Genomic DNA, 69946 nt, shown 5'->3' with positions numbered 1-69946 from the left:
GCGTGCTTTCCGCTGTGATTAGGTGGCTTATGCAACCAGGATGTGAACAGCCATTTGAAATGCTCATGGTTTATGGAGCTTTTGTTTTTTTTCATAGTTTTCAGTTGACCAAAGAAATGGTGATGGAGAAGCCAAGTCCCCTGCTGGTCGGGCGGGAATTCGTGAGGCAGTACTACACCCTGCTGAACCAAGCACCTGACTATTTGCACAGGTAAAGCTCTGCTTTGAGCTGCTTGTCTGTGTGAATTCCTTAACTTGTGTGCTAAAATTTGAGAATGATCTTACTACTGTGTCTTAGCTTGTTGAATTTGGTCACTTAAAAAACTGATTTATTCAAGATGCATGCTGAGTGTCACTTACTTTTGCTTTTGATCAGCTGTGTTAAAAGATGTATAATAAAAATTACAGGAATTCTTTAAATATCTGAGTTCTGCTTCTAACTGAAATGCTGCTTGCCCCACTTCTGCTTGTAATCAATATAAATAGAAGTTGGAAAAACACCACTTAGTTAAGCATTTCTGTAGTTTTTGGATTGATAAAATGCCCCCTGACTAGGAGGAAATATTGAATAAGTTGTGTGCATGTGTACTTGTCTCTCGGGAGTCACACCAGCTCTTTCTTAAAGGAAAGTCAGGAAATTATGGATATGCAGCAAACTATAATGCATTATCTAAACAAATGGGTCCTGTTTAGTTTGTCAGGTACCCTTCCTAAAACTAGTCTTGTTTATGAAGATGCACTTTGTTTTGCTCTGTTTTGAGTAGCTAGATGAAGTTTCTGAAACCTTTCCCCTTCCAGTCTCAGGAACACTTACACAGAGTGCACACTTAAGTGTGCAGCTGACCTCATCCCGTTGGGTCAGAGGACAGTTGACTCTCTGCCATGGAATCCATTCCAGTCTTTTATCTGCTGGCAGAGTGCAGTACCATGGTGCTTAGGGCATTTCAGCTGGTAACCACTCAGCTACAGAAAGGAAGATTTACCTGCAATACTTTTTTTACTGTAGAAGAGCAAAACAGTCCTGTTGCTCCTTGCTCAAACTTGAAACCAGAACTTAAGGGGGAGCCTTCAGCGTCCGGGATATTCAGGGTGTTGCTTTGGGGACCTCATGCAGAAAGGGGATAATGGGATTGGATCATGAGCTCCTATGAGACTTTGGTTTTGGCTGTTGGTGCCTGGGTGTCTGCACACCTGAATGCTCCAGCTTACTTGAGAAAACTTTGTTTTCCCTCCACTTCCAGATTGGTAACAGGATTATGAGATTTTGTGGCTTTATTCTAGTGATTTGGACAGGAAACTTGCTTGGAAGTGTATTATTCTTACTGCACTCTTAATGTAGAGGCTCCATGTTTTTGCACAGCAAAGATTGGCATTAAAATATTTTTTTCCAACAGGTTTTATGGAAAGAACTCCTCCTATGTCCATGGTGGCTTGGATTCCAATGGAAAACCAGCTGATGCAGTCTATGGGCAATCTGTAAGAACTTTAAAAAAGCTGTTCTTTCCTTCTATTTGTCACTTTTATGGTTGAGAAGAGAAATGTATCCAGCTGTGGTTCACCCCCACCCTGTTCAAGTGCTTTCTCTGAAAGAAAAAAAAATGGGGAGGAAAAAAACTGTCTCGACTGTAGACAGCAATAGTTAGGCAAAATGTGCTTCCTTTATGGAAAGCTCATCATGTAAAATTGATTGCAAAGCAAACTTAACAAGCATCCTCTCAAACTTTCTCTCCAGAGTTAGGGAATGTATCTTAAACTAATTTTTATAATTTTTCTTTCTCTGAAAGCTGCTAACTTGGCAGAAGTGGCTTCTGCAGCATAACCCACACGTACTGTTCTTTCCTAGGATATCCACAAGAAGGTGCTGTCACTAAACTTCAAGGACTGCCACACGAAGATCCGTCATGTGGATGCCCACGCCACCCTCAACGACGGTGTGGTGGTGCAGGTGATGGGGGAGCTCTCCAATAACATGCAGCCCGTGCGCAGGTTCATGCAGACCTTCGTGCTCGCGCCCGAGGTGGGTGTGCTGGGCTGCCAGGGGCTTCTGGCAGCAGTGGTGAACTCTGTGCCTCAGGGCTGCAATCTGAACTGTTACACTGGGAGAGGAGCTTGCCACAAAATCCAGCAGTTATGTTCTGAAAATTCCTTTGGGAATTACACTACTTCTGTATGATTGTACATTAACTTTGGATATTGAAATTGGTTATAAATACTCTGACTTTGGTCTCCTAGGTTAGTGCAACACATTTTTTTCTTAAGCATATTAAAATTATGTTCTCTTTGATTTGCTATCCTGGCAACTGGTCTTTTTACTAAAGAGGTAGTAGAAAGAGGGAAATTCTTCCTGTCACTTGAAAATATGGGTTCCAGATTTTCTTGTTCATATAGTGCTGGTGTAGCATTTGAAGTGGCATTTTTAAATAGACTTTTATTAACAAAACAGTTCAGAGTTGAAAATGATAGTGAAAAAGGAGTGTTGTGAGATCACTTCATTTTCCCATATGACTTGGAGATAAGAATTAATACTTTAGACCAGGAAGTTGTCACTCACACTTCTTCAGTGTTGTGAGCTATTGGAATTAAAAGCACTTCAACATTTTTTTTCCCTTTGTTTCACCCATACTTGACTTGTTAGGAGTGATTTCTTTTTTTCTTTCTTGTTTTCCTGCCCCAAGTAACATTATTTTCTTTAAAGAGGCAAATTTGGATTAATCTTGTTGGAAGGATGATTTGCTCAAACCTTTCTTGTTTTCACATTATTTCAGTTTTTACATTACTGGGTTGTTGTAATTGATTCAGTTCTTCCCTTTGATTTGCTTTTAGGGCTCTGTTGCAAACAAGTTCTATGTCCACAACGATATCTTCCGCTACCAGGATGAGGTTTTTGGGGACTCTGATACTGAGCCTCCAGAGGGTAAGTAGCAGAAAGTTCTGGATGCTTCTGTCGATATAGATCCAGACCCAAACACCAACATTCTATTCCCAGATCAAAGGAAATATTCTTGCTGGAGAAGACAGATCAGTGTTAAATTTCATGTGCTTGTAGGTTTTTTCCTTGCCTGTAGTTCTTTACAGTCCAGCAAGGAGTTGACATGCAGATGATTATTGTTCTGGCATAATCTGTTTCTACTACAAGGACTGTAAGACTTACTTGGGCAGTTGCAGTCAGATTTGTAGGTTATGAATCTGGTTCTCTGAAGTATTTGGAATGTGTTTTTTAACCTTGGTCAAAACTGAATAATCAAAGTGATAGTGGAAATATAAAAAAATGTCTGTTTGGTGTCACATCTTGAACGTGCTTCCTGTGTGCTCTTTGATAGAAACTTCACCTGTACTTTGTGGTAGGTGCCTTGTGTTTGAGCCTCATACTAAAGATGTATGTTTTTTTTTTTTTCTTTTGTAACCTTATTTAGAATCAGAGGAGGAAGGGGAGGAACCTGAGGAAAGACAGCAGACACCTGAGGCTGTTCCTGATGATAGTGGTGCTTATTATGAGCAGACTGTCAGGTAAAAATATATTTATAGATGAAGTCAGGTGTTGTGTGAAGCTGCTTGTAGAACAGGTCACATGAATTTATTGCTATTAATAGTTTTCTTCTGACAGGCAAAAAAATTCTGTTTGTTGATCAGCTGAATCAAAATGCTGTTAGGCTGAACATGGAGACTCTGGAATTAATTTTTCATTTTTGCTGCTTTATAATGTACCAATGCAAAATTTGCATTCCTGTGCAATGTGGCCTTACTTGGCCTAGTTCTTCCTCTCAGATGTAATGTGCCTGACTTCTGTATTGGATAAGTAGCACTGCTTATCACCAGTAATAGAATAAATACAATACCACCTCTTTTTCCTGCTTTTTGTGCTGCTGTGTAATAGCAATGACATTGAGGAACACCTGGAAGAGACAGCTGCAGAGGCAGAGCCTGAGCCAGAGGCAGAACCTGAACAGGAACCTGAACCAGAAGTGCAGGAAGAAAAGTCTGAGCCAGTATTAGAGGAATCTGCTCCAGAAGAGACTGTGGAAAAGAGTCCTTCTCCAGCTCCTGCTGATCCAGCTCCTGCAGTGCAAGAGGACTCCAGGGTAATGATGGGGGAATCTCTCTTTTCTCAGATGTGGTTTCATCAGTATGGCTCTCCTGTCTATTTACAGAGCTTTATTTTTACCTGGGTGTTTTTGTTACTTCTCAGTGTTAAAGAAGGTAAAAGTGGACAGATTGGGACTCAGGAATCCAACACTTCTATTAACCTCCATGTGATACTTGGTGTTGGGCCACTGCTGTGTCTGTTTCAAGAGTAGAAGTATGACTCCGTTACCATTACACTGAATTTTTTGAATTTAAATAATTTGAAGGAAATTGTGGGGAAACTGCTATTGGCTGGCTCCTGATTTTCAAGTATAAGTTAAAATTTGTTCCTGTTATCTTGTGTCTGTTAGCTGTCCTATCAATGATATATTTCAGCAGGAGATGTAGTTATGTTACTATTCTCATTTTTTTTTTAAGACATTTTCCTGGGCATCAGTAACCAGCAAGAACCTTCCTCCCAGCGGGGCTGTCCCAGTATCAGGAATACCACCTCATGTTGTGAAAGTACCAGTCTCGCAGGTAGGAATCCAGCACCTGGAGAAGTTTAAGCGCTAAACTGGCTGGCAGGGGAAAAAGAGAGTGAAATCTACTTGCTTCTGATTTGAATTCCCATGCCCCAAAGACTTTGGCATTCTGTGATTCCTGATAGGCTTTATGAAGATGTTATTCCTTGGTTTTTGAGTTCAGGATTAATTGTTTCTCATAGAGGAAAACTGAATGTTCATGTGAATGCTGCTTGCTTTTAGCATGAGCTAACCTAAATTTTAGTCACAGGTGGAAAAAACTATTACCTTTCCCTGTATTTATTTTATTACCGACTTGACAGTGAGCTCTTAAAAGCTGAACCTGCTGGTATGTCTGATTCAACTGTTGACTCCTTTTTGAATTGATACAGCCCCGCCCTGAGGCAAAGCCCGAATCTCAGACCCCCCCTCAGAGGCCTCAGAGGGATCAGCGAGTGAGGGAGCAGCGAACGAGCATCCCACCACAGCGGGGTCCTAGGCCAAGTAAGAGAAGCTTCAGAGATGCTGTTTGTTGTTGCTTAAAGGTTTTGGGGAAGCAGTGTGATAATTAACGCTTTTAAAATCTCATTTTTGTCAGTAAGCAAATGATTTTTATTCAAGTAAAAATTCAAGCTTGGCCTCAGCCAGGTGATAAAAAGCAAATAGTTACACACTTGCTAGTGTAGAATGCTTTCCTTTTTTTGTATATGAATGGATAGACAGTGTGAATTGATTCTTTCTACTGGTGATAATTCTGACCATGGCTTGTATTTCTGTTTGTTGTGGGGACTGACTTTTCTAAAATCAGTTTTTTTCTGTTCAAGTTCGCGAGGGTGAACAAGGCGACGTGGAAACCAGGCGGATTGTGAGATACCCAGACAGTCATCAGCTGTTTGTTGGCAACCTTCCTCATGATGTGGATAAATCTGAACTTAAAGATTTTTTCCAAAGTAAGTTGATTGCTTTGCTGTCCTCTGAGGGGTTGGGGGTTGCAGCCATGGGCGTGGTCAACAGAGCATTCTAATGTATGACCCAAGAACTTGGCTTTTCTCTTGCAGGCTATGGCAATGTTGTTGAACTCCGCATCAACAGTGGTGGAAAGCTCCCTAATTTTGGGTTTGTGGTGTTTGATGATCCTGAGCCAGTTCAGAAGATCCTTAGCAACAGGGTAAATAAATTTCTAGTCAGTGGTTTTTGGTCTGTTGACAGCAGACAGTGTTCTTCAGTTTAACAGGAAGAGATTGTATTTGGTCCCTTTAGGTTTTTTTGAGCATATTAAAGTAGGTGTGATGTTTTTCCCTCCTATTACCAAGATTTGTGCAGTCTTTTGTCATTGAAGTAGCTTGTAGAAACTCATTATAGAGCCTTTCTCTAGTGGGAGGTTGCTGAACACAGGAAGTGTATAAATAGCTTTCAGGAAGACAAGGTAAAAGAGAGTGATTCTATGGACAAGTAGAATCTTGTTTGTCAGAGGCTGAAAGGCAGAAGCTGTATTGGTGTGCACGCTGAAAAGAATTTCGCTAACAAAGGCAGGAGGTACCTGCTCAGCCTGTCAGCAGTGATTGCTAATGTAGAATGTGTACCCATGCCTGCCTGCTGTGGCAGGCAGGGACTCTGGCTGCACCCTCACAGCCATGCAGTGAGCTTGCTCACAGCCCAGCTCTTTCCTAAAGCACATCAGAATGTTCAGTTCTAAGCCTGAGGTGACTTCTCAAGGGTCACTCCTTCACATCTGTATTTTCTTCGGTAAAGCCCCAAGACTGGATGCATGGTTTGGCTATTGCTATTGTTTAGTAAGCAATCCTAAAACCCTTCAGAGTCTTTCATGGAGAGGAGCATATGAGAGAAAAGTTGGAGGAATCTGTGTGACCTTGAAGAGCTCCTGGTGACCCATTAATGACAGTACCTTCTCTGCTTTGTTACAGCCCATCATGTTCAGGGGAGAGGTGCGCCTGAATGTGGAGGAGAAGAAAACACGAGCTGCCAGGGAGGGTGATCGCAGAGATAACAGACCCCGTGGACCTGGAGGCACTCGTGGGGGGCTGGGAGGTGGGATTCGAGGGCCTCCACGTGGAGGAATGTCCCAGAAGCCAGGATTTGGAGCTGGAAGGGGGATCGGGCAACGCCAGTGAATTCGTCGCGGATGTTGACACGGTGGCGCAAACCCTTTTTCCTGCAGATTTGTGAATTTCAGCCTTGGGTATCTTGGAATGTGGCCCTAGCCTGTTATAGACTGCTACGTTTGATACTATTTTGGCCCCTTTTTGTTGTGTTATGGTTCTGTGATTTTTTTTTTTTTTTTCCTAGTCCTTGTCCCAGATTCCAGCTTTGTGGAACAACGTTTTAGGAAAAGTGGATTTTAAAAAGAAAAGAACTGAATTTTCTTGTTCACCTCAAACTTACGGACTGATTTTTGTTTTTTTGGTACCAGTGGTTTTTCCTAAAGGAATGTCTCTTTCTTTTTTTCTTTTATTTTTTTTTTTCCTCCCCTCTTTCTACTGAATTTGGGTGCAGTCAGCGGAATAATATTTCACGTGCATGCGTTCAAGAGCCTGTAGGAAAACATAGTTCTTGGCAAGTATTCCAAGGGCAGAAAAGCAAAACTCTTGGTGTTTCTTTGAGGGTCATACGAACATCCTCCGGTCTTGGAGACATTGCCACATGAAAAATTGACTTTCACCTTTCTCTCTGTGGCACTGTAAAAGTGGAATAATGGGTCCGTAGAATCTCTTTTCCTTTTGATACATGATCACAGCAAGGAATTCGAACTACTGTTTTACCACTTTGAAATTTTGGATTGTGGGATAGGTTTTAAATGTCTAGAACTTGACTCTTCAAACACTTTTCCTGAACTTGTGAAATTTTTTATTGAAATAGGGAGTTTTTTTCATGTTTAGTTTGTATTTGTATAAAAAAAAAGCAAAATTGTTGTGCCTTCTATTTATCTCTCATTCCAGTTATGGCAAATTGTTTAAAAAAAAAAATAAAAAAGGTCTAGATTTGCTTTATCAAGTCAAGAGTATGTTGGAGTTTTTCCAAGGGGAAGAGGCTCTTCAGTCACTAGGTTTACAAGGTAGAGGTGGTTGTAGCTAAAGTTTTTAATACCTTCTGTGCATCACTTTGGCTGCATTTAAATTATTGAAAACAAATAACTTTATGGATGCAGAAGTTAATAACTTGAAGCTGGGCAGGTCTTGTAACCATTGTAAAAGTACAAGCAAAGCAGAAATACTTGTCACATCGTTTACAGTTCCAGTTGCTGTAAGTAATAGTTATTTTTGCAGTACTTCATTCCTTGCTTCAGACCTGAAGTGGATAAGAAGGAATTCTTGCCAGAAGTATGGAAGGTGCTTGTCTGTCCTGGTGTTAAGATGCTGAACACTCTCCACCGCCTCTGAAAGAAGAAGAAACTGAAAATGAAATACAAAACTGGGTAATTTCAATCCAAGAGATCCTGTGAGATGGTGCTGCACCAAAGCAGTATTTCTGTAATGCCAGGTGTTAAACAACTGGAAAAAAGTGGTGGATTTGTGTCTACACCAGACCTCCAGGTCTCTTGGCAGCACAAAAGAGCTGTGTAAGAAGTTTGCTGATCTGTGTCAGGTGTCACTGTTTCCATGTTTCTTGGTTTGTGACTATAATGACTGTGCAGTGTATCATCACCTGTGCTTGCTGTAAGCTCTGGAGCAGAGCTGCCCTGGGTATTACCTGTCCCCAACAGTCATGTTTTGCCTTTTCCTTGCCAGACTTACTGGTTGAAACTGGTTGTACTAAATGTTGCTAGAGTGTTGGTTTGTTTTATTTTTCTTTGCGTTTGTTACACTGTTTGTCCCTTCCCTCCTTACAAGTGTGTCTCAGATTGGCCTGCTTACCATCTGTACCTGGAGATTTGATACCTTGGTGAACTGGGGAGAGTGTGAGCTGTGCTGTGCTCTCACAGACAGCATTTGGGGAAATTCTGCTGTTTCCTCTTCTGGTGGTAACTGTTATTTTTTTAAAAAAACAAAAGCTGTTTGCATTTTTTCCTATCAGGAATGCCTGTGAGGTGAAAGTATGCAATGGAGATCTTTCACTGAACCCTGTCCTTATTGTTTGTGATGCGTTTTTTGCCCCTGTGTTGGGTTTCTACTGTTCTTGACATTAAATCCGAAGACTGCAGTAACAGGTTGCACTTCAGACTTATCAAAGTGCTTTTAATAGAAGCTTTTATAGCTCTTAACCAAATCTGCAAAAGCATCCGTAAGCTTGAAACCCCCATTTCTGTAGTGGGAGCTGGACAGTTCTGTCTGATTTGAAAGAAGAGTGTCAGTAAAGAATTTTAAAAGGGTGATGTGTGTGTTTGTTCTCATATGAATCATACTCAGTATGTTGACCCAGAAAGTCATGTTCTTGTCCCAAGATGACAGGCAAAATAAAATATTTACATAAAATCCTGTTGGAATGTCTTGTAAAGAAATACTTCTCCAAAACAAGTTATGTTGTAGAGTGACTCCTGGTATTTGCATTTGGTGGCTCTGTGGCTTTCACTAATAGCAAAGTCCTCTGAAGAGACCTGCTGTAAAATGTTGAACATTGGTTTTGATGTTTAGGCTTTCTGCAGCCTCCAGCCCTTCTGATTTCTGCCTTGCTGTACTGTTACAACCTCAGTTTCCCTTGTCTAAGGTCTCTAGTGCTTTGCATACACTCTTGAAGATGACAGTGAAGAAACCATGATTTGATTTGCCTCAGCTGGCTACACTGGGCTACATGAGCTCCAAGGCTGACCTCCAACAACCAAGGTAGCCCAGGTCTTTCCAGGAACCAAATGCTACAGTCTGAAATGAATCAGACTGTGTATGTGTCTCCTCTCTAGTGCCTCCAGTCAAGACAAGGAGGTGGTGGTACTGAAATGCTCTTGCTGTCCCAGTGCTCTGCAGGGAGTTGGGAAGTGAAGAGAAACTGTCTAGAGCTGTCCAACTTTTGCACCCATAGCAGCCACATGGACAGATTTGGAATAACCTTCATGATTGTGATACCTTGATCTGCCCTTCTGAGAGTACAGAGTGTTTCATGTCTGACTGCTGTGATACAGCCTCTTCTGGCTGATCTTAACAGTATAAGACAGGTAAAAAGAAGGGCATTTCACTTGCTTTTGTAGCACCCAAACCAGAACTAGAAGCCATATTCTGCCTCTGCTGCCTGCCTTCGAGAGCATTGCAGAATTAAAAAGGTTTAGTTACCCCTTGAGCACAGAGAAACATGTTCTGAAGTACTGGGATGTACCAGCAGATGTGTGGGGTTTTGTAAAGCTGAACTGAGATTTTTGTGTGTTTGGGAATGCAGATGTTGGTTCTGCATTTAAGGATTCAGAGTGGGAGCCCTTTCTTGCTCTGCAGAGCCCTTTTCTCTTATTTCTCTTTAAATTTGCTCACACTGGAGCTCTGGTGTTCCTGGGTATCCGCTGTCCACATACAGGTGAGTGTGGAAGTGGTGAGCTTGCTGCTGGAAGCAGAGCTTGGCAGAACAGATTTACTCTCTGTTTTAGGTAGAAAACAGCCTGTGTGGTGACAGTGAGCTCTGACTTGAATCTGAGGAACTTCCTCTGGTGCCACAGGACAGAGATGTCCTTGAGGCCTGGGAGTTGACTGTCCCTAGTGAAAAGGATGGTTCTGGGTGCAGGTGGGGAGATCTGCAGTTGATCTCTGCAGCTGCTTATTCTGCACATTGTGGAAGGGCCTATTCTTAAACACAATTTGTTCAACTGTTTTTGCTCCATTCCAAGGTTTTTCTTAGGGATAAGAGCACACACTGTGCAAAGTTTTAAGCTGTGTGTGCTGTGGGAGGAAGGATTTTGCCTCACTGATGATTTAATTTCCCAACAGTAAGATCTTTATCCTTATTTGCATATGGAATAACGGGGCAAGGTGGTCCATTAATAACTTTTTTTGGTTATGAGACATGAAATGGAGTAAAATTCTTTGAAACTTCATCTTAATTAAAGATAGTTGTTAGAGTAATGCATGTTAGATTTGAAGGGCAGGATGCTGGCCTTCTGTTTTCTGTCACAAAATGCCATTTGCCAAGCCAAGAGGGATCTACTGTTCCACTGGTGATATTTCAAACTTGACAAAACACCTGGCAGTGGAAGGAAAAATACTTTATAGTGACTATCTTTGTGATTCAGTCTGAGAGGCGATCCTGCATTCTGAAATGTCATTTTGGGTGTTTGCACCAAGGTCACTCCACCTACCAAAGAATTTTAAAGCTATGTATAAATAATGTCCTAGCTTGCAAAACAGTACAAGAAATACATTTTTTCTCTGTGTTTCCACACAGGAAACTGGAACCTCCAGCAGTAAAAATCCATGGAGAGAAATTTCAGAAAAAATCTTTATTTTTTTTTTTATTGGAATCAGCATGAATGTATGATTCAATAAATATATTTTTATATACATTTAACAGCAGAAACTTTACATTCCATCTTCAAACTGCTGAAATAGAACTTCTGTTTTAAAATTTTTTACAAGCCAGAAAAATAATTTGTCACTGTGACTGTGTGGTCATGCAAATTGTCTAAGTTACAGGTTTATGTCTTCATGATGTAAAAATACTGATTTGAAAGAAGCAATTGCTTTGCACTCTTACCAACGTAGCAAAATATCCTTAAATGGAGTGTAAGGCCATACCACTTTTGTGTATGTATAGATTTATACATATATATAGTAAATTCATACAGAAAATATGGGGACATCCCTTTGTAAGGTGGGTAGGGAGAAGACTTGTAAGTACTTCATGATTAAGCTGATTTTATTCCTTTTGAAGAATTTTACATCTTCCATTTTAAACATGACTGCACTTTGTATTTTTTTATTTCTCACGTGCCTCCTTTGTTCCTGAAGGGAGAGTAGCATGGAAATTAAACAGCACTGACTTATCCATTTATCAATTTGTGTAAATGAACCAGTAGAGGTACTCAGAGAGCACTTGCATTGCCCACTTCTTTCCTCCTTCTTACATTAACTCCAGGGATTCTTACTCTGAATATTTTTGATTATTTCCTGTGAGATGTGGATAGTTCAGCACCCACCTTGAAAAGAAAATGAAAATAGTTGCATATGCAGCTCTTTCATTTTAAAGATGTTTTAAAGATGCTCATGTGAAGTTAAAGGGAGATGAGTTGTGTCCTATTAAGAGTAGCTGCTCCTTTTTCCTATGCTGAAAAGTTTATCAAACTGGGCCACTTTAATGTCACTGCTTCTGAGATCTTGATAAGATTGAAGAAGGAAAACACTCTGCCCTTGTTGCCATCCTTTCCTCTTGATGAACAAGCGCAAGCACATGAAAACCCACACGAATAACAGCTCAAATCTGGATTTAGTGCTTACAAAAGAACGCTGATGAAGGGGCTGTGGTGGATGTGTGTCTGTCCTAGCGCCAAGGTTTGGGTCTGTGTTAAAGCCCTCATTGCTACCCTGAGTGGAGATGACTGGCATCGCCCTCCCAGGGGCCAGGGCGTGCTGGCAGAGGGATGGGACACCCTGTAACATCTCCCACTGAGGCTGCTGAGCCAGCCCAGCCTCGGCTGCCCTGCTGTAAACAGCATCAAGGCGCTCTTGTGTTTGGGAACAAATGAGCTTTAGTAAGCCAAGCTTTGGAAACAAAGATTTTCTTCATAGAAATGGCTTGCAGATGGGAGAGATACAGAAATTGAGGCAGCACAATGCCACTGCTTAATAGGTTTTTTTCAGAAGTTTTTGTGAGGTAATCTTCCTAGATACCAGATTTTGAGGGTTTGGCTAGTGAAGTAAAAGCTGAGGGAAGCTGAGATAATGTTTATCAACAACACATGGAAAATGCTATCTAGGTGCTGAACTGTTCCCACTTCTATTTGTTTTGCGTGTTTTCAATTGGAAAGTATTCCTGCTCTGTGTGTTTGCGTCTCCCCTCCAAAACAAAACCAAATGTGCAATGGTTGTCCTGAAGAGAAATATCTTAATATTTTTATTTTTCTTCTAAATTCATTTACAAAACAATGTAAATGGGTGTGCGTTTATAGTTGGATGAGAGAAATTCCTGGGTCCTCCCCCCTTTTTTTATGTCACTTAAGTGTAAGTTTTTCATTACTCCTCAGTTGTAATACAATAAGCATGATATGCTGTACACTGTGGTAGAAGGTGACAGACAACACAGTCCATAAAATGTCACTGTCCACGATGTTTAGCCTGCTCATGGCTGTGGTTTGATCTCGGGTGGGTGGTGACAAACAACTGCTTGGGACAGGCTTGTGCATCTTCAGGGTTCCAAGGCTGCTTCCAGAGCGGTGTCAGCAATGCTGCAGGATGGCAAACTGCAACGAAATGCAGTGACCTTTGCATGTCAGGCCATTTTTGGGTGAAGTCCTCTGTGTGTTGCCTTGTCTTTACATCTCTTAATCCACTGAAGTTTTGCTATATCTCTTACACACACAAGTGTGAATGGCTTTTAGCAGTTCCTATTTCAGTTCTTTTGAAACAGTCAAACCTTTGCTGCAGCTTGATAAGTCCATGAAAGAAGAGATGAGCTCTGGCCATTAGTGCTGTCAGTACGTCATGACCAGTTTGGAAGCCACACAAACTTGTATATTTGTGTAGGAATTCCATTCCACAGTAGGCTTGAGATGCTCCAGGTGGTGCATTTTTCAGGATCATTCAGTACATGTGCATGTGGAGAGGTGCCTTGGCCTTTGTGCCTCGTGCACCTCTGGAGCTGCCGGTGTCCCCTGGCCCCTGCCCCGCTCACAGGGAGCAGCAGGCTGCTTGCACAGTGAGAAGGAGCTCAGAGGCAGAGTTCACAGGTCACTCTTCCCAGCAAGGGGAAGGTTAACTGCTTCCCTGCCTCTCAAATTCTCACATAATATCCCTGTTTGGATCTTAATGTTTGTTTCCCAAAAGTTACAATTTGAACGCTCCCAAAGCTGACAGACCCCCAGATTAACCTGCTGTTGTGACCTGATTTAAGGATGGATGTATCAATTATGGTTCTGAAATGTGTCTTTTAAAAGCCCTGTCAAGTTAAGGACACACTGATCAGGGCTGGAGGGCTGTGTGTGGGGTGGGGTGGGACATCAGTCTGGGTGTGGAGGTGCTTTTTGTACAATTCTCCACTCTGAGCAGGTTGACTTGGGGATTTGTCAGCTTGGCCAATGCTATTTCTAAGATTATTTTCTCTTCTGATCTAACCCCGGAATTGGAAGAACAACAGTGTTTTGGAAAAAAACATAGCAGATGTGAGAAGATTGGGATAGAAAGGAAAGGACAAATTCAGTGTAGGATGAGCAGAGTGTTTCAAAGCCCTGCTTCAGTTGTCCCTGGCCTAGATAAGCTCAAGGCAAAGGAACTTCTGCTCCCTTGTGCTAAGATTTTGTTGGGTCAGCCTCTAGCTGAGCATCTCTTGTACAGCTGAGCTCGACTGCTGTGACCAAGGGGACTGGCTATGGTCACTTAAAATGGTAAGGAGAGGATGTAACAATAGCCTAACTCATTAGTGGTTTTTTTTAAATTTTTTTTTTATTTTTTAATTATTCTAGTTATCGTGATCAAAAGTGGGATTGATGGCAAGTGGAGGCATGCATCTGACTTGCCAGGATAGTCACACTCCTGCCTGTGGAGGATGTACCTGTGTCCTGCACACAGCAAGATGCGTTCCCAGCACCTTTCAACAGAGGCTGCCCCCCTCCACTTCCTTTCCTTGCTGGTTTCTCGAGCCCTGTTTTTAGAGGTGGCACTGCCCATGCTGTGCCATGTCCCTTCCTCCATGGGACAAGTCCAGCCTCCTGAATTCTTCTACCCAATGAGGAAGCAGCAGTGTTTAAAGCCTCTACTCCCAAGAAGACCATACTGCTTGCAGTGACTGCACTTAACTGCAGCAAGGAGTGAGTACTACAGGTTCCTCTGCCTTATGTGATCCTTGATCTGCTCTTCCTTTCTCTTTCCAGATCCCTACCCTCACTCTACTCTTGCCTGGGGAGCTGAACTCTTGGGACTCTTCTGCTTTCTACCAGTGCAGCCCCAGCAGAGCAGAGCTGGCTGAGCAGCTGTGCTCACAACACGGCTGTGGCACACTGCAAGCTCCAGAGCTGGCCCTGCTCCTCAGGAACTCATTGTTTCTTCACCCCAGCACAAGTAACTGTGGTGAGGATGCTTCTGAAAACGTGTGAGTGCCTGCCCAGGAGAGGTGGCCAAGGCACCACCCGTGGCACAATCTTCAATATTGCATAGTTCTCGTTCTGTAAAGGTCAGTGTTTGGGATTAGGTGTCAAGAGAGAAACACTGGAGCCCAGGCCCCAATTCTGTTATCATTGTGGGTCATGCCCTGCTGATGTCTGCAGGGCTCTGCCAGGGCAATGCTGCTTTAAGCAGTTGCCAGGCCTCCACTGTAATTGTGACTGTGATGGTGTCATCACTGCAAGGGTGGTTCAGGCTTGACCCTGGAGCTGTAATTTAGTACCCAAATTTTGTGGTGTGTTTAACCCAGGCCATCTGGCTCAACTGGTTTGTAGCCTAAAGCCTGATTTGTGTTTTTGTCAGACAGGTAACCCAGCAGTGCTGCAGTGTCACCAAGTGCCTGGATAAGGCAGATGTCCTCCCACAGACCCTCTGGGGAAGGGGATTTTGACTTGTTACAGTGCTAACAGTCCTGGGCCCAGCTCCCCAAAAGTTTTAGCAGCAAAAACCACCTGTGAGCGCTGTGTCCCTCAGACCTGGCAGCTCTACCTGCCCCTGCTTGTGCCACACTTGACTCCTCTGCCACATCCTGCTCACAGCCTGGGCACGTGGTTACTGATGATACCTCATGCCCCAGTTTCCTGGATAGGTGAGGAGGGTGCCCTTGTTTGACTTAAGCTACTTACGCAATTCAAATGGCAAATCTGTAAATAAAAGCTAAATTCAAGCTGTGCTGATGGCTTATTTATGCTGGTATCATCCTCTACCCAGGAAAACATGGATGATTTCATGCTGGAAGCGCTGCCATACTCGACCCTCAGTGTGGGGACAGGGTTTGTGTCCCCTCTCCTGCCTGGGAACTGCTGATGTCAGGGAGCTGCTGCTCCCTCTCCCTTGTGCTTTTTGAGGCAGCGATGCTCTGAGTGCTGCAGGGATTGTTAAATCAACACACAGCAATCCCCCTGCCTTTCCCCAGAGTGGCAACATCAGCTTGTGCTGAATCTGTTCCATCTGTTCCCTCTCCCTGTGCATGGTCAGGGTCAAACCACGGCTCACCCAGCTCCAGCACTGCTGGGACCCAGTCCTGTCCCAGGATGGGCTTCAGCACTGTCTGTAATAGATCCAGGAGCAAGAATATCACAAACATAAGACTCCCTTATCATTTCTGCTCAGAAACCTGCAGTGAGGTGCACAAGGACTGCACCTTAGCTTTGCCAGACTTGATGGTCTTATTTTAATACAATCATATGATTCCTGCTGCCTTGTACCATGCTTGTTGGCACTGTTGGCCTTGGATGGCAGGAGTGATGTGGCATGCAAACTAAACCTCTCCTAGTGCTTTTCCTTCCTCTTCTCTGCCACTCTTTGCCAGGATCCTCATTTGACAATTTAACTACTAATTTCCTCTGCTGAGGGCTGAAGTCATCCCTCTTCTTGTTTCCTGCCCTGTGGTTTGTGTCCTTTCCAGTGTTACAGCAGCAGGCAGAGTGATGCTGGGACGATGTGATCGGGTGAGGGAGGAGTGAACCAGGAAAGCTGCAAAGACAGAGGTCATTGTTCCTGGGCTGGGGGCTGGGATTCCTCCCCTGGCTCAGGCACCTCTAACCTGGGCTGTGCCCCTCAGTGCTCCTGCACTGGAACCCCCTGAGGGCATCACCCCAGGGCTGCTCATCCCAGCAGCTCTCAGAGGAGAACATCTCACCCACTGCCAACACCTGCAGGCAGAGCTGGAGCAGCTCTGAGGGGATTCTCTGCTCCAAGTGCAACAGCTCCTTCCATCCTCCCTGCTTCATGACAGCTGATTTCTTGTGGGGCCCTCTGCTCCACACCACGGGAGGAGACTGAGAGTGCAAGGAGCTGATTTCCTATAAGCAGCTGCTGGATCAATGTACAACAGGGAGCTCTACAGGAATAACAGCCAGAGACTGAATTCCCTCTAACTGATGCTGTGTTCTTTCACAAAGCATAGTCAAAAAAGCCCTTAGTGGCCACCTTGGCATTCCCCTGGAGTCCTCTCCATGCCTGGCTGGCTCTGAGAGCGCTTCCCTGGGAGCTGCCACCGTGCCTGCCTTGGGGAATGGTTTTAGTGCCACATTTTGCCCTGTATTTCCCAAGACACCGATCCCAGCCCTTCAAAGTTTGCAGTGCTGAGGAACTGAGCCCCACAGGAATGAAAAAAAAGGAGATGAACACAGACAAGTGCATTAGACTTGAATGAAGAGAGAGACTCATGTAGGTTCATTTGAGCAAGAGAAGTGCAACTGCCCTTAAGAAGTAATTGTTAAGGAGGAACAGAGAAGGGAATGGGAAGACTTAAAGAACCTGAAGTAATTTAAGATGCTAAAATTAATGACTATTAGCTTCTGCTTTGGTGCTCATCCTAGCACCCTGAAGAACAATAAAGTATCTCAATTTTCTACATAACTAGTACAGTCTCCAGGCAAATAATGGAAAATTGTTGATGCAGGAGCACCACAAGACGCCCCTTCCATCCAGCTCCTTTTGAGAGGAAGACAGGAATGCGTGGGTGATTCCAAGCTGGGAAGGGATTAGACAATTCCTTTGCTGAGCTGAAGTCTGTGGGATGCTGCAGCAGGATTAGGGTTTGAGGTACCCAGCTCCACATTGTGCCATCCACTGCTGCCAGTACCAAGGTTTTGGAGGAAGGAATGGGATGTTGAAAGAGATTGTCTGTCTTTGGCACAGGGATAAGAACTATGTTTTATTAAGTAATGCTAGTACAGTACAAAAATATGATTGCATACAATCTGAAAAATATGGCACCACGGAAAAGTCTTTTCTCCTTTTGTATGCTTTCCTTAAATATACATTGTAAATGCTTCTAAACTTTTTTTTCTACCAGCATTGGGAAAGGAAACAAAGTCTTTAAATGACAGTCAAGATAAAGGGCAGCCAACAGTGTAATCTGAATTGTCTTGGCTCTGCTTTAAAATGAAAGATCTTCAGAAGAATAAGAAAAAGCTGCCAGAAGAGGCTGAGGAAAACAAAGCCAAAAAAGTTCCTGTTTGGAGGATGTAAGAATATTCAATGTTTGAAATTGTTTGTTTTAGGAGCAAAGTCTCCCAGAACTGGCAAACAAAGGCTTCTAGGAGAGGAGAATTAGGGCACCACCAGAGCCATGGAGGGGATGACCTGAGTGTTCCCAGGCAGCTGGTGCTTGGCCAAGGCTGAGCTCTGAAGTTTGCAGTAACCCACATGTTCACTGCTCTGTCCTGGACCTTCTTCAGCATCTCTCTGATTTCCATGGCTCTGGGATCCCAGGTGGATCAGGTATTAAAGTGGGAGAAACGCTTCTACCTGATCCAAATATAGTTAGCTGATTTTATTTTATTCTGGACAATTATATTTATGTGTAAGGAAAAAGAATTCCTGCCTGAAAAGTATTACATCTCCAACAACATCTGGAAATAATATTTAGGGTAAAGCTCTCTTTTTTCTAAAGAAGCCAAGTGAATTAGGATCCAGTTTTCTCTCTTTACTGCCAGACAACTGCTGTTTTATTCAGAAGTTTTGCTTCTGAGCCTCATTCTTAAGAAGAGATAACAATTTTGGAGTTAAATTTCATCAATATGCATGGAAGCTAGCCTGCAATATCAAACCCTGTGCATTCTTACTAATAAATATAATTGCTGGCACCATTAGAGCAGCCTACTTTAAAGATGAGATAAGTTATCAAAACGAGTTCTTTTGCAACACAGAGACTAAACTTGACCTGGTACAGATGGAGAGAAACCTTTGATTTTGAAAACTACCCAGACCTGCCAGGGGCTCATAGGACAGTCTAAAGTCTTGTCTAGGTGATGAAACTCTCTGGCAGGACATCCCTGGGGCAGTTGTCACAGCACAGTCCCACCTTCACCAAGATTCCAGCGTGTTTCCTGTCGGGATGTGAGTGCTGCTCACTCTCACCCTGTAGGCAACCCAAATGGAAACTGCATAAGGAAGAGAAAACAACACTGCTTGTGGTGGGCATCAAACCTGCCCAGAGCTTGGCAAAGCTGAACGAGTGATTCTTATTCAAGTCCCTGAACTTCCATGAGCTCCACTGGCAGCTGAAGTGCTTCTCTATGGGTGAGAAACAGCATCTTTCTGATGATTTTTCATCCCTACCATGCCTTCCTCCAGCCTTATTCTGTGCCAAGAAGTGGCACTGGAGCTCTAGTGAAGCAGTAGCTGTGACATAACTGCATCTGCACCCAGAAGGTTTAGGATGAACACGGGGTTCTTCCATGTACAGCTGGAGCAGGGTGAAGTGAGGCAGAAATGTCTCCGTCCCCCTTGCTCTGCTCCTGCCCGTGGTGTTTGGGTTTGATGTGGGACCAAAGCTCAGCTAGGTGGGAACATGGTGCATGGGATTTGTTGAGCTACAGGCAGCTCTTTTAGGAAGGAAACAACAGCCCTGCTGTGCCCTGGACAGCCATCCCAGGTAGCCTGGGGGGATGGAAGGTGTCTGAACCACGGCCAGGTTGCCCCACTGCACAGTACAAGGTCCAGGCATCGAGACAGGACATTTTTACCCAAATGCCAGCAATTTGAGGTCATTCACCTGCATGAGGAAGGAGCTGTGGTATGTGGGTTGCCAAGCCTCTGCTGTGCTGCTGGGCAGGGAGGGAAATTCCCTGGATTTGCCTTTCATCTCAGACAAGGACACACCGTTTGAAGCAATCGCAAACCGCAGCTGGCACAGCCGGCCTGGCGCACGCGGGGAGAGTTCAATAATTCAGCAAAAAACCCCAGAGCCAGCAGCAGACTTGGGCTCCAGCCAAGGCTTGGGACGTTGTCCCAGCATCAAATAACGCCTCTGCTTGAGATCTCCCTGCTTGGGAAAGCACCATCTGCCAGGGGAAGGAGAAATCCTCAGCCCACAGGTTTTCTGCTGCTCCAGTGGAGGGAAAGGGCTGATGTGCTGGTTCATGCTCCCACTGCGTGACCCTGTGACCTTTCCCTGTCTCAGCAGTACAGAGGGACTCAGAAAACTGGGTGGCCTTTGCCAAAATATTTTCCCTAGTCCATTCAGTGACCACTGTGGTTTTAATCTCTTTTTCTCACTTTTTCCCTCTTGCTATTCTTGTCCTTTGTTTCTTTGTTTCTTTCTTTTTTTTTTTTTTTTTTTTTTTCTTCCTCTTAAACTAAAGTGTGTTTAGTGCTGGTGAAAGGTGCTGAATTGGCAGCCTTGGAGATGGATGTCCCTCCACCCAGTCCCAGCAAGCCCTGGTGTTTTCTCTGGTGTTTCTCCCCCTGGCATCATCCCTGTGCAGGACAGCAGGCAGGTCTCAGATCCTCTCACCTGCTTCTTTCTGTGCTGCCTGGGACCCCCATGGCTAAGCATGACTTCAGCCTCCCACCCCAAGCTTGGGTGGCAGAGTGGAGCTGGCAGTGCCCCAGGGCGCTTTGCTGTGAGCTGTTCCAGCCTGTGCAGGAGGGAGCCTGTCTGTCCCCACAGCAGGCAGCAGATCCACAGCCCAGCTCCGCTGCCATCCTGAGCAGGACAGGGAGCAGAGTGGATGCACCCTGTGGGTGCCACTTTTCTCTCTGCCTCCCTTTGGTGCCTAACCCAGCCCTGACCCCAAGTGCTTCAGTGCAGACTGATTGTCTCTTCCTTCGTGCTCCCTTTCTCCCCTCTCCTAAAGTGCAAACAAACACAACGCAGTCCCCGTGGCTGCTGCAGCCAGCTCACACCCAGGGGGACACGTGGGACATGGAGCCCTTGGCTTGCCCACAGGCCCCAAGCCAGGCTTTCAAGTAACACCCTAGAGGAGTTTGGCACATTTGTCCCCTCTCCAAACACCAATGCCAACCTGTGCTACCGCTTGGGCAAAGAGAAACCCCCTTTGCTCCCCCTTTCCCACCTCCCTCCCCCTTTTCCCCATCCCCACCGAGCTGTGCCAGCCTCCCCCGTGCTGCCAGGCAGCAGAGAGGGACAAAGCAGCCTGCTCCATCTTCCCATCCGTGTTCAAGGTAAATGCAGCACCAAAATAGATACAAAAATAGAATTTTGGGTCCACCGGCCCAGCTTCACTATTAATATAACTGCTATGAAATGTCAGAAAATAAAAGCTGCTCTCTCTATACACACCTGCCCCCCACCCCCCCACTGACAGTATTGCCACACGCCCGGTCCTGTCAAAACAAGGCATCAAGATGCCTGTTTTCTCTATATTTTAAATACAATTGCTTCCATCCCCCCATTGTAAACAAACATGGCAGAAAGGGGTTTGGAAAAAAAAAAATAGAACAAACAAACAAAACTACTTTAAAAATCCTTCGTCTTTTCTAGTGTTCTGAATAATATTTCTGCCTCCTGGGACTAGAATCATGCCAGGTTGTTTAAAAGGACAGAAGGTACCTGTGACTTCTGATGAAGGCCCTGATGTCCTTCTTGGGTTTCCTTTGGATGCTCTCTGGTGGGGATGAGAGAGATAATATATTTGCTTTCCTCTATGCAAAAGTCACAAAGTGTTTGATCGGCAAACTCGTGACTAAAAAAAGTAAATATATAAAATAAACACCAATCCACAGCCTCTTCCTTAAGTTTCCCCCTCTATCCAGTTTTCAAAGTGCAAAACCTAGAGAAGCACAGAATGATTTTCTTGAGGTGTTTTTCCCCTTTTGTTAGGGCTTTCCCCCCACGTGCTTGACTAGAATGGCCTTTCTATAGCAAAAGTCAGATAAAGCATAATTGCAGTAGTTTCTGCACATGGAATCATGAATCATTCCAGTGACTTGAGAATCTAAGCTGTTAATAGCATAAAAAAGGATTTTTTTTTGTTGGTCTTTTTTTTTTCTTTTGTTTTCTTTTTGCATTATAATTAAGCATGAATATATATTACTATATTACACTGCTTGGATTGCTGGAGCAATCCACATCTTCCTATGCTGTAAAACTAACTCCCACCCTGCTCTCCCCACATCAAGAGCTTCTTTTCTCCTCCCTGGGCCAGTTACCCTCAGTTCACATGATTAAAAGTCCCTCCCAGCCCCCCCTCCCCATTTTTTTGTGTTTTTTTTGTTAGTTTTTTTTCCAGTAGATATTGCCGCATTCTTAAATTCATGCATTGCTGCATTGCTATTGCACATATATAAAGGATTGCTCGCTCCCTCCCGGCTGCTGCCCTCCCCTCACTGGTTGTGCACATCCTCTCTGCGGACAATCTTGTAGATGATCCAGTAGAAAATGTTGAAGATGAGGAAGGCCATGGGGAAGCCGATGCGGGAGATCTTGTCGATCTTCTTGGCTCTCTGGATGAAGAGCTTCCTCATCTCCTCGGGGGAGCGCGACGGCGGCGGCACCGGGTTGGCCGTGTTGTTGTTGTTGGCTCCCTTGACAGAGATGCCATCCTTGGCTTGTAGGCAGGCTGGCCCCATCCCATAGGCAGTGAAGTTGAACCTGCCTTCCCCAGCCTCGTCCTCCTGGAACAGATTGAGCATGGGACTCTACTTAAAATGAGATATAGACAGTGCACCCTCGCTATAAGGCTCTCCACTCAGTGGCCTGCTCTGCATGGGAAATGCTCCCACCATGCCTCAGCCCCCCTTGGGGAAACCCCCTGCTCTTGGGAGATCAGCCTTATAGAGGGGTGCCAGCTGTGTGGTGCACAGATGCAAATCAGGGGATCCAGGCACCCCGTGGACAACAGGACTGACTTCCACCCTGTTGAGGTCTTTGACACATTTAAGGGTTTGTGGCACTGCTCTCATTTTTCAAGCTGCATCCCCTGTTTTGCTTCTGCCTCTCCCTCCCCCCACCCCTCCTATCAGCACCTTCTTTGCTTTGCCTGTGCAGTTTCAGCTTGCCCAGAAGGAGTGGGCTCCATGTAACTCACGTAGCCAAAGCCGCAGCTGCTTCCTACGGAGTTACATGGACAGCAGGAGCCAGGAGCTGTCCAGGAAAAGAGCTCTGCAGGCAGCGAGCAGCCAGCCCTCACTCGCCTGCCCACGGCACCCCACGGCCATCCCCACCAGCCAGCTTCTAACTTCTAAGTGCCCTGTGGGTCAATGGCAAGGCATGGCTGCTTGTGGTAATGCCAATTATTGAGAAGAAATACAATTCCTGCTCCTATCTAAAGGCAAATGGTGTTGCTGGTTTTTTGGTTTTGGTTTGTGTTTTTTTTGGTGAAAGTTTTGCTGGAATCCCAGAATGATTTAGCCCTATTTACTGAACACAGGGGTGTAATGACAGTGAAAACCAAGTTTGGCCCAAGTAATTCAAGCAGCGAGTTGCAGAGGCAGAATCCAAAGTCTCTTGACTACAGGTCACCAAGGCTAATTGTAGACCAGTGGCACTAATTAGTCATTAGCAGAGGCTGATCCATGCTGTGTCCCCCAAAACTCACCTAGCAGCCCCCTCCCCTGTAGCTGCCTGCCCACGGTGCCCTGCTGCCCCTTGCCCTGTCCTTTGCAGAGTTTCTTTTCTGGATGGCACCTGCATCCCCTGAGCAGCTGCGTGGGATGGAGGAGCAGGACACAGAGGACACTGCCAAGTCTGAGCAAAACAAAACTACCCAAATGAAATCAAGATCTGTCTTTCTGCAATACTCAGAGCTTATGGACCTTCCCATCATGTCTGTAGTGCAGGAGTTCAGTAAAACTGCCTCTCCTCTTTTCCCATTGCACAAACAAACACTGGCACGTGTCTGGCTTAACCTAAACCACTCAATCCTTAATTCACTGGACTTTTTTATCATTTTGTTGCTGAGGGGCCATTGGCTGTGACTTTGTTTTGGCCACTGTGGCTTTGTTTCGGTGGGTGCTGCAGTGGGGTGAGAGAAGACAATAGAGCCTTTTTCAAGGTTCCATGTCAAAGGAGAAAGGCAAAGACATCACCATGCACACTGGGAAGTGTTTCCAAACACACCTCATGGTGTCGTGTTAACCAGACTGGTCCATACCACTGCAACATCTCACTGTTTTTTTCAGCCTGATGTGTCATGCCTAAACCTGTCAGAGCTACCCAGTCAAGTCAAGACATCAGGACAGAGCAATTAGTGCCTTTGGCAGCTGCATTAGCCCATTGGCATATTATCAGTCAGCTTGGTTTTCTGATGAGCCTGCAAACCTTGTTCATTTAGCTTTTGTAAGTGTTTCTGTTTGTGCTTTGCTCCAATTACATAGCTGTGAGATTGGGCAGGGACTGTGCTAACAGCCTTATGTTCAGTGGAACAGCTCTGGCAAGTATCTTTTAAAGTCCTCTTGCATTAGTGAGGTTTCTTTTCCTTCTCATTTTTTATCAACAGATTGATCTGCATACAACAGCACAGATCCAGAGACAGGATGCCTGAATCCAGAGGAAGAGATAAATGCACAAATGCACCCATGTGGGCAGGTTTAGCTCTGCCTCTACTCAGCAGGCTGCATCTTTTGAAGCAAAGCTTTGTTGATTTTGGGATGGCAGAGCCACGCTGAGTGCTGAGAATCTTATCTGTTACTTCTTTTCCTTTGCATTTGTCCAATACTTTTCATCCCTGGTCCTGGCTGGGTTGAGCACAAGTGAACAATTATCTCTTGTTTTGCAAATAGCATGACTGAAGCAGAGAGAGACAAATCTAGAAAAACACAGAGATTCCTGCTCCTCAACCTGTACTTCCTCCTGGAATAGTGGCAGTTCTCCAAGCATACACTGTGAAGTGCTGCAGGACAGGTTAGACACCGGGAAAGACTTCTAATCTCTGGGCCAGTGAAGCAGTTGTATGGGAGTAAGTTTCTGTATGGCATGGATCATGGAGGGCTCTTTTAAAATAGAGGGGACAAATACCTATGAGAAATATCTAAGGCAGACCTTGGTGGTCACCTATGGGCTTGCTTGAGATTTTCATCAGCAAAATGTTCTTTGTTTTTTCTCTCCTAGCAAATGTATTGGTTTTTAATGCTCTCCCTAGGACAGCCTCTAAGGCCTGGTGCTGAAAATTTCCTAACCCCTTTCCTGATTCTACCAGTTAAATAGGAACAATTTGTAAGTGCCTTTGGCCTTGTGGTCACAGACACCTTTTTGTTTCTTTCTAGTGTGTTCTGTGAAGTGAAATCTTTGCTGTGGCACCTCAGCCTAAAAGCTTTAGAGCCCAGGCCAGGGAGCTGTCGGAGCTGCGTGCATGCTCGGATTGGGATTGGGATTGGGATTGGGATCAGCCACGGCAGGTAAGCATGGAGCAGGCTAAGGCTAAGAATAAAGCTCTTTCCTTCCCGGAGGAATGTGCAGTCAGTCTGAGAAGCAGATGCTTTTGAACACGGAGATGGCAGAGACAAACGAGGTGTCACTTACCTCTGGGCTACTGTAGGCTGTCGTCTTGGGGGTGCTGCTCCCTGACACCTCCCTGCCTGCCTCCCCCCAGCCCTGCCTGCAGCTTCTGGGGAGCAGAACTCACACCAGAACATTGCTGTGTGAAAATTGGCCTGTTGAGAACAACCCTTTGCGCTGAGACCACCTGGCTGGCTAACAAAACCCAGCCTGCTGGACTCTGGGGTCAGCAGGCTGTTAGAACAGACTCAGTTCCTTGAGGCAGCCCTTGTTTTTGGTGTGTGAGCCTTCTTAACATCTGACCAGGTACTGGGGACTTCCCAGGGGGCTAGTGGCTCGGTTCAGTTGGCCATGGTGTGCTGCTGGGACAGTTTTCAGCTGTGTCCTTCATGCTTTATGTATTACCTTGTGGTGCCTCCTCTTCCTTCTGAACCTGAGCAGCTCTTTGTGCTGCCGAGACACGAAGTTGACGGCAGCGTATTCCAGAAGAGCAGAGAACACAAACAGCAAGCACACGGCCATCCAGATGTCTATGGCCTTCACGTAGGACACCTTGGAGTCACAGAAAGAGACAGAAATGGGGTGGCTTCCTTACCCAAAGGCATTTTCACTTGGTGTTTTACATGTCTGACATCTGTTCTTCATACCAGAATCTCGCTCCTTTAATGTGAAAGTGTTATCAGGTCACTGAAACTCCTCATGGGCTCTTAAGTAGCAATAATTCCACAGCTTTTCATCTATTCAGGCCTTGACTGTGATTGCTTATATGCAAGGAAAGCAGTAGTCCACCATACCAGAAGCCCTTCATAAAGGGAAATTCAGTTCTATTACAAAAGTAGGATGGTCAAGTGACTAAAAAGCTAAAATGTAGAATGCATATCAGTATGGTGTGGTTGTTGTAGGGGTTTGTAAAGTACAGAGCTCCTGGTTACTGGGAGCTGTGGTGAGTGCTGAATCTTAGGGGAAGTTTTGCTGCTAGTCATAGAGAATTAAAAAATTTTCAATGTGGGACTGCAATTTGTTCAGTTTGCCCTTAAACTGGACTTGTACAAAGGCAGCAGGAGGATCTGTGTAGGGATTTACTCAGGTGCTGTCCCCAAAAGAGGCATGATTTCCCTGGTGGACACAAGGCTGTTCCCTACCTTGGGCAGTGATGCTCGGGAGCCAGAGCTCTGCGTGGTCATGGTGAGCACAGTGGTGATCCCCAGGCCCACACGAGCAGGTGCAGCATCCATGTTGATCCAGAAGGAGATCCAGGACAGAATGACAATGAGAAGGCTGGGGATGTACATCTGGATCAAGTAATAGCCCATCTGCCTCTCCAGGTGGAAACGAGCTTCTATACAGGTGAACTTGCCTGAGGAGGATGGGAGGTACGAGGAAGGTTATTGGTAAGGCACGGGGCGCCTCCTGTTTTCAGCCAGTGTCTGGGGATTTTCCTTGATAAACCTGAGTCTTGTTAGGGGAGGAAATGAACAGCTGGTGTCCAGGGCATGTAGTGATAGGACAAAAGGGAATGGCTTCAAACTGAAAGAAGGTTTAGATTAGATATTAGGAAGAAATTCTTCCCTATGAGGGTGGGGAGGCCCTGGCACAGATTGTCCAGAGAAGCTGTGGCTGCCCTGGAAGTGTCCAAGGACAGGGCTTGGAGCAACCTGGGACAGTGAAAAGTGTCCCTACCCATGGCAGGGGGTTGGAGCAATATGGTCTTTAAGGTCCTTTCCAACACAAACTATTGTAGGATTCTATGAACATTAACGTAGCAAAGAAAGCCCTTTGTTGTATGTCCTTTGTCACTTAAATTTTAAATACAAAAGAAGCTTCTAGGAGAGAAGATCCTAACCAAACACCCTTGAATTGATGTGGATGTTACTGGGGACAAGAGGATTTCACACATTTATGTCCATTAGCTTTTCATTTGCTATATATTTTCTACATGTCTGTTATCTCTGGAAGTGTAAGACAAAGCCAGAGTGCCATCAGACAGAGGAAGAGACTCTGGCAAATTCACAATCCTGAATTCCTCTCTACTGAACTCCTCAGTTAAGAGTTAACAGCACTGACCTGTGTTGTAGTGCTTTGTGCAGTATCTCAAGTCTTTTTCTTCTTTGAGGATAAACTGAGGCAATGTCAGCCCATCAGCAACTTGCACTGCTCCTTTTTCTTGCCACTCAAATATGAGATCATTCATCGTGTAGCCAACTGCAGAGAGGAAGGGACAAATATAACATGAATCACATTAAACACTGGTCTGCAAAGGGACAGTGTTGCAGAAGAAGAAAGCTCGGAGGCAAGGGTGCATCCTGGCCCTCCCTGACAGTGCTGTCATGAATGGGATTTGGGTTGAGGCAAAACTGCTTGTTCATGTGGTGGGAGCCAGGGCAACAACCTCCCCTGGAGCTGCAATGGATTTTCTGCATCTAATCACATTTTTTCTTGCATTTGGCTTGCTGAACTGTTTTCTACTGTTTCCAGCTTGACCTCTTTCTCTGGAAGAAGCTCATCATTTTTCCCTCCTTTGGGATAAGCAGCATGTACAAGTGGCAGATGTTCATCCAGAGAGAAAACATCCCACTTGCAGCTGAGAGCACTTTCACCTCTCTCCTGCAAAGTGGGAGGCCAATGTAAACACAAGCAAGCCAGGGCTCCTGGCATGGGATCTTTTGGGGTTTGGCTTCTCTAGCAAATGTCACATGTGCTGAATGAATGGAAAATCCTAAGCAAGAGGTTCCTGAGCAAGCCTCCAGTGAAGGCTGGGCTGGGAACGGGTTGCAGCTGGGAAAGGAGATGGCAGGAGAGAGCAGCAGAGAAAAGAGGCTGTCTCCTCTCCAAAATGGGGATGTGTACAGGACTCACAGCTTTCTAACTGCATGATGCACGTCTGTACATCCATGGGGAAGTTCTTCAGGTCCATGGGGCAGGCCAGGGTCAGCGTGATCCTGAAGAGAGAACACAGGGAATGCCAGACAGTGAGCCCTGCTGGGGGCTGAGCTCCTCAGACACACCCAGCTGGGGATCCACTGATCACCCATCGCTTCCCTGCCTGTGCTGGACATTTGGGGCTGTGCTGCCATTCCCAGCAGAGGGCTTTGCATTGCAGTGCTGCTGGAGACTGTAACAAAGACTTCCCCCACCAAACAGCTCTGCTGCCTCGCTTTTCCTGTCTTGCCTCAGGTTCACAGCAGGCTGGATTAGCAGAAAGTCCAAGCCCACTCTCTGGAACCCCCAGACGCATTTCTAGAGACTGGCACTGCTCATAAATCTCTGAACAGAACATTTCCGCATCATAAAAAAAACACCAAAAAGAAGTTTGATCAAGATCACATGTTTGTGTATGGGGAAAGAAAGACTTGAGTGGGATTTTCTGCAGCAAAAATGCCCTGTGCCAAGCCAATATGAACTCCTGTATCTTCCCAAATTCCTGCAGAGCCCTTGAGACCTCTATTTCTGTCTCCATTTTCCACTAGGTGCAGGTTGCATTTTCTGTGTTATTTTGCTGTGCTGCTCTGTACTGTGATCTATGCTTAAAATGTTTGGTTGGTTCAACAAGCTGATACTAAATGATTTGCTCCAGATAGTTAGACTTGAGTTATTTGGTTTGATAATGTTGAAAATGCTGTTCCCTGAAGTGTTTAGGGTTTTCAGTTTTTTGCCTTGATGTAGAAATAGCAGAATTACCCAGGGGACAGAAATTGAATTTTTCTATTATCAGACCTACAAGAAACTTATCAGGAGGGAAAGATACTTTAATTTAAAATTTTATGTTAGAAATTCTCAGCTTGAGTTTAGAGGCATGTTGAGACAGAAGATGTGACAAAGTCCACCTTCTTGTAAATGTCTTGCCTAGAGTTTGGTTATTGCAAATAGTAGTAGCAAAGAACCAGTTAGAAAATGGCAGAGCACCTTGTAGAGATTTTTTTTTTTAAAGGGAAAGACTATTTCTCCTTCTGGAAACTCTTTACATTTACAGTGTGCTCTTCTTAAGGAATGTCCTCTTTCTTTTTAATTTTCATAGGAAAATGTACTTATAAAGAAACCTATATTTCTCACTTGGAGATGAATGAGATAGGAAAGCTGTTCTTTCTAAAGAAGAACTGAAATATTTTCAAGATTTTGCCTTGAACATGGTGATTTTTCCATGTTCCCTGCTGAGTCACTGCTGTGTTTGGGTTGGGGCACCCTGCATTCCCCCTCTGTGCCCCTGCAGACCCTCCTGGAACATTTGTGCCATGCTCACCACCAAGTTGCCACCCTTAGTTTTGCTCCCTGCCTGTTTTTAAAATGAACAGTGAGGTTTCCCCATTCAGCCACCACGTGGCAATTCTTTTATTGTTTTGGCCATCAGGTCTTTTTGGTCTTTGGGCTGGAACCACCTTGGTGTTTGAGGGAGGCCTTTGCAGCGTTAAGCTCTTTATTTCCCATTTTACAGCTCCACTCTGCTTTTCCTTCCCACAGCTGCCACTGGGAGCTGCAGTGTCAGATGGGGTGTGTGTTCCACAGGCAAATTTATATTATACATGAGGTGAGAAAGTCTTCAATATAGAGTTAAACTTTCTCATTCTAAGCTTGTGATGTTTGATCTTAATTTCATTGGTTTAAAATAAAGTGTGAATGGGGTTGGAAGTGAAGGTGGGGGCTAAGGTTGATTTCTTGTGGGAAATTCAGTGCAATTAGTTTGATTTTGCTGATGGATCCTTGGATCTAGCAATAAAGGGGCAACTGGGAAAAACTAGGTTGAGACAAAGCCATGGGGCTCTACTTTGCATTTTCCCTGATTTTGACTTTTTTATTTTGTCAGGAAATGCTGCAGCTTTGAAAACAGAATGTTCATGAGCTTCTACTGATTTTCACCACAGCAAAGCTGGTTTTAGACTTGTGCTAACATAAAAGACACCTGAAGTAATTTTACATTAGGGATGTTAAGGAATCTACTAGCAAGGAGCAGAATCCTTGAACTGAAAGAGGTAAAGATGAGTTAAACTCCATCCCAGAACAACCCTTGGTCTCAATATGCTTTAGCAGAGGTCCCTTCACACCACATTGCTTCAACACTGCTAATTGTATGATCTCTCACCTTACAAACCCCAAAATTTCTCCAACAGCATGCCAAAGTCGAGGCTTGAGTGGGGGGCTCCCCACCTTGGTGGAGTCTCCTCACCTGATGCTGTAGAGGACATTGCCATTCCGGGAGATCCTCAGCAGCTTGTTGTCCGTGGTAATCTCATGGAAATGGGCCCCTTTCTCGTTAGCAAAGAACAAATCCGGCTTCCAGATGGAGTCCAGCATGGAGGGGTCCAGGTCCAGGGAGTCGTCGGGGTACTCGTTGTAGGCCAGCCGGGGGTCGTTCCACTGCTGCCGCAGGAAGATGTTCACCCTGTAATCCTGCACACAGACACCCAGTCAGGGCTCAGAGCAGCCTCAAGGTGCTGGCAGCTGGGGAGCACACACTAAAATCATCCTAAAATGAGCCAGACCATCTCCAGGCCTACGGATCCCAAGCTATGCCAAGTGGTTTTGGTATTATTCCTCAAGGAACTGTTATTAACTTTTAGCTTTGTAGCTTGCAGCTGTGTCATAGCAGGAGCAGCTGCCTGTCCCTGCATCCCTCTGTCACAGCAATTGTCAGCTGTGTGGGCAGTGTCAGGACCTCTCTGTCTGGAGCCTGGGGCTGCCGAGGGGATGAGCAGTTGTGGAGGTCAGAACGGCCACTGTCAGCAGGAGGATGTTCCCGAGGATTAAGTGGGGAAAGAAACTGAAACCAGCTTCCTTTCAGTGCTGAACAGTCCCCTATTGTGATTATCTACGGTTCCCCCAGCACTGGGAAAGGAAAAGGCTGTGCATAAAAGAGAAATTCCCTGTGTGTCTGCTAATATAAGGATAACTCAGATGAGCCGATGGGAGCAGCTGCCCTTGGTTAGAGTTCATGAGCAGGAGAGGGATATGCATGAAGTCTGTTCTCCTAATCCTCAGCGTTCTGGGTTCCCCTCTCTAGTGTCAAAATGTCATAAAGGCAACAGATTTTACAGGATGGTCATTTCCTTAATTGAAGGTAGTCCCTCAGCACTATGCAAAATTATATTTGCTACATAACCACGAATCTTACAGCTCCCCTAAGTTCCTCAGGTCAAGGCTGGCTGCTGAGGCTGAGTTCAGACACTACTGGAAAAATTAGAGGCAGTTTCTCTTCTCCCTGTCTGACCAACAGCTTCCCACGGTGATCTGCATGCTCCTTTTCTTCTGACTTTCACACAGGAAAGTGTGCCAACAAATTGAAATGGGGAGAGGATGTGCCAGCTATCAGGAGAGGGATGAAAGCTCCACAACCATAAATTAATTGACATTTTCTAAGTATAGAGGCAGACTGTGTCTGAAGAGCAGCATATAATAAACCAATTCCACTGCCCAGGCCCAAATGAATAGTTGTTCTCATGATTAAGGGTTTCTTTGCTGCCTTTCTAACGCAAATGTACTTTGAAGACTTTTATTAGGAGACAGTAAATGGAGGGTGTCTGACGTGCTGGCTGGTGTCTGATACCTGCTGCAGGCACTCGGTGACAGGCTCCCCCTCACTCTGCCACCAGCTCTGGAGGACACAAAGCTCTGGAGCTGAAGGGTGCCAGTACAGGAGAGACTTTCTGGTGCTGCTGCCTCCAGAGCTCACTTGCCTGTGAACCTGCAGCCTCTTGTCCAGGAGGACTCGACTCCCGTGGTGGAGAGGATTATGCTGGGTGCTCTGCTTTGGATGAGGCACTTCCTAGCCAAACACAAGGTCCAGAATCTGTTTGAGGCCACTTTGTGCCATCTGCATCCTCAGAGCACAGAAGCTGCTAATGACATTAATAATTGTGACAACAGCAAATGAACCACGGACTTGATGCTAAAAGGAGCAGAGCTCTGAACTCAGAAAAGGACTGCAACACTATTTCCTTCTGCTGATATTCCAAGTGTCACCTTCACAAGTCCTAGTGCATCTCTCTGACTTAATGATTCATCTCTGTTGACCCTGGATAATGTGTCTGGAGGAAATGTGAATGGTTGGGGAACAGGTTCTTAGCACAGGACCAGCCCATCATAAAAGCCTGGAAAAGGAAAGAAGCCATGAATTCCTACTGGGAGGCAGCAGCTCCCAGAACAAGGTGTATATTTTCAATTCTCCCTTTTCTGTGTGTTGCAGTCAGGGGAAATCAATGTCACTGACCTAATAGGTAGAAAGCAAAAAGTTGTTTTGCTTATTCAGCTACAAATAAGCTAGATGCTAGCAGGTCAGCTCCAGTTTGGGACTTATGTCATGTACAACACAAATTAAACTCATGTTTGGAAGAAACTTCAGTGGTAGCTGCCCAGAAGTGTGCTCAGCCTGATGGAGTAGTAGAAGGGGGGAGGGAAAGGAGCCAAATTCCCTACAACAGCCTGAGTTACAGCGGGTAAGATTTGTTGCTGGAGTAAATTCACTGCTTTGGCTTCAAAACTTGCCAAAAGGACAGAAAAGGGTGGGACAGGAGGTGTTGAATAGTTTATGTTGCCACCACAGCAGGCATGAGACCACAGGAAGAAGAATAGTCTTTGTAACCATGAGGAGGCAGTTTAATTAAATGGTTGCGGGCCAGATGAAAATTAACTTCTCACAGTGGCTGGCTGTGAAAAGGCCCCTCCTAACTCATCTCTAGGGTCACAGTGTCCTGTGCTCACCTCCTGCTGAGAACAGTCCAGGGGCACATGGGGAATGTGTGGTGTGAGAAACTGCACCACCTCCACCCCAGGGATGTGCAGCAGTGGGGGAGTAACTCTGGTCTGTGTTACTCTGTCTTCCTCCTTTGCAGACAAGTGTTTGCTCTGGATGATTTTTGTTTTGGAATACAGAAAATGAAGCATTTATGTTGTGATATAAAAAAGGCAAGGATGAAGAAATAAGATACCTGCACTGAATGCAATTCTCTGGCTTTGCCATTTCAGGGCATTAATATTTTACCTCTGTGTGTACATTTATGAAGATCTTCCTACTCAGGGAGTTTACTTGCAGGCCTGGCCTGCTCACTGAGAATGTGGTTTTCTCCCACATTTGCCCTTATGTCATTGCACTGCAGTGTTGAAGGTTCTGAGCAGCCTTTTAGGTTTCTTATGTCCAGCCTTATTTGAAGATAAATGTAAAAACAAGCACTGTGACTGCAAACTGGCCGTGACACAGCCTGGGGAGCCAGCAGAAGGCATGGAGAGCAGTCAGGGCATGTCTGTGCTGTGACACAGGCTAAGAGAAGGGTTACAGTGCTCTGCAGTAGCTGAAGATGCTCTGTGCTGAAAGCTTTGTCCTCAGCATTGCAGTCAGGCTGGGAGGTGATGAGCCAAGGAATGCTCATTCCTTGGCTACCTGGAGATATGCAGCATTTCTCCTGGATGCTCTTATTGGAGATCTTAATTAGCATCCCCAAGAAGTTCACAGTTATTCCTAAATGATGGACAGCACTGGCCAATTTCTGATGTGAACTTTCAAGCAAAGAAAAAAGATGTTTGGGGCTGCAAACTTGACAAAAAAAAAAAAAAAAATTCTCTTTCTCCATACTCTTCTTATCCCTCACGTTCTTCATTTGTGTGCCTATCACATCCAGGCATTGATTATCTTGTGCAGCCTGCTCCTCTGGCTGGCTTGGGAGAGGGGAGCAGCAGCTCTGTGCACTGAAGGCGTTCAGGAGCTTTGCAATTTGGCACAAAGGCATTTTAGTCCCAAGAGGGAAATGACACAAGGCAGGAAGAGAATAACTGGAGTGATCAGAGTAGTTCAATTTGATAATGCTGAAATGAAATTCTGCTTAGTGACCTTGCAAGGAGACAAGGAAACAGAAGATCATTTGAGACCTTCCCAGGATCCCATAGCCTTGACGTCTCCTGCTGAAAGCAGAGGAGCTGGAGGCAGTGCTGAGCAGGAGGGATGGAGTCTCTCAGGACACTCAACAGGTTTTCCCTCCTGACTCAGTGGTTCTGTCAGAGCAGCCTCTGCGCTGAACAGTCTTGGGGAGAGATTTATCCTTTGATAAATTTACATTTTGCTGATGGAAAAGAACAGGTAGAGACTGATCTCGTTTAGAAGGGGATTCTGGGACCCCACCTGGGCAGCAGAGAATGAGGGGCTTTTATTAGCATTGAGTTAATTCACTAGAATGGGAATGAACAAATATTTTGAAGGCAACCTGCCTTGCCAAGGAGCACTACAACAGACTGTAAAAAACCCAAGCACACCAGGAGCAGCCCTAGGGAGGGTTAATAGCTAAATAACCAGTTTGAAGCCTGTGTGAAACCACACCTGGTTGAGGGGACAAGGAGTCTGTATCAGAGAGGGGCAGGAACCTGATGCTTAGTAAGTGTGGGGATCTTTATACTGGAATCCAAAGCAGAAAGTTTTTCTGTGTCTTCCTACAAAAAGTGGGGAATATATATCTTTCTGAGCCAGCAGAGCTGCTGGGATGTGATCTGCAGCCAGCATCCAGAATTGAAAATGTAGGTATTTAGTAGAGAGGTTTTGTTTTTCAGCTTGAGGGGGTTTTGTGTCCCTGTATTTGAGTTGCATAGTCCTATTTCACGGATTCTTCTTGCCATTTTTTTTCTTTTCCCTCTCCATTACTGAAAGGACAAACTCCAGCCACAGACAGCTGCAGGTCTAACATTGAGATGGCAGCAGACTGAGTTGTTGTGAAAACCTTTTCATTTTGTGTTGCGTGACTTGTTAGGTGCTTATCATCTCTGTGGGACTGATGGTTGGGTTTCAGAATGACTGACTGCAGGAAATTTTGCTCAAAACCTAACTTTTGCTATGGTCTTTGTGCATTGAACCTTGTATCTTTTGCTGATTTTGGAGTGAGTGGGTCCTGTGTTAAATGTGTGACCCAAGTTCTTCATCAGAATCTCTGCTGTTCTGGGGTTTGTGGGTCTTGATTGAATTTCTTGGTCTGCTTTGCAGGGTGCTTTGTTTTCTCGTTGGAAATCTCATGTGCAGATGTCTCTGAACAAGCACTTAACATTTGGACAGTTGCAGCCTCCAGCTTCTCCTGTCCTCAGGCTATGCTGGGAGCCCAGTTGTGGCTGTGCTGCAGCTGGCTGGAGGGCCACATTTGCTTTGCTCTTTTCAGATGAGATAACTATGGCATGGAAGCAGCAAAAATGAATTTGCATATTTACACTGTGTCTACAGGAGGCTGTGCTGGCTCTTCTGTGATTTTCCTTTCTTTTTCAGTCCCTTCTTTGCTGTGTGTGAGTCCTTTATAAAAGAAGAGTCTAGAAAAGCTCATCCTGAGTCCAGCTGCTAGCATTGCTAGGTGATGATATAAATTATCTTCCTTCTTCTCCCTGTGCTTCCACTGAGTACAAAATGCTCCCAGCTCCCTAAGCCAGTGGAAGGCCATAAAACTGCAGCTTCCACTGGAAGAGGGAGCAAGGGCATCACTTAATTTCAAGTTTGCAGGGAATTTATTAATGAAATGCTCAGATAATCCTATCAGTTGCCTCATCCCCCAAAGAAAAGCCAAAGCTGGTGCAGTTTATTTATTTAAAACCCAGGACCTGTTCCCAAGGTGCCTCACTTCTGTTTATTTGGAATGAAGACTTTCTACATTTGCTATAGATTTCATAATCTGGTATAGCTGTGGAGTTGTTCATGCTTTTGAACAGCAAAAAGGGTTTTAAGAGCTTGTGTTTGGGGGTTGTTTGGTGTTTGTCAGAAAAATAATTGGAGAGAGTGGCTGCATCTTGCACCTGTCCTCAGGAATCCCTTGCTGTTGGATGCATTACTGCCGTGATGCTTTGGGACAGGAGGAGTCTGCACTCATCTGGCTCTTGGGGTTGGTTCTCTCTTCCCTTTGGAGCACTGGCTGGGTTCACAGGGATGTGTTCCCAGTCCCAGCCTCCCTTGTCCTTAGAGCTCCAGGCAAGTGAGGCTGGATATGAGCTCTGAGCTGCAATCCAACACAAATGTCCAATCAATTATGTGCACCACTAGAGGCTTTTATGTTGGTCTCCAGCTCTGCAGGACGCTTAAAGGAGTTACTTCCCTTGCTCTAAATCAGCTCTGCTTTAGGAAATCAGTTTGGTGGATGACTTTGCCTTTTAATTTATCTTTTTTTAATTCCCCCTAACCTGGCAGCAGTTTTCAGACCTCCATTTCTTGCTTTGTTCATTTTGAACCTTTGTGGGGCAGATAGCAACTTTCTGCCCAGTCTGGGGAGTTTGTGCCTTCTCTTGACTGCAACTCATTTTCTTTCCTTCTGAGGTTTGTGGACCCAGCTGTCTGCATCAAATACCTGGGTTTTTTTCTATTTTTCTGTATTTTTCCTCTTCCTCTACATTCCATGAGGCCTCAAGCCATATGTGAGCACTCTCCCTGTAATTTCTTTAATCCTCTGCATGGTGAGCTCGTGGTTTACATTAATTTGTGATATTCAGGCAGTGTAAACTTAGAAGGGAGCAGTGGTACTTTCTGTAGGAAGTATCAGCCCACTGTGGAGATATTTTAAAGCCTTCTCTAACTGCATGTGGGGTACCCTTAAAACCCTGAGACTTCTCCTGCAGGAATTAGTGTAACAGTAATGAAACATAAGATAATATTGTACTCAGACCTGAACCTGATCAGGCTTAGAGTGCCAAATGATGGGGGTTTAAAACATAATTTTCATTCTCTTTTTGGCCAGTGAAGCAGCTGGGGGAGTTTTGCCATCATCAGTCCCAGGGGTCAGTGATAGGGTATGACTTTCTTTATGGTAAAACACTGATTTGCCCCTCTCCATTTTGCAAGCTGCCACCCCTTCCTCTGATGTTTGACCACTTGTTCCACTTGAATTCAGAATAGTCAGGTCTGTCTCAAAAGCCCTTCAAGGCAGGACAGTGTGTTCTTCCCAGAAAGTTCATTCTTCCCAGCTCTGTTGGGGAGCTGACACTGCCTGTTTGTCCTGCTGCATCCTCAACCAGCGGGGAGGGACTGGCTGCTCTGCAGAGTAAATCCCAGGTTACAAATCCCCAGGACCTCTCCAGCTTGCTGAGATCTCCTCTTCAGCTGTTTCAGTACCTGTGTTTCTTGTGTTGCTGCTGGTGTTTACGAGCAGAAGTGCTGCTCCCGCGCAGGAGCGTTAGATCAGGCTGTGTGCGATGCTGCGGCAGCCTGACATCTGGGCTGGCTTGCCAGAGCTGCCTCGGATGTTTCTAGACAAAGCAATGTGCCCACAGGGTGTTCTGGGTTCCCATGGGAATTTTTTTCTTTTTTTCCATGGAAGATTGCCTATGAAATGAGTGGCATCTGGAGATGATAGCGAGTCCCTGCAGTGTGTCTTGGAGGTGAACTGCATCTCTCTTGTGCTAGTCTGTGCTAATTTTATGGAGCATCCTGCTTACAGGGATCATGTGGCATCTTTGGCTGCTCCAGTGCATCTCGCAGTGTGGAGCAGATGCACTGAAAAGCATGTCAATGGAATGTGCTCTGTACACTGCACAGATCCTTTGTGGGATTGTCCTGCTCCCTTGCACTCTGGATTGGTGCATAGGAACAGAATTTATTGCCTGTAATGCCAAAGGAGGTAACCAATAATCAGTAAATTAGGAACAGATGTGTATTTCAGTGGCAGTTCTTCCTCTTTTGCTTTATATACAAATGAATCCACGCCACGCTCCTCACCTGTGAGCTCTGAAAAATTCTGCAGAGCAGAGAGGAAATTTGTTTCCTTATGCTTGGACAGAATAACAGCTTTTGTTTCCTCCTCCACTACCAGAACTGAACTGTCCCAACCCAAATATTTCCAGCAGAATGATGTAGTGTCAGAAGAGACTTATAACCTGAGCTGTATGGCTGTGGCTCTCCTCTGACAGTGATGTGCATGCCAAGTAATTTGTTCAAGTCAAAGGGTGTGATCTATATGCAAAGCCTAAAACTTCCTGCCTGAATGCACAAAACGCCTGAAGCTGGAGCCTTGCATTCTTCATTCAGCATTTTTCTAGAAAAAGAATTACCAGAGGGTAATTAAACACCATATTTCTGGATTATCTTTAATTAGCACAGCAGTAAGGCACAATACCTCCAGAGTTTTCCTTTGCTGTTCACTGGTTATGTCACAACCAATCTTTAATAGTTTTCAGATGGAGCAATTATCTCCTGTTCTAGTGATCCTCTGCTCCTAGTGCCTTGCCAATTAGATACAGCCTTTAGCCATGCTCACTAATTTTGTATGAAGTGAGCCTTAACTCAGAAATATTGGCTTTGATTTTTGACTAAAAATCATTGTCTACCAGAAATATGTCTCCAAGAAAACAATAATCTTAATCTTTAATCTAATAGTTCTCTTAATCTTTGGGAATCTGAAATCCTGGTGCAAACTGAATTTGAGTTCAGCTAATTTCCCTTCTCTTTGAATCCAGATTAATTTTAGATTTATGCCCACTTAAACACAAAGTATGTGTAACTGTCGCTGAGTTTGCAGCCTTAGGCAAATCTTCAGAAAAGGATTATTTGTTTTCCTTTCTGACCCTTGTCCTTTGCCCATGGAGTGTTTTCATAAGATGCAGATGGAGACTGTGTGATCTTCAGCTACATGAAATGAGTCTTGTGTGTTGACCATTAATTGACTCAAACTTTGAGAGAGTTTGGGAGCACTGAGTGTTTTTCCCTGGTCACTCTGAGGAGGAGGGTGATGCTGCATTTTCTGGGAGCACAGCGAGGCTGAGGCAGTAGCTGAGCAGCTGTGCTGTGATTTTTACTTACCATAGTTGTTTCTGCAATCGAACCAAAGCTGTTGATGAAAATGTTGCAGCTGACGTTCACTGGTGGGCCTGCATGACAAACACAGATTGGATCAGCAGTTCAGTGTGTGCTCGTGAAACAAAGGATTTCCACTCGGTGCAGTTAAAACCTGCTGTGGGAATGAGTGACTGAGGGGTAGCAGGGGAGTAAGGCCTGGCTCTGGTCTTGGTTTTGACACCAGACAGTGCTTGTGCTCTGCCTCTGTTCCCCTGTTTGGTAGTGTTTATAGATCTCTGCTGGGAGCTGTTCAGATGAACAGGAGTAGACCAGAGGCAGCCAGGACAGTTTCTAGGTATCGTGACCTGACTAGATGGGTTCCAATCTCACCTTGAACGTGATAGCAAAGTATCCCAGAAAGGAGGTGAGAGACAACTGACTTTTATTTAGAGCTGTACTTATGAAATAGGTTCACTGTTCCTGAGCTAGGATGATGTGCTCCCATCAGAGCCAGTGCAGCAGAGTGAGCTGTAGGGATCAGGCTGGCTAAAGCAGCAAATACCCCACCTGCTGATGGTGGTGTTGGGGATCTGACACTGCCTGCTTGACCCTCTGCATCCTCAAACAGCAGGAAGGGACTGGCTGCTCAGCAGAGTAAATCCCAGCTTACAAATCCCAAAGACCTTTCCAGTGTCCTGAGATCTCCCTTTCAGCTGTTTCAGTACCTGAGTTTCTTGTGTTGCTGTCGGTGTTTCCAAGCAGAATTGCCTGTAAGCCCCAAACCCCAGGGGATGATCCTGATTCAGTCTGTCAGGGCTCACAGCTGGCTAGGAGAATTCAGGGCTCTGCCAGCAGGAATTCTCTGGCTGTCCTGTTTGGGCAGAATCCTGGTGTCTGGGCCATGCCTCTCCTGGGCTTGATTTGCTTTCAGACCAAAGCTTTGCTTGCCCTGCTCATACTGGAGAAGTTAAGGGGTCACTAAAGGAAAGGAGTGAGGGTTAAGGGATGAAAAGATTGTGGTTTGAGGGCATTGGAGTCAGTCTGTTCCTGTGGTACTGATCCCCAGAGGTGTGACTGGAAGGGTTTCACAACATTGCCTGCAAAATCTGCGGCAGAAATGCTTCATTTACACAGAGGGAGATGCTGAGAGCTGCAGCTCAGCACAAAGCAAAATGCTGGGGAATGTTTTGGAACCAGGGCACACCTGGTGCCTGGCAAACCTGTGGCTTTCCCACACATAATGAGAAGGTTTTCTGTAGAGGGTTGAAGCAAAAGGGGCCTCTGCTCTGGGGGTTGCCAAGGCTGCTGTGGGCACTGCCCAGGATGTGGTGGGGAGAACAGCCCAGGCAGAGAGCAGAGACACTGCCCCAGGGACCAAGGTCCCCTTTCACACCGGAGTTAATCTCATATCATCCCTGTGACAGATGCTTCTGGGAAGATAATATCTGTGCAAGTAGAGAGTGTGGATTTACAGATTATTCCCCCATTTTTTATGGAGTCAGGGATGGTGTCTGCATTTCAAACACTGCCTGGTGGCTCAGTCTGCTGGGGGAGTGATGTTCCTGCTAAGGTCACATCTGCAGTCTGGCAGTTGCTGCAGCATGAAATACTGGTGGGGAGGAATGGCTTTAACGAGAGCCTTGTGCCTCTAATCAGTGCAAACTTCCTCCTGTGTGGAAATTAATGGATTTTCCTGATTACTGAGGACCATTTGGAGCTTGGTTTTCCCCTCTTCATTTCCCTTTCCTCCTCTCCTGCTTTGGCCTCCTCTGAGAGTTTGTGCCTGTCCCCTGCAGTGATGCTCTCTGCTGGGGTTTTCTTGGTGTGAGTCCCAGGCAATCTGAGCAGGCTGCTGTCTAACCAGCCCCAGACAGCCACTGCCAGCTCAGCAGCATCTCACACTGTTCAGTCTGTGCAGCTTTCTCCACACTGTTAAACACTGGCATGGGTTGAGCTATCAGACACAAAAATGGTATCTTTTTTTTTTCCTGCTGCCTTCACCAACTCCTCCTATGCAGAAGTTTATCTATAAGCTGAAAGCACAGTTATCAATCTTTAGTACTTGTTTCTTCCCTTCTGTTGAGCTCAGGGGCATTGTTTTTCTGTTCTGGATCTGTTCATGAGCCACATAAAAGGTCCTGGAACATGTGATTCCCCTCCCAAGAGTAAGGAAAACTGAGCAGATCTCCTGGGTGGCTGCACCCGCTCGTGACTCTGACAGGTCTGGAATATTTTGGTCCCCCCGTTCCTGACCCAGTGCTGACATGAAGCTGAGTGTGGGGTGGGTTTGTGAAGGTTCCTTGGGGCAGCCCAGCTCTTGCTGATGCGCTGAGCCCTTCTCAGTGTGTCTAAGGTGAGCCAAGAGCTCCCTGCAGGATTTGGTGGGTTTTGGTATTTTTTAGCATGTGAGAGGCTCTAGAAAATTCACTGTCTGCCACTGAAATATTCCTCCTCTCTGCTGGGATGCAGCTGTGAAGGAATGGAGTTTTCCAGCAGCAGGGATAAGGGCACAGCCTGGGTGAGAGGTCTCCTGCCCAATGCCTGCCAGGTTCCTCTCTGTCCCTGCCTGAGCTCCTGACTTCATCCTCCAGCTTAAAACCCAAATACTTCTTTGTTCTCAGAATGTGAATTCACAGCTAAGTCCCAGCTTTACAGCATTTATGGAAAAGCTGCAATCTTCTATTCATTAATCTTCCCCTCCCCAAAAATCAATCTGATATGGATCTTTAGTATTATTTTCATTTAGATCTAAGCAATTAAAATGTCCTTATGAGTTACTGCAGTTAATTTAAATTATGTGCTTTGAGAGCTACAACCCCAAGCTCTGTAAAACACCTCCAATGCTTCCCATGTAAATTGGAGCCTGATTTATGTGTGGAAGGCTAAGCCAGCAAAACTGCCCTGAGGGGAAGGTGTAGTTCATTGAAATAAAACTGAAATTAAATTATCTCAAATAAAAATGCAATACAGCTGTCTTCAGCAGGAAGTGAATGTATACATTTCATTAAATATTAAAGTTTAATTTGTGTGTGTGCATAATTTAGAGGTAGGCAGGTTAACAGGGTGGTATTTTAACTCCTTGTGATTTGGGTAAGAATGGCAGTGTCCTCTTGCTTGGCTGGTTACTGGGACACAGGCTTCCCACCTTTCTTTGAATTTAAAAGCCCAGCACAGAGTTTATTGCTCAAAGATGGGTGCCAGGTGCTGTCACCAGTGATTAATGGGTCCTGGAGTCCTGTCAGCCCTGCCAGTGGCTCCAGGGGAGAGGGAACTGGTTGCAGGAAACAAAAGAAGTGAACAAAAAGAGCTTTGGAGATGGCTGGGCAGTGGCTGAGAGGGGCAGGTCATGCTTTATCTGTGGGTGTGCTTTAAGGCCAAAGAGCCTGGGGAAAGTGAGCTCAGTTAAAAAAGAAAACAAAAAAAAGTCACAGAATGGTTTGAATCGGAGGGGTCCTGAAAGACTCTTTGGTTCAATCCTCTCTGCCATGTGCAAGGACATTTTCCATTAGACCAGGCTGAAAAAGCCATCCAAAATCCCCATGGCAAAACCCCACACCTCACTTGCTAGAAGAGGAGTTTTGAGGAGAAAAGAGGTTTCGTTGCCTCTGCCAGGGCCTGATTCAGTGTGGCTTGGCTGCCATGGAATATGGGCTAGACTGGAAAACTGAGTGGGGAAAACAGAGCAGTGCTGGGCTTAGAGCCCCTTTAGTGTGGGGGACAGGGATGGGTTCAGGCTGCCCCTGGCATCTTGTGAATTTCTTTGGAGCTGATGGGAGAGGCTGCTCTTGGCTGCAGTGGCTGTAAGGAGGAAACATTGCCTGCCACTGGCAGGGCTCATGGGCAGTGACTTCAGGGGAAAGGCAGGTTGGGGATTTTATCTTACCCTCTAAAGATGTTCAGGTCCCTGCCAATCACTGCTTGGTTTGACAGGATCCTCGAGCCCTGTATTGAAGCAGGGATTTGGGGGCCCTATGTTTACAGCAGGTGAAGTTCTTACAAGGCTGTTTCCACTCTGAGCAGACATTTGTTGATGTCTTTCCAGACATCTATAGGGATCCATGTGCCAAATATTATGATACATACTTTGTAAGAACATAAATACTCATATTTCATATTGCATTAGGAAGATATTAATGAGGATTGCATGCAGTTTTCAGTCCTGAAATGAAAAAAAAAAAACCTCTTTTTTTGCATACCTTTAAAATTTGGTCTGATCCTGGCATCGTATCCTGAAGTTCGCCCCATCAACTTATCCAAGAAATCGGAAGGAGACATGGGTTTGGGGGCAGATCGAGCTGCTGCTTCAGCTTCCTTGGAGGCTGCCAGGCTGTGCAAGTAGAAATAAAGAGGAGGTTTCAGTGTGTATCCCCTGCTGGGGAGGGCTTGGGGTCCAGAAACAGAGCAGTCAGCATCTTATTCCTGCTGAGGCAGGATGGGTACCCATGTGAATTCCTAATGAGGCTGGTCTCAGCTAATTTGTTTGCCCAGCCCAAACATCTCCAAATACAGAATCCCAGCTGCCACCAAAGTAGAAGAGAGATGATGAGCAGTGAAAATCCTTTTGTGAGTTTAGGTATAGCTCCTTGGTGTGCCACTAAATTACAAATGTGAACTCTGGCGCTGAGCTCCACAGGTAAAATACACTCTGAGATTAGCCTTGGGCAGCAATTACTGCTTAATTACAGGGCAAATAGCAAGGAGCATATTCAGTACTCTGACAGTATGATTTTCCAAAAGGCAGGTAGGATCAGAGACATCTGGAGTTTGAGGTTTAAATAAGCATCATGTGATGGTACAGCTTGTGCAGAGCCTTTGGGGCTGTAGGGGAGAGGGGTGGTTCTCCTGATCAGTCCAGCCTTTGCTATTGGTACCTGCAATGCAGGGTCTGAGCTCAGCACAGAACTGGAGTGTCTGGAGTGTCATCCTGAAACTTTACTCATGATGGGTTGAAGATGAGAGGAAATGGAATCTTTCTGGGACCTGTATGGAATCCGGGCCAGAAAGAGTGAAACCACGAATTTACCTGTAGAAGACAAAAACCTGTGCCTGGCAATTCCCCTTCTGACTCGATGGGAGTCTGCAAGATCTGCAGGGTGATGATTTGGGCTTGTGAAGTCTGTTGCTGCCATCTACACAGCAGCAAGTGACCCTTGGTATTAGGTGCTCATCCTCAGCTTTGCAGGAAGGTTTGACTTCCCAGACAGGAACAGACACTATTCAGTACCCTCCCTCTGGTTTCCACTTGAACACCAGTCTGTTTCCAGGCTGCAAGTGTTGAGGAAAATTGCCTAGATTATCCAAACAACCCCCAAATCACCTCTGCGATGTGCTTAGGGTGAGCCTGTGGGTTCGGGTGCCTGGTGCTGGGTAAAGCCTGGGCAGCACTGCAATGCAAATGTACAATGAGCCAAAGGAAGCTGCTCAGGAGGGAGTGAGGCCATTGCTTCAAACTCTGCAAAACTCCTGATTTATATTTTTTTAAAATATAAAGGCTGTGTGGGAGCAGTGAGGAGCCCCTGACAGAGCAGCTGGGAGGTCTAAGGATGTTTACAACAGGCACATGCTGTTTGGTTACAGATGTCCTCACAAATGCCACCAGAGTCCTCTAACAGCATGAGGCCCTCACCCTGGGAAGCTTTGCAGTAGCCAGACCTGGGGGAGTAGTGCTGAGTACTGACACAAGATCTTTTGGGAAGAATTTGGGACTGTATCTCTGCATGGTATTAATGTGATCCCATCCCCAAAGATGAACTCTTCCAATACCAGTTTGAGCTGAAACCCCAGAGAGACATGTTATCTTGACAAAGCATTTGAAATACTTGATTCCTTAGAACTTTAAGAAATCACATGGGATTCAGCAGTGCTTGGAAGCATCATTTCAAAATCAGGAATCTGGTAACCTGCATTGCATTGACTTTCTTTCCTGGTGTCAGCAGCGGTGGCTTGCAGAGCCTTGGTTTTCAATCCTGCAAACTCACAACTGCAGTCTGGCTCCTCTTGCAAGTTGCAGCAGAGCTCTCTTTGGATTTTTTCTTTTTTGGATTTTTTTTTCCTTTGCTGGATTTTTAACTGTTAAAAATAGTTTAACTTGTAGTGAAGAGGGGAGATTAATTCCAGATCACTTCTAGTGAGAGCCTAAACCCAGGATTTTATTCACTCCTTTGTGTACTCCCAATCCACTCCCACACTGGACCATATCTGAACAGGCTGGTGCACTTCTTTCTCAGTGGTGACCTGACAAGGTGTGGATCTTGCTCTTGCTACAACCAAGTCCCCTTTCTTGTCTTGCCCCCATCTCTGCCCCAAGGAAATACACAAAGGAAAACCAAAGTGTTTCAGGGATAAATGGGGTTGTGGAATGGGTGATGGTTTTTAATTTAATTTGTTTTTAGAAGGAAAGCAACAGGGTGCAATTGATTTGCAAACGCAGAAGAAAGCTGGGAGTGGGAGGACAATCAATACTGGGCTTGACTACTGCATTCCAATGGAGTGTCTGCATGGCAATGAGTCCAGAGAAAAGATTTCAATTAAGCAGCAAATGACTTGGTAACCAAAGACTTCTGCCACTTCAGCAAGATGCCAGACAGTGCAATACACTGATTTCTTCTCATTAACTGTAGACTGGATAAAGTATATGGAAATGGAAAATGTGTGTGGGAGGGGAAAGGCAATACAAACCTAATAAGCATCTAATAATCTTTAAGTGGAAAAAGATAATTAGAAACTGCAATTCCCTTGGCATTTGTTTTAAAAAATGAGGTGGAAAGGCACAGAAATCGGTGCCCATCTTTCCCGTAAGTTCAGTGTGAAAGCCTCTACTCGATATATTCACCCCACTTCCAATGAGTGAGTCTGTATTTCTTGGGTGCCATTTTCTGATCCTTTCTGCATCAAAGTTGCAAATAAATTAATTTCTTGGGTTCACTTGCTGCATGGAAATAAATATTTGGATAACTGAAGCTCAGAAACCTCTGCCCTCTCACAGCCCCACTGCTTTCTGCAGCTTCACGCCTGTCCCTGAGACCAGTCCCTGGGAGCACCCTGGAGGCTGTGCTGAAACCTTCACACAAGGCTTCAGTGAGTTGATGCATGTTTTAAATCTGCCTGGCTGCTGTGTGGTGTTGACATGGGCATGGTGAGTTCTGAGTTCCCTCCCATTTCTGTTTGGTTACTAGATGCTTTCCTAAAACTGGACTCCCCCTGGATTTAACGAGAAAAGACAAGAAAGCAGTGCATAGGGAGCAGCAAAGCCTTTCTAGAAGCAGCTGAGTCTACCCTCTATCTTAGAAACAATGGCAGAAAACACCACTGGGAGCTACAGAGAGGCTGATCCACCCCACTGCTTTGGGGGGATGGATTCTGTCTAAGGGAGCCCCAAAATCTTCACTTTGGTTGTGACAGCTGAGCTTTGCAATGGCAGCTTAGCTCAGGCAGCACCCAAAAAATCTGCCAGCTTCATCTGTCTTCCAGGTCTGTCTAGACTAGTTCTTTATGTGCTACCTTGGGAGTTTTCTGGGACTTTCTTCATCCCTCAGTCCTTCCAGAACACCCTCAAAAGTCCCACAGGACTGTTCGTCTCCTGGCTCAGCAGAGACGAGGAGAGGGAGATTGCCAAGTGATTTGAAAATTATTGGCAATGGAAGAGAATTGGAAATTTGGTGTGGGTAGTTGTGTTGCTCAGAAGATTTATTCTGTGAATAAACAAAGGGAGGCAAAGGCTGTAACAAACCCACTGAGGATGGAGTTTGCATTGGTGTAAGAGTTGTCTGAGCCGAGCATCTCGGCGCATTTTAATAGCAGTCAGACAGAGGCTTATCTTATTTATGCTGCTGTAATCCCTAGTGGATCTGGCTGAGAAAGTGCCATCAGGCAATCATCACAGCAGCTACAATGGGAAGGATCTCTTCAAAGGGTCGATGAACTAGCATAATCTTTTGTGATATTAATGCTGGTGTGTAAGCAGACACCAGCAAGGCCCCGGGAGGTCCAGCCCACGAGCAGGATGTGAAAGAGGTGGAGATGAGCAGCCCCAGCAGCTCAGGATTGCATCCCTTAAAACAGAACAGTCAAGCTTTGCAGGACATCTACTGCTGGTTTTTCCCAGGCTATACAGGCAGTGTCTACTCTGTATGCATCATTTTGTTTCAGCTAAACTGATGATCTATTCTTATAAACAATTATTTGGTTTAGAAAGTGGCTTTTCTGCAGTCTGGATGTGTCTGTTTGCTTGATTCCTGACTCCCCAGTTGGATGTTTCCTTGTCTTTCTTCCTCCTCCCATTTGCATGACTCTTGAGCAATATTTTCATACTTTCTTTTTTTTCTTTTTTTTTTTTGTTTTTGGCTGTGGCCATCATTGTCCATCTAATTAAATCCAACATCACAAAATGCCCTGTTCTGGCTGAATGCTGATACTGAGGAATAATTTTTTTTTTTTTTTTTTCTTTTCAAAGAGGAGTGATGAAGGAATTTAATTAGCAGAGGGCCTCTATTCCCTTGTCAAATCATTTAATTGTTAATCATTAATTCTGAGTGTAAAAAAATGATGTCTGGCAGCAGAAACAAACTGTTGCAAAACAAGTGTTTGCAGAGGAACTATCTCTCTGCAAAGTGTGGAAGGCTCAGGTCCCTGTGAAGGTGAAGTGGTGTCACATCAGTGTCTCCAGAGAGGTGGGATCTCTGCAGGCTGGGGAGATAGAAGACACCTCACCCCTACCCTGGTTCTGTGCTGCTCAGCAAAGGTTTCTGAAGTGGTTTGTTTGGGTTTTTAAATTTTATTTTGAAACGCAGCAAGCCAGAAAGCTTGGCAGGGATGTGTTTGGAACAGCGTTCAGGTGAGCTGCCTCACACATTTGTCCTTCAAATGTGATGTGTTCTCTAAGTAGATATCCCAGGGGAGGGAAATGTCCATCAGGCTGAGGTGTGCAGAGTAACTGCTTCCCCCATTACCTTCAGAGCCAGGCTAGGGCTGTGCTGGGGCTTGGGGATGTGGGAGCATTCCTCAGCTTTGTTTTATTGACTCCAGCAGGCTCTGCAAGGTGCAGTGGCACAGGGAACAGCAGCTAGCTGGGCACAGAAAGGCACCGAGCTGTCCGTGATTAACAAGAGCAGCTCAGGGTAGCTCTCTTCTTCCTCTTCCTGAACCCTCTCCTGGGCACAGAGGCCCCTGGGCAGATCCTGGAGCTCAGCAGAGCCCAGCCTGGATTCAGATGATGCTGGAGCTGCCTGTCTCTCTCTCTCCTCTGCAGCAGGAAGGACAAACTGTCCTTGTGAAAAGAAAAAGGGGCAGCCCTAAACTCTGAACCCAGACATTTATTTCTGACTGCACACCAACATGTTATCTGGAGGGGAATGCTGCCAGACCCTTGCTGGGAAGGCTTGGCAGACACTGCAAGCAGACTTTTTATTTTAATGATTAGATTTACTATCAAAATTAATAGCACAATCAATATTGATATGCAATTCAATTAAATAGGATGAAACTCATTGCCTGCATGTTTTTCTCCATCACCTTGTCTGCATTTCTGGCCTGAAGCATTAGAGGTGGAAGGGAGATGGAATAGTGGAAGTGTGTGGGAGAAGAGAGCCCCAGTTCTGGATTTTTGGCCTATCCTGGTGCTGAGCAGAAGGAGCTGTGAGTGTTACAGATGTGCTGGTTGCACACTGGGGATCTCACTCCCTTGGTCATGCTCAGCTGCCGGTGTGTTACAGCCTCTGGCATATGGGTGTGGGGTGTACTCAGGGGGGAATTTTCTAGTTAAATCTCACAGGTGGGAAGGGAATTTGGACATGGTTGTTTTCTTAATTCAGCTGAGTGTTTATGCAGGAGAGGCAGGGAGCAGGCCTGAATACAGGAACAGGATAGGAAAGCAGATGTGTACAGTGAGACTGGAGAATGTGGAAATTGAGAACGTGTGGAGAGGTTTCACTCTCAGAAAGAAATGGGCAATGAGCTCTTATTTGTCTCCATTAGTGGCAGGAGGATGGGGACAGGAAAGAAAGAGTAGGCTTGGTAAATGTTTCTGTCCTGGATGGTGGTGCTCTGTTGCTGTGAGCTCTTTAAACCAGTTCTAGCTCTTGCACCAGAAGTAGCTGCATTGCAGTAGTCACAGGATGTAATCAGTTAAAGTTTTAACCCAAAGGATCCCAAAACACTCTCAAAGGTCCTGTACAACCTGTGTTGTCACTCGTCCCTGTGGCTGTACACGAGGAGAGGAGCTGGGAGGCACTTTTTCATGAACCTCAGGGAATTAACCCTCTGTGAACATTCCCATCCAGGGAAAGCTGTAACAACTTTACTGGAGTGAGAAAAATCTCTTCAGACTGCAGCATTCTGGTGTCTCTGTGCTTCATTGCCACGTTCCTGCAGCCCATGGCTCCTATGCCATATGGCAAAACACTCTGTCCAGAGCTATAAACCATCCCAATTACACTGATTAACTCTATGGAAAGACACCAGCACTTGGAACATTTGCTGACGCTGCCTGGACAGAGCAGTAAGAAAATAAAAAATGACTAGACAATTGGCTGGGGGGAGGAGAAATCTGCATGTTTTATATAGTTGGGAATAGCACAGGGAGACCAATAAATTGTATGGGAATAATGCTCAGTTTTGTGCTGGGTCTCTGCTCCTCACAAGGATTGTTGCTGTGTGGTCACTCTTGCTTATCACATACTAAAAAGTGTTAAATTAATTTTTGAGCCACAGGCATCATCTCTAGTGACTTTCTCAACTATTCCCTCTTCCAGAAGCATCTACAGCTCTTGGAGCCCATGCAGTGACTTTCTGGAGAAGTATGATCCTAAGCCTCTGAGACAGGTTTGAAAACAGTTCAAACAACAGAGAAGCACAAGTCAAAGCTCAGGTTTTAAGCACTTGTGAGATAAATCCAGCAAACACCAGCATTGACTCTTACCTGTGCCTATACTGAGAGGCTTACAAAATAAATAAAGTTATAATTGCTTTTTGTTTTTTGTTGAAAAACAAAGGGGAAAACATCTTTGCAAAGACAAAAGCATGCGTCTGTAGCTTCACACACACACCCACTGAATATTCCTTTTAAAGTCAGGAGGGCTAGTCAGATATTCAAAGTCGTGCATAAACAGCCCTCCTGAAGGCAGTAAATAAAGGGGGAAAATGTCTTAACAAGATGAAACTTCATAATCTAGGTAAGAATATTCTCTTTGCTGATGTGCTCCTGATTTGGTGTTTGGATGGAGAGCTGCAATGGGAACCTCAATTGACGTCAGAGGGTTTTAGATCACAGACCAGACAAGTGTCAGAGAATTACGAGAAATCGTGGATGCTCTTCTATCTATAGCTCTGCAGTCGTGCTCTCAGGCGCGTTTTCAGCAGTTCAAATAGCTCGCTACGGCAGCTTTTTAAAAATTAGTTTAAGTTTAAGGATTTATGCTGCTCGTTAAGATTGGGTAAGGATATTGTAACTTCTTTTGCTAAATCAGAAGTGGTATGGATAGAATTCTTTTAAGAGACATGATATGTAGTGCAGAGTGATGGTGGATTTTATCTTCTGAAATGGAACTTTTTGCCACAGACCCTTTGAAGAGGTCTCCTGAGCTAACGTGGGTAACCTACCTACAAAACTCTGGGTCTCGTGGTAAAACTGGGGCTCTCTGATGAATTTTGTGCTGTGTAAAATGAATTGTGTGATGAGAGCGCTCACGTTGATATTTTCTGATGGAATTGGTCATTGTCATTGCAGCATAAACACCCTGCTAGACTTCTGTGCCATCTGTGATTCCTGGTGTAATTCATCAGTTTGTTCATGAGCAGTAATGAAATGTAACTTCTGGCATGAATGGCTAAGCCCTGGGTCCCCTGCCCAGGAGGGATTTTCTCCTCCTCACTCCAGGTGCCCTCTGACTTTGTGTTGTTGGAGAACTGAAGAAACCAAACTCCATCTTTTCATCCCTGGTGCAGGGAGAGCGAGTTGTGTTTGATGAGGCTGCTGCTTTGTCAGCCACACTGCTGGGAGATGATTTCAAAGTCCACAGCTCTGTGTCAGGGTGTGATGGATGGGGCTGGAAGCTGGACAATGCTTGCAATTCCCAGGCCCATGGGGTGGCAGAAGAGGTGGGATACACACATTTTGTGCTGTAAATGAGATCTTGGGAGACCTGGTGCAGGAAAGAATTCTGTTTTGCGTGTGGGTGTGCCAGCAACTGTTGTCCTGGTCAGCAATGCTTCCAGAGGGTGAAAACACTGGGAGCAAACAGAGACAGGATTGTAAACATACCCCTCAGAAAGTCACTTTTTTGTCTACAGCCTGTCTTCACATTCTTATAAGGAAAGGTTCCCTCACCCAGGAAGCCAGAGGTTCTCCACTCCTTACAGGTAATACCTGTGGTGAACATATCCTGCTGTAATGGATATTGCACAGGTATATCTGGAGCTAAGGCTTTTTTAAAGGGTGCTGATAACAGATGGCCCTTGGAAGCTTTCAGGTTTTGTAACTCCCTCATAAAAGCAGGGAAAAGGGTTTATACAATGCATCTTTTTACTGGCATCAGCTGAAATAAAAGAATAAAAACAAAATTGAAAGAAATGTAGTAAAGGTGAGCAAACCATGATTTTGTTTGGATTTCCTGCAGGATTCCTGGCTCAGCTGTGTTTTGCTGGGAGCCAGACGCACGGAGTGGCACGATGCAGCCCTGATCCCACTCGTGCTGCTGTTTAATTGATTTGTGTGTTTGCTCCGGCCCTGCCGGGGCTGGGGGATGAGATTTGCATTCTGGGCGAGGGGAGCTGCTGCTGGCAGCCCTGCTCAGAAAGCAGCCCGGGGATGATTGATGGCACTGCAAGCCCTGCTGTTCCAGCCATGCGACACTCCTGGGCTTGGCAGCCCCCCGTGCTCTGTTCCCTCTTCACCCACCCCCCAGTGAGGCACTGACAGACACAAGAGGTTTCCCTGGCTGTCTGCTAATGCACTTGGGTGCTTTGTCTTTTTTTTTCCCTCCCCCCTTTTTTTTTTTTCCTAGCAGGCTGTGAGCCTCAATGGAAGAGTGAAGAGGAGAAATCAAAAGGAAAGCAGGGGTGCTAAAGTGTTTTCTTTTGTTCTGCCCTCCCTCTCAAAATCTAAATTTCGTGGGGCTTGGTAAATAAAGATTTCTCCTGCTCTTCTTGCTGGCACTTAGAGCCAGCAGAGATGTATTTGCAGGATGCCAGCGGTGCCCATGTAGCAGCCAGATGTGGTGCAGTCCCCAAATCAGCATCGGTGCATTGTATGGATGGACTAATTGTCTGCATGATGGGAGAAGCTCAGCTCCTGTGAGCACTGGGTGCATCTGCCTCCATCTATTTCTGTTCTCTGCAGGCCCCCTCTGGGCTTTGGCCTTGCTGAGGGGAGGACAAATGCTCTATTTCTGGATTTTTTCAGTTTTTGTGCCTCAGAGAGATTTAAGAGCAGCTTGGAGGTGTGCATGTGATCGATAGCACCAGATCAGCCAGGCTGTATCAGCACTTTCCCAAGAGGGGAAGGGAACTGTAACATTTTGCACCAATCCTGGTTAAGAAATCCCAGTGCAAACCTCCTCCTCTGGAGGGAAATGGTTTCTGTTCTGTCTGCCTTTGTAAGCACAAATGTAAATTGCTTGGGTACTCTGGGGGAAGGGTGAGAGAAAAGAAATTGGTGATTTTTTTTTGTCTCTTCAAAGGGTACTGACCTGTTGAATTAGCAATATTTATTATGCTGGGTGCAATGCAAAAGTTGCTCTTTCCTGGGCTGAGTGAGTAGGTCTGGAAGTCAGCAGCCAGACAGTCTGGTGTTGAGTTTTCTGGTCAGGGCTGCTAATGATCCTTCCAGTGCATTGCAGGAGGAATCCCTGCTTCTCTCACCCCTTCCTTTTTGCTTCATGTATCCCAAGCTGATGTTGGGTTTTGTTGTGTTGATGGTTTGGGTTTTGTCACTTTGTTGGATTTTTTTTCTCCAAACTAAAATTATCAAAAGTTCTTGGAATTAATTTCTTTGTCCATCAAAAAATTGAATCAAACTGTGGTGGGGAGGGTGTGCTGCAATGACATTTTTAGCTTTTGAAAGCTCATGATGAATCCTTTCTCTTGGAAGGTGTGAGGTGCACAAGTGTAACCATAGTTCATAAAAAAACCCAATGATTTGTGCTCTTGCTGATAGATAAAGGTCAGTAGAAACATGCCAGGTAATGAGAGCAAAAGGGTAATTTACTGGAAATAGTGAAACCCTGATTTAATGTGCCACAACAGGGAGAGCTGATGCAGGCAAATGAACCAGATGGAAGTCATAATTTATAAACAGCCTATCTGTTGTCTTAACACTGATCACTTTGGGATCTCAGAAAAACTCCAGGTTATAGAAAATAAGCAAGTGAGAATAGGTGATGTGATTTGACATAATTAAATGTTGTGAGTTTGTGTGATTTTAAAGCATAATTTATTTTTTTAACACCCTTGTCTTTCATCAGTACCTAAATAGCAATTATATTCATTAGGTGGTCTGACATCTTGTTCTTGACACTGGAATTTGGAGAGTCCTTTTAACCTGCATGCTGGGATGAAATGAGTCTGTCTGCTGGTTTCCTATTGCAGATGAATGATTGCTGCTCAGTGCTGGGATAATAAAGTAATTTAATTTTGGACATTGATTAACTTCTTAATTCAGATGTTGGGATCCTTTTCTATCCAGGTCAGCTCATGAGGGTTTGGTGAGATGAATTTCTTAAGCTCACAAGGGATGCTCTTGCCCAGGACCAGGGGGAGCTGCCCTGTGCTGTTGCTTACGAGAGTTTTCCTTTCTGGCTGGAATCACTTGGTCAGCAGCAGAGTGAACTTCTTGAGCCTTCTCCTGTGCTGTTAAATCTGGGACACTCAGAGTCAGAGGGCTTGCCTCATACCTAAGGGTCTGCAGCACCTTTTATGGGAGAAGGAGAATAAGAATTCCCACGCCTAAATTCTTGTTTTTGAGGGAAGTCTCTGTAGTGCCTTTGCATGTAAGGGCAGAGTCTCACCATTCCCTCCACATCTCGATCTCTTTTCAGAAGCAGCTGCTCTCAGGTATTTGAACAGTAAATCTGTTCTGCCAGTGGGACTTGCTGCAGTGTGGGGTGAAGTTCAGAGCGAGCCAAGGTGGACAGCCAGTCTACGTTACCTAAGTGACAGTGACAGTGCCTCAGAGACCAGGGGTATTTTATTAGTCCATGTGAGAAACTGCAACATTCATTGCAATGACTTTGATAAGCAAATTGGTTATTTAGGGTTTTCCTACTCTTTGTACCCGATCTAAGGTGGGGGGGAAAGAATGTTGTTTTTTTCCCAGACATTTGTGGAGCCTGTCTTTTGCTCTGAACCATCCACAGAGCAGGTCTGGAGTTGTTTAAGGCAGCAGTTTGTCTAAGAAGGAGGTTAAGACTAGGCTGTTATAAAATGTTTTGTGTAGTTTATGTTGATTTGTCTTAAATGCATCCATCAGGATGGATGGATCAAAGTTCCTGCAGAAGGCAGGGTCCCAGACATTTTGTGCTTTTACTGCAGTGACACCAAATTAATCTTTCTTTACAGAATGATTTATAAGGGTTTCTAGAATTGTCTACATCGTCACATTTTCAAACCTTGGCTCTGTAACCCTTTTAGCAGGGTCTCTAATGGGGTTATTGTAGGTTGCAGACCAAAGCAGCTAAAGAGTATCCTTAGAACCATCTGGTCCAAGACTTTGCTAAATCATTTTTATTTCATGGAGATGAGGGACTCTGCACAGGCACAACAGGTCATAAAGCACAACTTCTAGTAGATTTTAGTTAGCACAGGGAAAATATTCTGTGAGGATTGAAAATATCTGCTGCATCGTTTGTCTTGTGGCTCTGGAAGTCTCTGGTTAGGGCTTCAGTCTGTAATGTGACCTCTCCCTGCAGAGCTATGGCAGCAGGCTTAGAGATATGGTGCAGGTTATTCTTATTCTTCCCCTGCCTTTTCTCTTGTGGTATTTTCAAGGAGATGAAATCAGCAGCTCTCCAATCATCCCCTTTACCTGCTGAGACTGTTTTAGGAGAAGGTTTGTTCATGGTTTTGTTTCTGTTTTTTTCCTCCCCACGAAGTTGAGGCTTCATGTTCATGGTGGCACCTTCTTGCTGTTTTAAAAACTGGCAAAGAAGAGCTCTGTTACTGTCAGGAGGGAATATAAACACGCCAGTTGGAGCAATCCAATAGGGACTGAGGCTGGCAGTAACTTTTAGCCTGTGACTCACTTGGAGCAGTTGCCTTGAATCACTCCTGCTAGCTGACAGACTGCTGTTCAGAAAGGGCCAACCTTCATCTTGAGTCATGGAGGTTGTGCTGCTGATTCCTGACATTAGGACCAAAATCAGGCCCAGAGATTTTCAAAGCCTCACAGGGCAGGGTCCATTTGGGTAAGGTGTCAGTTCTAGGGCATCATTTCTCTCCTAATTTGACAAGGTGCAATCCTACCTCCAGCTTATGCAGTGGTGTTTCTGGACCATAACAGCTATTAAAATTCAATGGTACCATGGAAAGTCCAGGCAAGATCATCACAGGATAAGGGAGCATTTTGTTCTGCATGAGGGAATTCACAACTGAACACTCAGGCTGTGTAGTTAGACTTTGGGAGAATGATTGATTGTAAATGTCTCCACAGATATAAGCAGGACATCTGGAAATCTCCGTGTCCAATATTGCCCCAAACAATCCAATTTATTTTAAAGAGCTGGCACTTTGCTTTACCTAGATACCTGTAAGGAAAGCTTGGTCAGACAAGCTGTCTTCATCTCCCCTCCCAAACCAGTTCCCATCCCTGCCCAGGTTCCCAGTAAAAGCCTGAGTCACAGCTAAGTGACTGCAGTCTGAGGAGGCAGGTAGCTGGATGGGAAGTGCTCTTCCATAAAGAAAGGCATGTCAGAATAAGCCACATATCACAAATTCCTTCTAAAACACCCCAACTGGAACAGAAACAAATATTATATTGGCAATACCATAATGTTTGCATTCACACACCAGCTGTTACTCTTTCCCATGGGGTCTTGTTTTTTAAAAGGCTGGTGGAGGACATTTTTGTTAAGCAGAAATCTAAGAATAAGGTAAAATCTAGCCTTATTTTTTATATTGGCTGTATATAATTTTCCTTGGAATGTTAGATTTTCTTCTTCTTCTTCTTCTTTTTTAATATTTGTGTGGTATATGTGCTAGCATATAATTGATTCTCTTTCCAGAGTATTTTTGACAGGCTCACAATAAAGCACGGTGCACTTTGTAATTTAAAGCAATGCATACTTCTCTAATGGATTATTGGATTATCAGCTTTGGGTTTGTTAAACATCATGTATGACTGAGTGCAGGAGTAATTGGCATACTAAATTTATGAATGACTGTTAATTAATAAACTTCTCTTACTGAAACAGAAATAGCAAAGCTATTCCTGGACTAGAAAGGCTGGTAGATTTTTGGCCTGTAATAAATTGAACACATAACACAAAGCGGGAGAGAAAAAAAGAAAAACATTGTATAGAGTCAGTTCTGAGCAGGAATTACTTGACAGTTCTTTGTTTTTTTGTTTTTTTTTCAAAAAATGTATTTCAAAAATTATTGCAGTATATAAACCAATTTGATTTCATCCTTTCCCTGTAATTGAATTAAAGCATTTTCAAATATTCTTAAATGTTGATTTTGGGGAAATTAAAGTTCCAGAAATACCTTTTGGATGCACTATGATGTAATACCATGTGTGTCTGTGTAAAATTTGTAACATTACAAACCTTTGCATTAGAATCTGAAGTGACTGGTTTGAATGCCCTTGAGTGATTGATGTGCTGGGAACCTGTCAGTGCTCACATGTGTGGTGTGCAGCACAAGTGTGAGCAGGCTCTGCAGGACAAGTGTGCATTAATTTCACTGTGCTGGCATTTCAGAGGAGACCCAGGCAGAGGTTTCAGTACCAGGGACGTAGCAAATGCAAGCTTGGAAATACTCTTCTTTCTCAGTTGTGTGATTTTCCTTTTGCTTTCTGGTGTTTGTGTTGTTTTGTTTGTTTTTTTAACCCAATGTTTCCCCACTGTTGAACTAAGAGTTTATTGCACATCCATTTGCTCCCTCTCAGCCCATCCCACTGTGTCCTGCAGGGCTGCAATACACTTGTGACTAAGATGAGAAAGGATGGCTCTAAAGTGTTGGTTGTTGGGCACTGCTTCTCAGAGATTGGTGATTTTAGTTGTTTCTAGAACTCTTGTTTTACCTAACATAAACATTTACTGCTTTGAGTTCATGAGACAATCTCGCTGTCTCTGAATTTCTGCGGAATTACAGGAAAAAGTGGGGATATTCCTCTTTTTTATACCTAGAAAGACTTTTGCGTTCAAAAGGAAAGAGAATGCTAGCTCAAAGTCTGGACAGTATTGGCAGGTCTGCTACTGTGATTCATAAAACAATAAGTATTATGCCACCGATTTTATGCAAATAATGTCTGTGTTTTCACATTAAGCTACAAGATGAGACTTTGCAAAACACAGAATTAAGAGCCACGCAACTGAACTGAAGGCTGAGACTGATGAGCAAGTTCAGGTCATGAAACAGGCTTTTTTTTCTCCAATTGCCTAAATCTTGCTACAGCAGGGAGTTGAAATATAGAAGCTTTTACCATCCCATTTTTCTGTCCATTTAATAAAAGCACCGCAAGATAGATGGACAAGGAGCAATTCTTTAAGACTAAAGCTCTTCCTTCTATCTTAGCCTTAAGGAGACACTGAACACATCTAAACCAGTCAAAATACAACTGGGTGATAATGGCCACAATTGGAAACACCTCCCCCCATCCCCTTTGGCTTTCATTTAGATTCTGCAAAGAAAGAATATTCAAAACAACATGAAAGGGAGGAAAAAAAAAAAAAGTTGGGAAGGAAGGAGATAATTCTCTGCTTTCGGTGATTTTAAACACAGCCAGCTCAGGCTAGAGGGTGAGTCCTCAGAGGCAGGCAGTGAGAGCATCCCACGGAACTCACCTGCAATCTGCGGATGGGGAGGGGGCGAGGTGGGAATATTTACCCGGGTAAATTCAAGTGCAGCATTGCCAGCCGCCGCTAGCTGTCACTTTGCAAGCAGCCGGGCTCGGTGTTTTCAGCACTGCGGTTAGCGAGATTGCGGTGCTAATTAAACGTCCCGAGCCCGGGGCCGTGCGGGAGCGAGCCCGGGGCACGGAGGGGAGGCTCGGGGCAGGGTCCCGCCGCCGTGCCCAGGGGCTGTGCCCCGAGCCGGGCCGGGCACGGCGCTCCTCGCGGAAAGCCGAGCCTTACCTGAAGAAAACGATCGTCTCCCACACGTAGACTCCGAGCGCGTTGACGTTGCACATTTTTCCAGCTCTCGCTGTTGTTTGCGGGGTTTTTTTTGTACTCCGTGAGGGGTGGGCCGCTGGTGTTGGCCAATAAAGTAAGCGGGCACTTGGGGAGAAGCGGTGGGGAGAGCGCGGCGGGCCCGGCTCGGCGGCGCGGGCAGCGGCGGGCGGGAGCCGCGCTCAGAGCCCCCTCAGCACCGCGGGCAGCGCCGCTCCGCCGCCGCCTGGGCTCGGCCCTGCTCCGCCGGGGCCCGCCACCGCCACTGCAGCGCTGCTCGGGGCCGGGGCTGCCCTCACGGAACCCTCCCTTCAGCGCGGTGTCGCTCCGGACATCAGGCTGGCGACAGGGGCGGACGCAGCGGGTGTAGGTTTGCCATCAGGGTGCTGGCGGAGAGCTGGGAGGGGGGGGGGGACGACGACCCTCAACAAGGACCCGGGGTTTAATCTCCGCTGCCGGCCGGGGTGTCTTCCTAATTACATCCACGGGAATTTGTCAGTGCGGAGCCGTGCTGCAGTCCCGCTCGTGTCGCTTTCCTGCCCGCCGTTTGGCTGCTGTTGATTCCTGCTTCCTGGGCTATTTTCCTCCCGAATAAGTTATTGCTGCTGTAGGGAAGGTGTCCCATTGCTCAGGGCTAGAGCGGAGGGGAGCGAAGGGGAAGTTTCTTGGGAAGCACTTCCATTGTGCTCGGAAAGAAAGTGGCTCAGTGTCCTCCTAATGCATCTCATCTCCCCTCTGCCCTCTCTCCCCTGCTAGGACCCGCCAGATCTTGGGAGTTTCTTGCTGCATTAATTTACTAAACTAAGAAAAAAAAAAAAAAAAAAGACAAAAAAAAAAAAAAAGACAGAAAAGGAGGGAAAAAAGGAGGGGGAGGTGGCGAGAGGGAAGGCAGAGGGGAGGGGGTAACTCAGCCTCTCCACCATCCCAAGGCCCTCCTCTTAGCTGTGCTCATTGGTCTCGGGGCTGAAAAAACTACTCTAGGACGTGGTTGGATAAACGCATGTTGTTCAGCAGAGGCCGTTAACCTTTAAAGCGCTGATACGTTTTGGTTTATTTCGATTTTTTTAACCCGAATTGCTGTCTTTTTAAGAAGTCTCTGAAATCGTCTCACTTGACAGGGCAAGCGAAACGTGCCTTAAATCTCCATCTCGTGGAATACCTGCTTGGCTGGCAGCTGATACAGGTTGCTGTTGGCTTTTAAGGAACATCTCTGTGTTGTGTTTCTTTTGTTGTTTAGCTTTGATTTATTATTTTTTTTTCTTTTTCCCTTTGTTTTGTTTGATTGGGTTGTGTTTTTTTTGGTCTTTTGCATTTGGTTTTTCAAAGAGCTTTGGCAAACACCAGAGCCATCAAGGCCAGGGCAGGTAAGGAGCATTCAGTAGTTTCTTATCCCAGCTCCAGCTGTGCTCACAGGGCGCTGAGCTGGTGGTCGGGGCGGGAGGATTGGGCTCCTTGGTCACCTTGTCAGTGTCACTCTGCTCGGCTTCTCATCAGCTTCTGAGAATTGAAAAACTTAGCTCTCTTAAGTAATCCCGGATTTTTATTTTTTTTTCTTCTCTATTTTCCCTCTCTAATGGGATTATTATTCTTTAAGTTCTGTTTTGTTTACTTGTCCTGTGCTTTGCAAAACTGCCCACGGCAAAGATTTGCTTTTAACCCCTGTTTAACTGCCTTTAATCTGTTCAAGGACTCTTCCTATCTCAGGGTGAAGGAGGAGGACTGCTTTTTCCACCACTATTGTAGCCCCTCTAGGCTAGGAAATAACTAAGTTTTTCTTCTCCCTTTGCATCTCAAAGGATCTTACTGCCACACTAAAATTCACCTGATGTTTTTGATCTCCTTTTTTGTTTGTTTGTTTGTTTTGTTTTGTTTTAAAGCAGTCTGTTTATGTAGTGAAGCAGACAGAAATATCCTTTGGGTCACCATTCAAAAGAAAAGAAAGACCTGCTTGGCTTCTAGCCACTGGTACAATGGGAATTTAATCGGATTTACTCCAGCTCCTGGGTCTCGGTGTCTGGATAGATTAATAACAGGCTCTGATTTCACCTCATGGAGATTCCTGGGGACGTGATTCCATGCAGCATCTCCTGCCTGCTGCTTGCTGGCTCCTTGCTGTCCCTTCTCTCCTGCCATTTATCCCCACATGGATGAGCCTCTGTCACTGTGCTTTTCCAGCCCCCTGTGTGCTGACAGACCAGAGGAGGAGCTCCAGACCGACAGTGTTAACAGGACCCACACAGCAGGAAAGAAATGGTCTTTCCCTGTTGTTTTTTTTTTTACTGGGAAGCAGTATAAAGAGCAGGAAGCAGAATCATCTCTTGGCATCTGTGGGTTAATTATAGAGGCTGCCAGCCTTCTTTTTCCCTTAGAAATGGGAATGAGATAGGAATGTCTCATGTGATATTTCCCTTGCTTGCAAGTTTGATCTTTATACCAAAGGTATCTGGGCTTGTCTTGTGTTCCCACTTGCTGTTCTTCCACTCTCTTGGGTCAGGGGAGCAGGGGGCTGTGCTTAAGATCAAAAAAGCAGATAAATCTGTGTGTATACAGGATAAAGAGTCTTCTTGGCTATTACTGTTGAAGGGTCTCAAAACTGCTTTTCCCAGGGGAAGAACTTCCCTGCTTTGCTGTCATCTCTTGGTGGTGATGGTGACCAGGGAGCCCAAGGACTCTTCTGTTGATATTCAAGTATTTCTCCCTTCTGGAGAGGAACAGGAGCATTATTTGCTCTGACATTTGGAGAAATGGATGAAAAACCAGGTTGCAACAGAGATATGGAGAAGGTCTAGGTGTTGAATCTACTCCATTAGACCAGGGAGTAAAAACAAAATAAATGTGAATTTAAGGGATATGAATTTTGCGTGTCTCATTGGGATGACTCCAAAGGTACCCACACATTCTGCTTTACATTTTTTTCTGTGCTGTACTATCTCACTCTTAATTGCTTGCCTTGGTACAGTGCCCTGTACTGTGCTATGTGAACATATCAGGCCTTGGTCAGGATGATTTCAGGTCCTTGGAATTCACATCCTCTGATTTAACACCAGTGATTCCAGAAACAGCCTCACTGACACCCATCTGTAGTTTCTGTGCTCTGTAGTTCCTGATGTTCTTTCCTCTGCAGATCTCTGTGATGAAGTTTCCCACATTTGTTCTGTACCATGCCAGATATTTAAATTTTCTTCTGTTCTTTAAGAAGTTAAGGGCAGATAAACTGGAAATAGGTCTGGAGATGGAATAATGGCTGGAAGTTAATTTTATCATTGTTACTTTAAGCCATCCTTGTCATCAGGTACTTCTCTCCCTGGGCCTGTCCTGGCTTCCTCTTAGATCAGGTTTTAGCTTTTTCCTTGGTTTTTCTGCAGTGGTTTGTGATTTATTTTTTTAGGGGAAAAGTTCACTTGCCAGGTCTGCTGCTTTTCAAGCGGAGTCCAAAAGGTTTTGAAAGGCATTCGTCTTTCTCTGGTGGCATTTGTACAAATTACAGAGTTGAAGATAACTTATCATTATGTCAAATGAGGCTCTTAAAATTAGAATTACCTGCTGCATGTTCATCTTGTTCTTGTTTTTAGTTTCAAAGTAGATTTACAAGATGAGTCTTGTAAAACTCGCTTGTAGGTGAAATTGTCTGGGAAGATTCTTTGTCATCTTCTTTCTGGGCTGTGAGTGATGAATTCTCTTCAATATAAGGCACCACAAAGATAATGTTTTTAATTTGTTTTCCAGCACTGAGCTAAAACTTGGGGACATCTGCTGGGAGGGGTGTGCATGAGGAGTGAAAAAAGCCAGGGAATATCTGTTTCTCTGGTTTCCTTTATGTGGCTCCTCCCTGATCCTTTCCCTTTGAACAACGCATGTGAAATTCTTCTCTGTGAAGAAAACTGTTCTTCCTGGTAGGCTGTGGCTTCATTTTGTTTTTGATAGTTGATAGATTTGCTTAAAGACAAGGAGAACACAGAAGGCCTTGGAAATCCATCTGTTATGAGGAGACCATGCACTCTGTGCTGAGAATTAACCTCAAGATTCATTCACAACTGCAGGTTGATTTCATTCCTGATCTGTTTTCCATCTCTGGATTTTATAGCAGGTAGAGTCAGTTTATTCTGCTTGCTTTTTAGAATTCAAAATCTGATAATAAATTCAATAATGGTGATAAATTCCTTCAAGTTGACCATGCACTGCCTTCCTTCCCCAGATAAATGACAGGATTTTTGGTGAAGAGGTGGCCAATATAGCAGTAAAGTACACTCAGCATTGTCTTGGGAATACTAAATCCATTATTGTCAGTTTGTTCTTTGGAGAATGGCTAATGAGGAAACAGTGCCCCAAGAACTTGGATTGTGCTTCCCAAGGCAGAGATTCAAATTGCTACAGCAGCACTACTTGCCTTTTTGACACTGAACAAATGAAAAACAAATTTTAAATTAGAGTTAAGTTCACAGAATTTTACAGAGGTTCTATAAAGTAATTTCCTATTCAGCTAATTTCCATGTCGAGTAAGCTATTTCTATGCAAGATGGTTCAAGTAAATACAGTTTTCTTAGAAGCTTGAGAACTTGGGATTCTTTTTTTTTTTTTTTTAAGAAAGTAGTTGCTGGTAAAATAACACCATAAAGTGTTTCTGCAATAATTTATAATTTATAAAGTGCAGAAAAAGATTCTTTACTTAAAAGATGTACAGATGAAAGAATTTACTAGAACTAATGTAAAGGTCCATCTTCCACTACTTTTGGAAGTATTCATAGTCTAAAAATATTCTTAGAATTGAACACTGATAAAAAGTTTGATAAATTATTTTTTGATGTGCATTGGCTCTTTGGAAAACAACAACTGGTGTCTTGCATGGGAAATTCAGCAGCCTGAGACCAGAAGACTACAAGGGATGGGGGTGAGGGATTTGTGGTGTAGGTAATTGATATTTTTTACTGAAGTTCATAACAAATATCTCTGTTTGACAGCCTGTTACCCCACATGTGTTTAAAATTACAGGTCTAACTATGTTTGAGGTCCAGCCCTACAACTTCCTCTGCAGACAGAGCAGTTCCATGGATTATCCTTGACCTTCCCACTCCTGGGCACTTTATTTCTTGACAAGTAGAGCAGGAACTGATTTCTTATCGTTGGCAACCTGGGCCCCATGAGCCTGGTGATATCCAACCTGTGATCACAGACCCTCTGGAATGGCCGTGCAGCCCTGGGCTAGGATGATTTCATGACACACTCAAAGTTTGCAGGAGGCCAAGCAAAGATCTCGCTAGAGTCCAACATGATTTGAATGTGTGTTTGTCCTCCCATGTCCAGGTTAAGGCAGTAATCCCTGAGGAAGAGGAATTAAAACAGAATGGATGGTTGTTTCCCCCTAGGAGTGCTGAGTTATTAATAAATTTCCATGTCTCATATGTCAAATAATGACACTTGAGCTGTGAGTAGTCTTGCTGAGGCTTGTCACGATTACAATTTATGTGGTGTCTTGCAGTAAGAAAGCAGCAAGGACCTCATAGCCCTACAAAAATCACACTAGAATTACAGTGCAATCCTAAAATAAAATTACATTCCCACTAGAAGCTCGCAGGATTTAAGTTAATTGTTTCTGGCCTGCTCAGAACAATTACCAGGCAATTCCTGAAAATCCAGAAGTACTATTTCTTTCAAAAATCTTGACCAATAAATTTTTTTTTGGTTACATTACGCTGTGAATGGAAAATAAGCCAAAGCTACTTTTACAGCCAGTCTTGTCAGAACTTGTTGGGTATTGAGCATACAACATATGAAATACTCTTTTAGCTTTTAGTGTTGTGGAGCCCATTGCTCCTGCCTTAGCTGCCCTTAAGTGCTGTGGGAAATTGAACTTTTCTACCCTTTATCTTGCTTTTAAATGAAAGAAACCCTCTATTTATTTTGATATGAGCAGGCACCAGGTTTTGCAGAGGTATGGAAGGATACAGAGCAGAGCTAGATCTATGCACATTACCCTCTTCATTCCTGTTGTCTTGGAATAAAGACAAACAAAAGAATAATCACTCACAAAAATCCCACACCTCCCCCCCAAAAAAAAATAAATTAAAAAGCCCCAACTCAAGAAGATACAGGAGGATAAAGAGGGAATTAAATGGAAACAAATACATTGAACACTTCCATTGCTTCACTTGTCTCATGAATTCAGTAGAGTGTATGTGGGAGACACCAAAAATGGAACCTTTTAGAGGAAAAGTTTGACTGCGACAGACTTGGAAAGGAAACTGAGAAACAACCAGTGATGCTGAAGTGGCCCCTCAGTGTCCAAATGCTTAGACACAGGAGCATCCTCTTACATGCCCCAATTCACTCACAGGACCAAGCAGCAAAATATTTCTGGAGTGAAAGAAATAATCTGCATTTTATTATAATTTTTTTTTCAGATTTTGGCAACATAAATATTGCATGTCAGAAATATAAAGGATAAGAAGAATCCTTGTGAGATCCCTCCTCTATTAAACATTGCAAAGGGGTTGATTCTCCCTCCGTTTTAACGAAGCTTTGAGGGAGAGGAATGGAACCGCTCTTGTTCGGGATCTCAGTTGCTGGAAGTGTTGATGGTAGGCTGGGGTTTACATTCAATTAACAGAAGAAAGGGCTTTTCACCCTTTTGAGGTGTCTCCAGGCTCGACTGCACTGCTGAGGTGTCCTGTCAGTAGGGACTTCCCTCTGGTAGAATGTAATTCTTCCTTCAGTATTGCAGAATATCACAAACCCTCTTGATTTGTCCAAATCAGTTATTTTGCTGTGTTATTTTGAGTGGCAGCTTTGGCTGTTTCATTGCCATCCAGAGCAATCCTGGCATCCCTAGTGGGGTAAGCATGGATTTTGAGAGGTCATTAGGAAAATGATTTGTTTTATTTTATTATTTAAAACTGTGTCCCTGTGGACTTGCAGAAATTTCCCTGAGCATCACTGACTTGGGTTTCATGACAGCATCTTGTTTTTGCCCCTATATTTTAGGCAGAGAGTGCTGATGTAGGGCTGGGTTAGTAAGGACATCTCTGCACTGGATTTACTGATACCTGATCCTGAAAGCCCTACAGCGGGGTGAAAGCTGCCATTTGAAAATCTCAGCAGGGCTGTGTGAGTTGAGATACTCACCTCACCTAAACTCCTTCCCTCAGGTGAGGTACCTGTGCCTCAGGTAAAAGACAGAACAGAGAGTTTAACATATTTGCCAAGTTGCTTGTTACTGCCTTGGGCTACTATTCCTTTGCAGCTTGCTGAGCTAAACCCTGTGTCTGGTACAAGGTCTCTTTCATACCCTCCCTCAGCTCAGTGTTCACCCAGGGCTTGGACAAAGTTCCTCCCTTGCCACCCCCAGGGGGGCTGCAAAGTTTGTTCAGTGAGCTCTGATTCCAGCATTTTGTGTGATACCACAGATTCAGCAGCTGGAGAAGGGGATTAGCACGGGCCACTCGTTGGGTTCAGCAAAGGGAATCTGGCAGCTCTCAGCAGTGACTTATCCTCTGCCAAATATGAATGGAGGGAATGCTCCTCTGTGATCAAGCTCTGCTTGATCATAGCACTTGATGAAGCTCCTCCTCTAAATGACTGCCACCATTAATGAACGGAATCCCTTGGTTTTCCTAAGATACTAAAGATTAACTTCCTCTTGCACAGTCTCACAGGTGCATGTTGGAGAATCTTACACCACCATTCTTTTTGCTCTAACTGCAAGATTTCTTTTTCTGCCAGAATCAAAATTCTCTTCCCTCTTCAAAATATTAAAATCACGATGGGCTCTAATGACCCTCCAGGCATTCTGGGTCTACAGTTCAGCTGGCACAAAACCAAAGTGCTGCTGCTTGCAAGTTTTGCAGCATCTCTCTGTTGCTGCCTCTACGTGCTGTGTGCTGGCAAAGCCCAGCATTGCAAAGCCTTTGCAGATCCCTGCAAGCATCAGTGGCCTGTGTTTATTGAAAGGAATGAATGCAAAAATCTCAGGGTGTAAACAGAATGGATTTTTTTTTTTTTTTTGTAAACATACACTAGCTCTGATTTTTTTATATTTTTTTTCCCCAAGCATCAATACAATTCTTTGTAGTAAAAAACCAGAGTGTTACCATGCATTTTTCCTTTGGACAAATCAGAGAAAAGTTCCAGCCTGTTCATCATGTTGCACCACATTGGCATTTTTGTCTTCTATAGCTTTCCCTCCCCATGAAAACAGCTCTCTGCCGAGGCAATTGAAGCGAACAGAAGTGATTTATGTAGTCTGTGCAAAGAGAAAAGGCTTTGTTAGATTTCAGGGAAGGCACGGAAACACCGGGGGTGACAAACAACTTGGCTGAGACATGGGAATCACAATTCTCTCATAAAATCTCCATGCCTATGACCAGACTGGCCTCACTTTGCATTTGCTGCCTGATTACCAAGTCTACGAAGCTGCTGTCTGGAAACAAAAAGCAGTAAATCAAAGCAATGGGCAGCTTTCAATGGGGACTGCAGCAGCTTGTGATGCCACGCTTGCCTTTGGCTCCTTGTCTGAACATAACAGACACCAAAACCCATCCCTGCACATTTCTGCTTGCAGTGGGAGTGCAAACAGAGCTCAGCTTTTTAACTCTTCATGTCATGTCGTCATGGTCTAGGAGAGACTTCTCCTCATGGAAATAAATCATCCATTCTCCTCCCAGATCACTTATCCATGGGAAAAACAGTCCCTTCAACTGGTGGAGAATGTGTTTGACATTGTGGGCTGTGACAGGGAGAGAATAGGAGGGAGTGGCCTTGGTTTGAAGCAGTTTAATTCAATATTAGGCAGAACTTTGGAGACAATCACCTGACTCCTGTGTGGACAAAACCAGTGAAGATATTTCTGATCTTGCACTCTTTGTACTCGTAGTATTTTAAGTGGAAAAACTCTATCAAAGAGCCAGAGCTTCGTTACTGAAATAAATTTTGGAGAGCTTTATTGCATAGGCATGAGCTGTTCTGACATGGTATTTGAGAGGTGGCTGAATTGTCTGTGAAGGAATCACCAAAAATGTTATAACATGTATATAAAACTATATTTGCATATAAATATATATATATGTAATATATATATACACACACACATATATTTTTTGTACCTCCAAGCTATTCTCTGCAGACTCACAAGGAAGGTACCTTCAAATCTGAGCTGTGCCATATGTCCTGCCTCGAGGATATTCATATTCAATCCCAGGAATATCAGAGAGCTTCCAAAGTCTTTTTTGCCCACATAAAAGTGATAACCATCTCTTTTGAAAAACTTCATGGCTCCTGGACTTTTAAACAGGAAAATACTCCTTTTCTAAAGTCTGTGAATTGAAGCTCTGTCCAACTTACTGAATTCCTCTGGGAAACTCTTTGGATAAGGATCTGACACTGAGATTTGAACCACCTCAGGGCTTCCAGAGGTGAACTGCCAGGGTGATTACTTTATCCCACATTGAAATAGTCTCCAGATCCTGGAGCTGGGCCACTTCTCATTTAGCTGATGTTCCTCAAAAACCCAGGGAATCCTGTAACAGTCTGTTACAAGTCTCAGCATTCCAAAAAGCTCCAAAATCTTGGATATGAGAACTTGAAGACTGTGTTGATTATATCCTGTCTTTGTTCTCCCAAGGATGTGCTCAAGCAGTTGTCCAATTGCAGGGGAGAAGAAAGTTCTGAGAACTTTTATAAACTTATGGGAGCTGAGGCTTTGCAAGGACCCATAGCTTGGCTGAAGTTGGGCAGGTGTCACTGGGAAGGAAGTGTGAGAGAGACATCTCCCAGCCCTCTGGATCTGCCTCTCCCCTCAGAATCGCTGGGAGCAGGTTAGTGCCTACATGTATTATACATAAGATGCTTTTTTAACACTGGTAAAACACCATCTTGTCCTCAAAAAGTCCGTGCTGTTGTGGTGGAGGGTTGTGGAGGAATCCAAGATGAAACTGCTATAACAGAAGGTGGACAAAGTACTAAATGAAGCTGGGGGTGTTAGGGTGGACTTTGGGCAGCCAGGCTCTGCTCCTGGCACTGGGTGATGTGATGTATTTATTGTCTGATAAATTTCAGTTAACATTACACCAGCTATCCATAGAGGGTGTGCCTCTAGTCCTGGATAAAACCTGGCTCCTCTGGGACCTTGTCTGTTAAACATTTTGTTGGCCCAATAAACTGGCTCACGTGGCAGCGCTGGATGCTAGAAATCAATACAGCAGCTCCTGCCTTGTCCTAGCACAGGAAGGGAAAGCTCCAGGGACTGATTAAGTTCTCTTTGCTGAAAAAGCTACTGCATCCTGAAACATTTTAAATAAATGACATGCGTCTACAGGTAGTTCTACATTTAATTCAGATTTTATAAGAGGCTTGCTGTACACTAAATAAATGCAACTTGATTATAAATAGCTTATTCACTGTAAACACGCATCTTGTTTAATAGATTGTACATCTCATTAGGCTACTGTTTCTTAATTAGTACGGTGAGCTGTCACAATGAATTGTCATTGGCCAGGCTTTCTTAGTGCTGTTGTGACTAAATTCAGTTATCCATTTACTATCACAGCCCCAGAAACAGTCATCTACTTATGAAATGTTTTAATAAGCCAGATAAAATTTGTGCTCCTTTTCACTTGGCTTGACAGGCTCAAAGATGTTTTACTTCATGTCCAAAGCCCTCAGTGGTGTCAGCTGGCCAGACTGTCCCTTGGTGCTCTGAGGAGGAAGAATCTCTGGGAAAGGCACAAGTGGAGTGGATTTGGCAGATTACCAGATTTGTAGGTGCCCAGAGGTTTTGAACACCTCTTCCTCTCTTGGGCTTGTGTTCATGAGGGGTCAGAGTAAGGGCTTGGAGAAGTTTGGCTGTGGTTTGTTGTGTGGTGCTGTGGGTGGGGTCCTGCTGCCAGCCCTGGTGATGGTGAGTGCGAGTGACACATGTCTGATGAGTCAGGTCTGTCCCTACGTGCCCCTTAAGGATTCAGAACTAAAATATCACTGAGGACCCATCTGGGAAGGGAACTAGAGCTGCCTCAGGGCCAACACGTGTGTTCCTGTTCCAAGCACCAATCTGGAAGAGTCATGCAATCGGAAATTGCCAACACCTCACACTTGCACATCTGTGTAAGTCTACATGTCTGTGTCTGTTTTATGCACCTGTGTTTATCACTGAGCAACAAAAACAACAACAACAACAACAACAAAAAGCAACAAACATCCCCTTTCCCCAGAGAAATGAAGAGAGAGTCTGATGGTTTATGCTGCCTGTAAATGATTTGGGTGAAACTTTATGCACACGACTTGTGTGGTTACCAATTACCATTCCTAGAGGAGGAGCAGAAGGAGGGAGAAAAGGGAAACTTGCCTCGTTGGTATGATGGGAGTTAATAATCAGTTTAATTCCCAATCTCCAGCTCTTCAAAGGAGTTGTTAATAAGTGTTTGTCTTCTGTTTCCCTCCCACTCCTTTCCCCTTAGGAGCTAGCAAGAGACATAGACAGCACTGATCAGAGAAGGCAAATTGTAAAGGAGAGAAGAAATCCCCAGTGGAAACTCTTTAATCTGCCTCTGGAAAGGCCAATTTGTGTTAATAGGACAAAACTGTAACGTTTAATATTAATTATAGGGATTGGGGGAGGAGCATGTGAAGGATGGAGGCAGAGAATAGACTGGAGGGAAGGCCAGATCCCATTGCAAGAGATTTTTGCTGCACTAGGAAACAGAGCAGCCAGATGAACTCTGTTTTTTTTCTGTCAGTGGAGGGAGGTTTATCTGTAGCACCTACCAGTTGAATTCTGCTGCCAGCAAAGAAGCAGCACGTGTTGCAGACAGACCCCGCTCCTCTGTGTGCCCCCGATGCTCCCGCTGGGCGTTGCTGAGGTCAGGCAGGGTGTGTAAGAGATGAGGAGCAGTGTGAGGACTGGATTGCATTGCAAC

At 44.8% G+C, this 69946-nt stretch overlaps 2 protein-coding genes across 5 annotated transcripts in view; one reads left to right on the top strand and one right to left on the bottom strand.

Moving 5' to 3' along the window:
- The window catches only part of G3BP1 (G3BP stress granule assembly factor 1), an 18610-nt gene extending 11012 nt beyond the window's left edge, over window positions 1-7598 (top strand). The window contains exons 2-12 of one of the 2 annotated variants that reach the window (XM_058848668.1): window positions 98-211; window positions 1395-1476; window positions 1844-2017; window positions 2824-2914; window positions 3414-3507; window positions 3875-4079; window positions 4501-4602; window positions 4979-5090; window positions 5411-5536; window positions 5645-5754; window positions 6512-7598. In XM_058848668.1, coding sequence (XP_058704651.1) covers window positions 117-211; window positions 1395-1476; window positions 1844-2017; window positions 2824-2914; window positions 3414-3507; window positions 3875-4079; window positions 4501-4602; window positions 4979-5090; window positions 5411-5536; window positions 5645-5754; window positions 6512-6718 — 1398 coding nt within the window. In that variant the 5' untranslated portion in view covers window positions 98-116 and the 3' untranslated portion in view covers window positions 6719-7598. Of the gene's footprint in view, window positions 1-97; window positions 212-1394; window positions 1477-1843; window positions 2018-2823; window positions 2915-3413; window positions 3508-3874; window positions 4080-4500; window positions 4603-4978; window positions 5091-5410; window positions 5537-5623; window positions 5755-6511 lie in introns of both variants that reach the window. The other variant, XM_058848667.1, reaches the window with a different exon arrangement.
- Window positions 7599-21907: 14309 nt separating this feature from the next.
- Window positions 21908-58063, bottom strand: GLRA1 (glycine receptor alpha 1). 3 transcript variants are annotated; one of them, XM_058848712.1, is made up of 9 exons: window positions 58008-58063; window positions 42921-43051; window positions 38749-38816; window positions 30178-30401; window positions 27876-27958; window positions 27084-27221; window positions 26162-26376; window positions 25425-25571; window positions 21908-22222 (listed from the first exon to the last, which is right to left on the bottom strand). In XM_058848712.1, the coding sequence occupies exons 1-9, from the start codon at window positions 58061-58063 to the stop codon at window positions 21908-21910; spliced, it is 1377 nt and encodes a 458-aa protein (XP_058704695.1). The 3 variants fall into 3 exon arrangements, with proteins under 3 accessions (XP_058704695.1, XP_058704698.1, XP_058704696.1); XM_058848715.1 differs by lacking the exon at window positions 58008-58063 and having other exon boundaries at window positions 21908-22195; window positions 42921-43038; XM_058848713.1 differs by lacking the exon at window positions 58008-58063 and having other exon boundaries at window positions 21908-22198; window positions 42921-43014.
- Window positions 58064-69946: the final 11883 nt, after the last annotated feature.

The sequence above is a fragment of the Poecile atricapillus genome, chromosome 13 (assembly GCF_030490865.1).
Source record: "Poecile atricapillus isolate bPoeAtr1 chromosome 13, bPoeAtr1.hap1, whole genome shotgun sequence".
NCBI lineage: Eukaryota > Metazoa > Chordata > Aves > Passeriformes > Paridae > Poecile > Poecile atricapillus.
Note: the sequence above shows the minus strand (reverse complement) of the source record. Positions and strands in the feature narration are given on the sequence as shown.

Coding starts and splice junctions, on each gene's coding strand:
- GLRA1 (XM_058848712.1), bottom strand. CDS start 58,063: ATGTGCAACGTCAACGCGCTCGGAGTCTACGTGTGGGAGACGATCGTT. Junction 27,222..27,875: donor CATCATGCAGTTAGAAAGCT/GTGAGTCCTGTA, acceptor TCCTCTCTGCAG/TTGGCTACACGATGAATGAT. Junction 22,223..25,424: donor GGAAGAGGAGGCACCACAAG/GTAATACATAAA, acceptor CATTTTAAGTAG/AGTCCCATGCTCAATCTGTT.